At 49.4% G+C, this 69,738-nt stretch overlaps 5 protein-coding genes across 7 annotated transcripts; 3 read left to right on the plus strand and 2 right to left on the minus strand.

Annotated features, from left to right (window-relative positions):
• Positions 1-3,373: 3,373 nt before the first annotated feature.
• LOC136493347 (protein S-acyltransferase 21-like) lies at positions 3,374-9,872 on the plus strand. 2 transcript variants are annotated; one of them, XM_066489422.1, is made up of 10 exons: positions 3,374-3,785; positions 5,560-5,673; positions 5,755-5,857; positions 5,958-6,154; positions 6,677-6,745; positions 6,855-6,926; positions 7,060-7,188; positions 7,831-7,911; positions 8,019-8,210; positions 8,726-9,872. In XM_066489422.1, exons 1-10 carry the CDS (start codon positions 3,741-3,743, stop codon positions 9,530-9,532), a joined length of 1,809 nt encoding a protein of 602 aa, XP_066345519.1. In that variant the 5' UTR covers positions 3,374-3,740; the 3' UTR covers positions 9,533-9,872. The 2 variants fall into 2 exon arrangements, with proteins under 2 accessions (XP_066345519.1, XP_066345518.1); XM_066489421.1 differs by having other exon boundaries at positions 3,376-3,785; positions 5,949-6,154.
• Positions 9,873-14,064: 4,192 nt separating this feature from the next.
• Positions 14,065-15,035, plus strand: LOC136494390 (RING-H2 finger protein ATL8-like). Its single transcript, XM_066490559.1, has one exon. It carries the CDS (start codon positions 14,167-14,169, stop codon positions 14,740-14,742), a length of 576 nt encoding a protein of 191 aa, XP_066346656.1. The 5' UTR covers positions 14,065-14,166; the 3' UTR covers positions 14,743-15,035.
• A 3,548-nt stretch (positions 15,036-18,583) lies between these two features.
• On the minus strand, positions 18,584-20,715 carry LOC136494729 (probable L-type lectin-domain containing receptor kinase S.5). The gene has a single exon (XM_066490912.1). The coding sequence runs from the start codon at positions 20,675-20,677 to the stop codon at positions 18,590-18,592; it is 2,088 nt and encodes a 695-aa protein (XP_066347009.1). The 5' UTR covers positions 20,678-20,715; the 3' UTR covers positions 18,584-18,589.
• Positions 20,716-27,912: 7,197 nt separating this feature from the next.
• LOC136491154 (protein MULTIPLE CHLOROPLAST DIVISION SITE 1-like) lies at positions 27,913-30,943 on the plus strand. The gene is made up of 4 exons (XM_066487384.1): positions 27,913-28,392; positions 28,971-29,137; positions 29,542-29,929; positions 30,138-30,943. The coding sequence occupies exons 1-4, from the start codon at positions 28,171-28,173 to the stop codon at positions 30,321-30,323; spliced, it is 963 nt and encodes a 320-aa protein (XP_066343481.1). The 5' UTR covers positions 27,913-28,170; the 3' UTR covers positions 30,324-30,943.
• A 106-nt stretch (positions 30,944-31,049) lies between these two features.
• LOC136491153 (uncharacterized) lies at positions 31,050-34,502 on the minus strand. Of its 2 annotated transcripts, none has more exons than XM_066487383.1 (6): positions 33,802-34,502; positions 33,301-33,361; positions 33,020-33,155; positions 32,548-32,875; positions 32,168-32,296; positions 31,050-31,901 (listed from the first exon to the last, which is right to left on the minus strand). In XM_066487383.1, exons 1-6 carry the CDS (start codon positions 33,878-33,880, stop codon positions 31,366-31,368), a joined length of 1,269 nt encoding a protein of 422 aa, XP_066343480.1. In that variant the 5' UTR covers positions 33,881-34,502; the 3' UTR covers positions 31,050-31,365. The 2 variants fall into 2 exon arrangements, with proteins under 2 accessions (XP_066343480.1, XP_066343479.1); XM_066487382.1 differs by having other exon boundaries at positions 31,050-31,910; positions 33,802-34,499.
• Positions 34,503-69,738: the final 35,236 nt, after the last annotated feature.

Here is a 69,738-nt window from a genome sequence, read left to right on the forward strand (position 1 = left end):
TTGCAGGTAAAGGAGTAGTGGAATGTCACAAGAGGGCTATGCCAACCCCGTCATGAATGACGGACCCAGATTCCGCTCGATCACACCCGTTAGCGAACTCACTGAGCTAGTCTTCGAGCCCGAGCGTCGGGACAAGCGACGAAACTTAGCCCCTCCGGTTGTGAGGAACCGGATGGGGTAACGCACACAACTCACATCGACCCCCACGAAGGCCCAACAGGGCTCGGGGGCTCAAGACAAACGCTAAGGAAGCGACCTCGAACTCGCCAGATCCACGACTCCGACTCACCCAGTCCCACAGTGCGCACCGACGCCAGGATCCACGAGCACCGCCTCATCTGATCTTTAACTAACTAACTATGCTTCGACTATGTTCCAAAAATCCAGGGACCGCGACTCCGAACTCGTGTAACGGCTTCACTTCCGACTGCGCTCCAAAAATCCAGGGACCGCGACTCTAAACTCGCGTAACGGCTTCACTTCCGACTGCGCTCCAAAAATCCAGGGACCGCGACTCCGAACTCGCGTGAAAACTAACTAAACTAACTACCTCGGCCACCCAGGCTATGCTAAGGCCAGGATCCACGACTCCGACCCGCTCAGTCCCACGGCGTGCAACGACGCCAGGACCCACGGTCTTAGTCTCGTCCGACCCCTAAACTAACTATTTAGAAACCACGGCACGCACCGACACCGGGGTTTGTTCAAACTAACTCCCTCACCCGATCCCACGGCGCGCATCGACGCCAGGATCAGTGAACTCTCTCACGACTGAACTAACTCCCTCACTCGATCCCACGGCGTGCATCAACGCCAGGACCAGTGAGCTCTGTCTCGGCCGAAACTAACTGCCTCACCCGATCCCACGACGCGCATCGATGCTAGGATCAGTGAGCTCTCTCACGACTGAACTAACTCCCTCACTCGATCCCATGGCGCGCATCGACGCTAGGATCAGTGAGCCCTGTCTCGTCCAAAACTAACTGCCGCACCTGATCCCACGGCGCGCATCGACGCCAGGATCAGTGAGCTCTATCTCATCCGAAACTAACTACCTCGCCCGATCCCACGGCGCGCATCGACGCCAGGATCAGTGAGCTCTGTCTCGTTCGAAACTAACTGCCTCACCCAATCTCACGGCGCGCATCGACGCTAGGATCAGTGAGCTCTGTCTCGTCCAAAACCCTTGACTGACTCCCTCGCTCGATCCCACGGCATGCACCGACACCGGGATCCACAAGCTCCCTTTCACCCAATCTCTCAAAACAAACTAAAAAACCGCCTCGGCTGCACAACGACGTCTCGGGCGACAAAATTCCGTCTCAAACTAAAAACACGCACACACGCCCACCAGAACAACACCCCCAAATGGTTCTGCCCGAACCGCCCGGGGGCTCGGGGGCTACACCCGCGGGTGCGCTCGCGCGCACCCTTCGGCAAGACAAAAATCCCCCGAACAATTTGACCCGAATCGCCTGGGGGCTCGGGGGCTTCTGTCGAGTTCATAAAACCGGGGTCCCTCGGGGACCGGCTTCCACGCCAAGGCTCGGCCCAAGAGTCTAAATATAACAGGCCGAAAAGGACGGCCCAGTCGCCGACCGGAAGGTCTGGACCGAAAGGAGCGGCGCCCGCTCGTCGACCCCTTGGGCCCACCACTCCGATCGGAGCACTCACTTCGGCCTCCAGCCGCCTCCGGACGCCCTCTCTGATCGGAAAGCCTGGCCCAAAGCGCTACTTTCGACTCCAACCCTGCGTCCCTCCGACCAGGGCTCGTAGGAACCCTGCTCACCGCTCTTCTCCGTCCGGCGCACTCAGAGCCGACTGGAGCCATCCGACCGGGGACGCCCGCTCGGTAGGAACCAGAAGACGTACGGAGAAAGGCAAGGCAAGGCTCACAAGTCAAAACCACTGTACCAGGGACCATACCCTGCACGGAACAGTACTCTGCAGCCACCTGACACAAATAGTATTGTAGGCGCCGACATCTCCCTCTACAGTATTGTAGGGGCCGCTAAAACTCCCATACGGTAAGGCCCTCCACGTGTCTCTGGGCATCAATAGCGGTATGGGCGCTAGGATTTACCGTACCGAGTCAACATAACGAGACTCCTCACATGCCTCTAGGCATCAAACAATATTTGCAGGTACCGACGTCCACCATCCCTGAAAAAGGCAGCACGACCTCCCGTATGCATCTGACATTCTACAGTGACATCAACAGTGTTGTAGGCGTCTACCATTATCTGGTACCACCGGTGTGGGCAATAAGGCTCGGTAGGCGTGGACAATAAGGCTCGGTAGCATACACACCCTTTTCCTCTCACTTGTAAAGCCGTCCCCTTCATCTATAAAAGGGGTGCGCTTCCTCCAACAAAAGGAGACCGATTCCAGTAGGCCAGAGTTCCTTAGATCGATAGCTCACAACCACAGAACCACCAGGTTCGGACCTCAAGCACCCGCTTGAACACTTAGCTCATAGCAAAGTTCCTGTCACTCTCGGCCCTTCCGGTCGGAGCCAATCGGACCTCTTGTACACCCCATCTTTCTCCCTCTCGTTTGTAACCCCACTGCAAACTTCGAGCACCTGGGCTCAGGAATAAAGTCACCGACCGACCCCGACTGGACGTAGGACACGTTGCCCGAACCAGTATAAATCCTATGTCATTGAGTGCTAGGCCACCTCCGATCACAACGTACAGTAAAACCACAAATATTCACTAGTTGGTCACTTTTGGCATCGATACTTTATTTATTGAAGGTTAACTATGTTAACTAAGAAATAAACTACTGATTAAAAAGAATGGATAAAGACATACATGCTGCTATCTCAGACTGATGTGGGTCAAACCCAGTGTCTATCTAAGAACTAAATCTAAGAACTAAAACATCCAAAATTATAGAGACAAATTTTGAATCCTAAAACATTAAATTTTCTAGAATGAAGGAAATATATTACTTAAAAAAGGGTGCCAATGTGTCATTGGACTTATATTTCAGATAAGGAAAAAGTAAGATTCTTAGGGTACTCTCAACCATGAAACTAGATGATTTCTATATCATTAATTAGAGTGTCAACTAAACAAAAAGATAACGTGACACTCTACTTAAAGAAGAGAGATAAAAAAAGGATTTCTCAAATAAGAAACTATGACTATATGAGAATCAAGATATAAAGAGATACGATAGGTAGATACTGATGAGAGAATACGTATGATTGAATAAAAAATTATTCTATAAAAACTACGAGTACTATTAAAACATAATTTCTATAAATAACAGTAGCACTGAGACTGCCTTACCGTAAAACGAAGTAGTACATATTTTTCTTTAAAAAAACGGCTAAAAAAGGAAAACAAAATCGTTTGCATATTTGCAGTGCACACATCAACTGCAACTGCAAGTGGTCGATTCGGACGGCCCGATCCCGAGAGCAAGGAGCCCAAAGCCGTCGCCCATCGCCGCCCGCACGTCTTCAACTTTCTCCTCTCGACCCCTGCTCTCCTCCACTCCTCCCTCCAGTGTCCAGTCCTCGGCTCCGCCTGCCGTGCCGCCTGACACAGCCACGCGCTGCGGCGGCTGTACGGGCGCTCCACTTCGGCCGCTAGGGTTTTCCCTCCACTTCGGCCGCGGGCTCGGGATCTCGCGCCGCACCGCAATGCAGCTCACGCGCCGCTGATCCCGGGGCCGCCTCCATTCCGTTCCTCCTCCCGCCGCCGCCTCTGCTGCAGCGGGCAGCCTCCATGGCGCGGCGCCACGGGTGGCAGCTTCCCGCGCACACCCTGCAGGTTCGCCCGCGATTCTTCTTCTCCCGAACCATGAGTTCTCCTCCGCTCTGAATGTGCGAGTTGGGCGCGCAATGTGCTCGCTTCCGGATCCCGTCGCGCTATGCTCGGTTTTCCGCTGAAGTGGGGGAGGTTTTCCGGTCCGTGTTTCTGGGGCGATGTTCGAACGAATTCCTGGTGCCGTTTCTCTCTGACGTGCTTAGCGTTTGATGAGGAATGCCTGTGATCTGATGCGATGTGATGGGTTGCCCTTCTCTTTTCCCGATGCGTCTGCGCGGTTCTGTATACTCTGAAAAGCGCGCGAGAATTTTGTCACTTCCGTTATTTCTCTATTTTAACACGAAGTAGTAACACATGGATTTGGTTTTGTTGAGGTTTTATCCTAACGGCAGGTGTTTACCTGAATTTTATGCAGCGCTACATCCTGATCTCCTGCGGCATAGAACGTGTCTGGTTTTTATCTGGCATTTCGCTTTCTCCAATGAAAGTGTCACTTTTTGTTGGTATTCTCTTGGGCCGTTCTGCTCTTTCGCTGCCGCCCTATTCTTTTGTCTCCTTGCGCTTTCACCTTATTCCCTAATATGTGTACCTTCATTTTTGTAAGGTTTGATATAGTTAGGTTGTGTTAAACTGCATGTTGTATTCGATTCATCATGGACCCTATTTTTCGGGGTTGCTGTTAAAATGTGTTACTGTACTTTCCTTTGCGTGATGCCTTACAATGGATGCTTCCGTGTTCCTAAACAATAACTGATGCGTTCTGTTTGTTGTCATTCATCTGGATCTGACCCTGCCACTAGTATGTTCCTTAGGTTTATGCCACTGTCTCAGCCAATTAATAGTTGCCTGTGCTACAGCCAGATGTGCGAAACCAAATGTGCTGCACTGAATTAAAAATTTGTTAATGCATCGGTGAGTTTGAATGTCGTAGTGAGTTTGTCGTATTCTATTTTAGCGTCAATGCCCAGCTATTAGCTTTGGCAGCTCTGTGAAGCGTGTTGCTATAAAGCCTTTTTTCTGGATTCAATGAAGAATTGAATTGTAGTATCCTACTTCTGTTGATGCATTATCAGAGAACAATGGTGTCCTGGTGAGGTCAGAATTGTGGAGTAGTGACTAGTGACCAAGATTTTTAAAGCATGAACTACGAGTATAATATTAGTTTTCGCCTTAGGAAAAAATGTCGATTATGTGATACTATCAAGTAGGTATTTTCATTTTTTTGAATTTGAATTTTCCATGGACATTCAGTTAGCAGTGGCCTGGATCCATTCACAAGCCAATTCATCCTGCTTACTTTCATTTGCTCACCTTATTTGCCCCTCATCTATAAAGTCTTGATGCAAGTGCAAGCTTTGAGGGAAAGGCTACAAATTCTCAACTACTATGACTTTATGAGTGTCCTTTAGAAGAAGCATGAAAAGTCTAAGCTAATGAGTTTGTCTTATAAAAAAATATTTTCTCTTGGAAGTGAATATAAAATTTTAAGTCCACACTTGTAAATTTGACGGTATAATCAGTTGACATGCTTGTAAGCTCATCGTTTAGTAATATCTCTTAGGAGCTTCCCGTTTTAGATAGGGATTATTATGTACATTATGGGAGTCATGGCCTTCAGTTCTGCTGAACTTGTGGCCCTCTTACATTTCATTCGTGCTTCCTCTTAAAATTCTATCCTTGCAGTCAATGCATCCTTACCTATGCCCTATTGGTCCTTACCCCTTATCAGTGGAACAGTATGATTGCATGAATAACATTTATATATATATTTTTCCAGGTGGTGGCTATAACAGTGTACTTCTTGCTTTGTATAGCATTCTATGCTTTCTTCTCTCCATTTCTTGGGAAGGACTTGTATGAATATATCGCTGTGGTTATTTATAGTTTTCTGGTAAGATTCCACCCTACCATGCTTGGATTTAATACCTGAGTAAGTGATCACTGCTTTGATATTTGTTTTCTGTTTTGCCAGGCCTTATCCGTGCTGATTCTATATGTTAGATGTACTGCGATTGATCCCGCTGACCCTGGCATCCTGATTTCCATGGATGGCACACTATTTTATAAATCAGAAGGTATATCTTGCTCATTAACAATGCTTCTATAGTTCTATTTTGCACCCTATCACTTTATTTACTAGTACATCTTTTATCTTCTGGTTAAAAGCACCTGTAGACACTCAAGAAGAAGCTGGTAAGCCAGGATTGAGGAACGGTGACGGTGAGGATATCCAAAAGCATAAATCATGCTTTGGAAGGGTTTGCTTTTGTTGCGCTATTTGTACAACTGGGGACTGTCGCGAAGAGGATGAAGCTAACCATGAAGAAGATTATGGTGAAGAGGCACTCTTTTGCACCCTTTGCAATGCGGAGGTACTTTATGCTGAGCCCCAACCCTATTTGATGTGCATAGTGTGTTTCTGTTTGAGCCCAATTTCTCTTTATCTTACCAAGAGTATATTATTGGTTCTTTGCTTCTAGTTTACCAATTTATTAAGTACCCATGTACCTGAAAACCAAAACTGTTGCTTGCAGCATAACCGATGCTAAGAGTTGGTGCCTAAAAAAATATTAGCGGTCTTTTTGTATTCATGTAGTTCCAGGTACTCTCAATACGGCACTGTTTGGAATGTTATTACAATTTCAACCTAGATAGTTTTTTATGCAACAAAGTTTTTATTTAAGCATAAGAAAAATGACTCATTTATATATTTTCATGACTATTCGGTGCTTCTGTTTCATTTCGAAGGCAGCAGTTGGCATCTTCATTTGCCATGATGCTTGCTTATTTTTTTTCTTTGTATTAATCTTCAGTGCACTTTATGTTTGGACACATGGTATCAACACAAAGTTTTAGTTGACACTAAGTGCAGTTTCCTTTGTATTCTGATACAGGTGCGCACACATAGCAAGCACTGTCGAAGTTGCGACAAGTGTGTTGATGGGTTTGATCATCACTGCCGGGTATTATATCAAATCTTCTCTACCTAATTTGGCTTTCTTTGCTTTTTCTACTTGTTGATTTTTTTTCCTTTTGTGAGTACTCAAACCTGTGTTTTATCTTTTGATGCAGTGGCTGAACAATTGTGTTGGAAGAAAAAATTATATCACATTTTTATGCCTTATGGCTGTGAGTCTGGCTTGGGTATGTTAAAAATCATGGAATGCTAATATTTCTAACTGTGAACATTACATCCTTTTAAATACCAATAAGCTTGTATCTTGTGGATTAATCCAAAAGCATTTTTTGTGATTAGTTGCCATTATTGTAAATTCAGCTTGCTGTTGAGTGTGGAGTTGGTATTGCTGTTTTTGTTCGTTGCTTCACTGATAAGACGGCCATAGAAGATCAGATTGTGGAAAAGCTGGGCGATGGTCTTTCACGAGCACCCTTTGCAACCATTGTGGTAAGTATTAAGCTATTTTTTTTAAAAAAAAAAATATTAATCTAGTTTCCCTTTACAATGTGATTTTTTTCTGTTATATAGTTAATAGAATTTTTCATGTACATTTATTAATTTTGCAAGCTTTATCATCGCTATTTCGGGATCCTTGTGATAATGACAAACAAATTGGTAGGTCCTAACTTTAATTAGGCTGTTGAGGTAAGAGAAGATATGGAGTTCAATACAACTTAGTATGAAAAGGGGCCAATCTTATATAGAGGTGAAAGGAAGGAATTGATAACTTTTAGAAGCAGAAATTGCACAACCAATGCTGAGCGTATTGCACATTTGCTACAATCCACAGTAATAGTCTTTGTCCAAACAAGGCATTTTACTTAACCTTTAGTCCAATTGAGGTTTAGGTCTTAGCTGAAAATGCAAGGTCCATGCCGACTATGTACACATGCACTAAGAAGAGAGAACGATTATCATAGCTGAGGAAGATAATACTGGCAATACCTAAAACTGTCAAATTGAGTGGACATAGTTGTCCTGTAAACTATGATGAGTCTGAGATAGTCAATTGTCAATTGTTTATGAATTATGATATGGTATGGCTAGTAAGCTGTCACAATCTTGACAAAGAAACCTCTCTGACTCTAGGCCCTGGCTACAGCTCTTTCTATGCTTGCTTCAGTACCACTAGGAGAACTATTTTTCTTCCATATGATATTAATCCGGAAGGTTAGTCACTTTGTTGTCACTTGTCATTATTTGTCCCATTTTATTAGATCTGTGTCCAAGAATGCATCATGTGATGTGGTTACTCTTGTTGCACAATTTTTTTTCAGGGCATAACAACTTACGAATATGTTGTGGCCATGAGGGCTCAGAGTGAACCTCCTGGACCTTCTGTCAATGATGACCAACAAAGCTTGGCATCTTCTCCAATGAGTTCTACACCAACAGGTTTTAGTGGGAGCTCGTTTGCACGGCACTACAAAGGCGCATGGTGCACTCCCCCACGTATCTTCATTGACCAGGTACTAATTGTATCATGTAATACTTCTGGGCCATGTCAACTTTCCTTAGCACCATTGTCTTGTGTTTATGTTCTACTCCCTGCAGTCACGTTTTGGGTTGCCCTAAGTCAATCATTTTAAACTTTGTTTACAAATTACTCTTTATGTTTTGAGTTTAATGGCATGAGTAGATTTGTTTTGAAATATATTTTCATAAAAGAGTACTTTTGCTATGTTTCATAATATCTTGTAATAAAAAGTAGAGTCAAAGTTGCATTCTGAAGACCGTGTCGAGTCCAAGACGTCACTTATTTGTGACTGGAGTGAGTATAATTGAAGGCACCACAATTTGATGTGCAGTCTATTCTTTCAACTTCAACAAATCTTATCAGAAACTCACACTATCCTAGATAATAATCTATCAAAATTAGTGCTGTTCGGCCTGTCACAGTTGTCTGCAATTATAAGTTGCACCTATCTTTTCCTTCTGAGCGAGTCATCCTGCATATATTTGATCCTGTTGCATCACATTGCAGGACGAAATCATCCCACACCTGGAGCCTGGCCGAGTTCCTTCAACTGTTGATCCTGATACCACAGACCCAATGGAAAGAATGAAAACCCATCCTAAACGTCCAGTCCGCATCAGTGCATGGAAGCTTGCGAAGCTCGATTCAAATGAGGCCATGAAAGCAGCAGCAAAAGCCAGAGCCTCTTCGTCCGTGCTGAAACCGATCAATACCTGCAACCAGTATGAGGCAGACAGTGATAACCTCAGTACCAGAAGTAGTGCCATAAGTGCTGATACCGGACACCATAGGTACCCTCGGTCTTGCGGGAATTCACAGTACAAGCCCTCTTATCTACCCAGCAGAGCAAGTGCAGATGACATCGAGCTGTACCCCCAGACACCGAGCAGCTTCCAGAGCAACTCACGGACTCCAACTCCTCTAGCCGAGCACCATCCCTCCAAGCATTTCAACCCAATCTACCAGACATCAGCAAATAGGTCTCCATTCTCAGCAAAAGCAAGCGTCAGTGAAGCTCCTGTCTCTGAAATCACCAATGCAGGGAGGTCCTACCCCCCACCACGAGCTGACAGGTCCTCCCGGTCATCTGTTTACTGGGATCAGGAAGCTGGAAGGTTCGTGTCTGCTCAGGCAAACCAGGGATACACCGGGCAGTCTATATTCTTTGGTGGACCTCTGATCGCAGACCCTGCAGCAAGAAGCTTCAGAGATCCTGGTGGTTCGAGCCAAAGGTCTGCCGGGCCTCGGCCGCACCAGCTCCCGGTGTTCGATCCCAGTGACCCCCAGAAAGATCAGCTGTCCAGGTTACCGTGAAATACTACTATATCAATTTTTTTTTGGAGTAGTCTTCCGAAACACATGTTTCTCTGCTCTATTATTAATGTATAGTAGTTCTTAGCTCTTACATCTGACAGATTGGTTCATCATTTTTTTGTATCCGGTTCATGGAAATTAAGATCAATTTAGGCACTAGCAACCATAACACTGAAGTTATGCAAGTGATGATGAGTAGGATAACGAGGGTACCCCTATTGCCAGTTCTAGTAGTGAAGTGAAAGTGACAAGGATGTTCTGTCACCAAACCTAATTAGCTTCACCTGGCCACTCTCAAAACAAGGCGATAACTACAAACGTGCTCCCTATTAAAATAAAACTACAAATGTGCTAAATCTATTCGCTAATCTGGATCGATTTTCCCTATCTTCTCTCCTGGTGGAATGACCTATCGATGTTTGGATAATCTTGTACTATATGTCAACTGTCCAAGCTATCTCAAATCCGCATGAGGCATCGTGCACTCGCCGCTTGGATTGCCCATGGCCATCAGTTTATCTCGGTCTGAGTGGCTGCAATCATATTTTACTCCCGCTTTTTGCACAACTTGTGGCTGTTTAACTCGTGTAATCCGCGAGGAATAAGGCCTCGTTCGCTTCGCTGAAAAAACAAGCCGAAACACTGTTCCGGCTGATTTGTTGTGAGAGAAAAACACTGTTCCGGCTGAAAAAAAACAAGTTGAAAAAGACGGATTATAAGATAAGCGAATAAGGCTAAGTAATTGGGTGGTTATCTCAAAAAAAAAGTAAGTGGGTGGTTGTGACTCCGCGGAATTGGGCTCCTCTTCATGGTGAGCCATTCTTGGATAAAAAGTGACGGTACTTGTCATTTGTCAATTGTCATCGACTAATGCTATATAGTTTATTATTGCCCTGTACGTGATAAAGGTACACTGATCTCCGTGTTTATATGTTGAAAAAGTAGCGGATAAATACTATATAGTTTGTTATTGCTCCCTTGTAATGTGAAAGTGAAAAGTGGGTGTTTCTTTCCGTATTTTTATTGTTCTTCCCTCGCGGACAGAAGTGAAAGTGGGTGTAACTCTCCGACCGATTCATCCAGACTCCAGAGACAGGGAGAGCGTTGATGTTGATGATTCCTGACCACCATTTTCAGGTCTAGTATACCTCAGCGTCCAAACTGAGAATCATGGCCCATTGGCCAGTGTACAGGCATCGCTCAAAATGTGACTGGGATTATTCCTCGCCGTGTGCCTCGTGGCGATGGCGTTGGTGGTGCTCGGGACCATTTCCGCGAACGCGACGGCAACAGGCGTCGCCAGGAGGCATGCAACAATGATGTGTCAAGTGTCAACAAATATCGCCAGCTCTTTCTCAATCAATCAAAAAGAGAGAGAAAAAAAAGAACGAACAAACAAATATCGCCCGGCTGGTCCGCTGCTGCGGCAAACACGGCATCAATCAAGATGTAAAGCTGTTGTGCAAACCCACGCACTGAACCGTGCACCCTGAGTCACGTCTCATTTGTGCTGGTTTCCGGAGGCACCTGCGACTGCGAACTGAGTGAGCTCTTGGTGACGGGGCGGAGCCAGGAATTTATGGCTGGGCTGGGTATGCTACATGTATAAAATTTCAAAGCAGCCGTAGCAGGGAAAAGGGCAAGGGCCGCAGCCTGTAGGGGGTGACCGGTCGAGCCGGCAAGGGGGGAGTGCAGGGGGCGAGTCGGCCGGAGTGGGGGCGTGGCGAGGTGCTGCCCGGCGGTGCGTCGCCGAAGTAGGGGAGGTGCTGCGTGCTCAGGGCCGTCTCGAGAAATTTGAGGCTGGAGCGACGATAAATCGGGGACCTAAAGTTTATACAAGTTGTATGGCTAATAAAATTAAATCATAGCTTCAGTAAAATATATGACTTTAACATGTATTATACACATACTTTCACTTAAATTTATAACTTTAATATGTATTCTTTTGTACCATATGTAGAAATACAGTAAAAATATTACTAACCTCAAGAATCATATTTTCTATTTCTAGTAGACATGATGTGGATTGAATTAATTTAAATAAATTCATAGAGTGTATATATGTATTAAGTCAAGTCCCATGTCTAAATGCCTAATGTCTTCAGCCCTTCACTCTAATCAGAACAAAAGAAAACACAAACAAATCAAATCAGCCGACAACAACATTAGTAAATTATTAAATTAAGAATTTGTTAGCACGCCAGGACTCTATAGGTCTAATTAACTTACCTGTTCCAGCCAGTCCAGGCACATATTCAGAGTCACAAGCAGGGCAAGATCGGAAGGCACTAGGCAGGAAGAGGACACTCGGTAGACGGGGTCGACGCTCAGTTCTTGCGATATTGCGGCAGATGAATCATCGAGTGTAATGCTTCGGCTTGTGGGGCGCGGCGGCAGATGAACCAGTCAGGCACACGGCAGGCAGCAACGCACCGTGAAGCCGCACGTGAGCAGGGAAAGGGGCGCCGGGCAGGGGCGACCGAGCGACGGAGTCACGGAGATGTATTCCGGGGCTTCGTTCGTGGGCTGCCAGAAACTTTTGTTGTATTGGGCCTTCGAGTGACTCTTCCGAGATACGTATAAACCTATGTATTAGTGTATATTATACATATTATTTTTTTCTCCCAAATCATGGGTATGCAAGGCATACAGGGGCATACCCCTGCCGCCGCCCATACGGCCCAGCCCAGGTGCGGGTTCAAAAGCTGGAGATATTTTCATTTCAGGTGCGAAATGATCAGACGGGGAGATTATTTGCGTGTAAATACAATACCCCCCTCGATCGAGCAGGCTGTGTGTTTTTCTAGGATAAGGCTCCCGAGTTGGCGGTTCCCTGCACCAGCACCAGGACCATCCTCCTCTGCACCTGCACCGGCCATTCCATTCCACGCCAACGGCGTGAGCGCCACCTCCGGACGACACCTCCCGCGACCCGGCACGGGCACCGGCGCCGCCGCTAGCTAAAGACAGACCAGACGAGACCAGGACCACGCGTTTCCCCAACAAGAAACCTTGGGCGAGAGGGTAGCGGAAAGTGTCTCAGCAACGCCTCGCCTCGCCGCGACGGTTGGTCACTCAGCGAGAGGCGACGGCGATCGCTCCGGCCGAAACGGACGACGACGCGGACCGCGACCGGCCTCGCCGGGATTAGCGGGGTGCCCCCGGATGGAAGCGGAAAGCCTGCAACCGAAATCCGTGGCGTGACGTGCACCCTTCGGGGGCCTGCCGAGCCAGGAACAACCGGTTTGGGATCCGGGTGCACCGCGCGCACATGGCCCGCCCGGGCCCCGAAAAATCGAATGCTGCCGTGCGCCGGCCAGTGCCGCGCGCACATGACTCCTCGCTCCTCGGCTACTATTGCTGCTGCCGGAGTAGCCGCACACTGGTTCGTCCATCGCTAGACGTTACAAAAGGTAGTGGATGTGGGGAGGAGGTCATGGTGGTCCATTGCACGTGAAGCTCTTACGTGTGCTTTCATCGCCGATAGGATAGGCAAATGAACCGTCAGACATTGATTGCAAATGCATACATTTTGTTTTGGTACCGAAAGGAGAATGTACCGTATGGACTCGTCGGCTGCTAATGTACATGAAATTGCTATTACATTTCGTTTGTCCCCAAGAAGAGAACAGACCAGAGGACTTTTGTTAGCAATGGTACTGTACGTAGGTCTGTTTTGTCAAGCTATAGTTAGACAAATTATATTGGACTAGTCGATCTACACTATCCTTCGTGTGATAATACACGCTTAATATTCCCCGCAAAAAAAAAATGCACGCTGCTTAATATTTGCCAGGGAAATAAGCAAGAACAGAAAGTCATGGATGACGCCACCGTCTATCTATAACTACTAGTACTGAATCCTATTTTCGTTCATTTCTCTAAATAATATAAATATTATCGAGGTATCACTAGTTTATCCACAGGGCGGGACTTTTCAAACCCTAAGATTAGAAAGGACCCGAGCCACCTTTGATCTTTTGCACGCAATGATTCCAGAAGTTTCTAAATTTGAATGAATAGATCAAGTGTGTCCAAATAACGTGTTGTCTTTACGCCACGCTTGGCACCTTAATAAAGCCAGAAAAAAGCTGTTTTTTCTGTTCTGATTGGACATACATATACTCCACGCTACCTCAAATTAGTTTTTGCATCGAGCTTCGTCGTAGGCAACACAAAGCTCGAAGACGAAGAGTATAGACATATATATTCGGAGCATATTCCTCGTATATATGAACAGTTTTAAAGCGCAAAATCACCCAAGCCAGCATGGAAAGAGGTCCAAAACGTAGGAAAACCACGTCGGAGAAGACGCGATTTGTGTACTCCTACTCTACTTCACAGTTCACACACCTTAAACCCCGGAGACTGGCTGCTTTTATTTATCCGCTCCTCCGAAAGGCAGCAAACAGAGACAGTGGGCTTTGCTTCTACTGGGATCTGCTTCTGCTTCTATATAAGGCAGGGCCACCCCTCGCTCCCCTTCCCACGCACACACACACTGTCAGCTTCCTCCCCTGCTCTCTCTCTCTCTCTCTCTCTCTCTCTCTCTCTCTCTCTCTCTCTCCCCCCCCTGCGACTGCGACGATAAGCCCGTGCCCGTGAGCGAACAGTGCGAGCGATCCCTGGCGAGGATGCACGGCGCGGCGAGGAAGCTCATGTGGGGGACCAGCCAGGTGGGCGCGGCGGGGTCGGACAGGCCCGACGACCACGACGTCGTCATCGTGCTCGCCTCGCTGCTCTGCGCGCTCATCACCGTGCTCGGCATCGGCCTCGTGGCGCGGTGCGCGTGCGGGCGCGGCCGCGCGCAGGCGGCGGCGGCGGCGGCCAACAGGGGCGTCAAGAAGTCGGTGCTCCGCAAGATCCCCACGGTGCCGTACGTCGCGCCATCCGCCGCCAGAGGCGACGTGGAGTCAAGGGGGGAGCCGGCGGCGGAGTCAGGGGAGGCGACGGAGTGCGCCATCTGCCTGGCGGAGTTCGAGGAGGGCGAGTCCATGCGCGTGCTGCCCCAGTGTGGCCACGCCTTCCACGCCGCCTGCATCGACAAGTGGCTGCGGGGGCACTCGTCCTGCCCCTCCTGCCGCCGGATCCTGTCCCTCCAGCAGCTACCGCCCGGCGAGCGGTGCCGCCGCTGCGGCGCGCGGCCGCAGGACGGGGACTCTGGTTGGAAGCCCACCTACTACAGCGCCATGCCGCCGTTCCTGGCCTAGGCAGCAGAGGCCAGAGGGATTGTCCAATCCGAAAGCGAAGCAAACCTTTCGGTTAAATTCCATTCTCGCCTCTTCGGGTTTCGTTTACTGATCGCAGTAGATTTCAGTAGTGCCTGCCTGGCTGTGGTTGGTGGTGCGTAGCGTAGGCGTAGCAATCTGGGAATGAGGAAGTTGGGGGATCAATTCATGACTCTCATTTGGGTGATAAGAGTGTCTGTTGCAGCTGAAACACTGCACCATAGTAGTACCGGCTCTGTACAATTTGTAAATACTCAAGTAATTAATATGCATGCAATGAGCTTTGGTAATTCGATTTCACATGAAATCAGCTCCCCTGGAATGCGAAATGTATTTCGCATGGCCTAACTGCTCGGGAATGCATGATGCTTATCTTCTTGGTGTTGTGATTTGTGAACCAAGAATGGTAGCCTGTGTTCCTTCATCTTGATATTTAGCGAGTCGACATCATCGTTTTTTGATCCCCGAGGGAAAGGGGATATGTCATTGCCACCTTCGCTTAAAATCAATCGCCGTACAGCTGCTCTGCTCTGAGGTCACGTGAGAGTTTCGTTTTGTCACATGATGGGTGTCATTTTTTTTTATCTCACAAGTTCAGAATATACGGCCTTATATTAATAAACCCAAGCTCAGTTAAATCGCGAGCGACCATATCGTGTACAGAGACCGGGAGTGAGTCCGTCCATGCATATGATTGGCCCGGTACCTAGCTCCTACTAATCTTAGCAAGCTCGTGCGCAGACGAGTTACATACACGAGGTACATGTACAAGATGGAGACAAACAAAACGTTCATACAAGAGTTCCCGAATATCTCTAAACAAAATTCCACTTGGGGCCAAATTTCTTTTTATCGTACGGATTGCCTCATCCATCTGCCTTGCGTCTGTCTCCAGAATTATGCGCGAAATACCATGAAGATCAGCTGCCTCAAGGGCTTTCAAACATGCCACCGCTTCCGACATAAGTGCGTCCTGAACTGGACCTATGCATCCGGCTCCACCCAGGATCGGAGCCCCCCATGTAATCAATCCCTGATGATAAAGCCCCAGGAGCCGAACTTGGACTCCTTGCAGAAAGCACCATCGAAGTTGACCTTGAGCCAATCAGAAGGAGGTGGAGACCAGCATCTTCTTGTATCAATGCAGTTTCGATCTCTCTCCCCTTTCTCCTCTTTCTGTAAGTCACTGGTCTTTGCAGCAACTACTACATGAGCAACCTCATGGCAAGACTGCTGCATCTCCCCCGCATTCACTTTGTGTCGGACGTCCCACCATTTCCAGATTAATAGCACAACAGCTAAGCAAGTATTCGGCTGATGGGATGTCATTTGGATATACGTCCCTTGCTCAGAGCGAATGCAATTACTACATATATAGGCTCCGTTCGCTTCGGTGAAAAGTTATAGTTGAAAGTACCGTTCGCTGATTTGTTGTGAGAGAAAAACATCGTTCGTTCGCTGAAATAGTACGGCTCATAAGACAAGCGAACAGGGCCATAGTGTTAATTGTTAAATCAAAATATCTTCAGTTTGTTTAATTTTTTAATAAGAATACAAATATTTCTGTTATCAAATAATTATTATTAAACTTATTATGAGATATATTTTTATAAAATACTATTTAGACAAATTTGACTAAATCTAAAATTGCATTCTTTTGGGAGTAGACAGCACTGTACATTGGTGCCAACCCTTTTGAGCTTGGACTGACTACTTGTGCTAAACACTAGTTTGATGGGAGAAGTTGTACGGCTAAATTTACTATTTAAAAGGACTTATTACGAGCAGTCAAGGTTGCGCTGTGTCGATTTGAAGATTTCGACGCATTAGTCCTACTGCACAATGATGAGTTAGCACATGGCAGATTGGCAGTACGAACTGTGGAGTGATGAAAAATGCCACATGGACGGGGACTCCCTTGGCGGTTGGCGCCGTGGTTTCTCGTAGCGAAATCCACAACCGTCGGACCCGCGGGACCGCGGACGCGGCGGCGACGCTGGTTTTGGGAGGACTGAAGAAAAACCAGGAACGCGCCGGCGTGGACGTCAATCTGTGGTGATGATTCCCACCGGAGATCGGTGGTTCATCACCATTACATGACAAAACGTTCGCTGTCGCGTGGTAGAGTTTGGTACGGCGATCTCCTCGGCGCGCTGCCACGCTCCTCCTCCCCCGTCTGCCGCCGCCGCCGCCGCGGCGGAACCAAGCCTGATGATCATCCAGTGATCCTGGCTCTTGTGCTTGCATTGCACTGCATGGTTGTCCCTCTCGGCATATTCTGATCAGGCCACGTGGATGAAGCAAGCAGTGCAGCACCAGCACCCCGGGGTTCAACGCTGACGACAGTGGTTGGGCGGACGCGCATCACTTTAGCCCGGTCAATTGAAGGAGTTCAACGCCCAAGCACACAGCGCGCACTATCCGCCAGACCTAATAGCGCACATGCCACCTTGTTTAGGAGTTGGATTGAAAGCGCAAAGTGCAGCGTGCCAAGTCGTCACAAAGGGCAAAAAGAAACGCAAAAGAACTCTTGCAGGTTGCAGGAGGACTCACACTCTGACAACACTGGTGGATGTGGAGTTGTGGATCATATCTAAGTTGTACTCTAGGAAGAAAAAGTTTACCCACCTGGCACTGGCTCTTTGTGGATCAAGTCAAGCCTCAAGTATCATTGGATGGATGGTTAAAATAAGACGAACACGCTTGTTCAATGTTCATCGGTGGATGGATGTTAGGCTGGCAACTTTGTTTCAGTAACCCGCAGTGGCAATTGTCAATTGATCTGCAAACAGGTAGTAGTGCACGATCCCACGCTGACTTCGCATCCACGGGTCAATGGAACACGTTGTGGACGCCGGAAAGCCGGAAAGGAGGAATGGCATGGCAGTTTGCCACGCTGATTCGGGCACTGATAACTGTTGTGTTGCACTGGCGAGCGGTGACCACTGTCCCCTGACCACCGCAGTGGTCGAAAGTGGCGCCAAGGTTTACCCACAGCTGTCTCGTCTAGTTTACCTGACTACGACGCCTAAATGACCGCGATGTTGCTATTCACTCTATGCTTTAGTAATTATTAACAACAGGAATTTTACACGTTACCGCAAACTTGCTGAATTTGCGAATAATACAGCGAAGTGGCAACTTCTGCCTGTCTGCCATGCACGTCGTCATACCTACTTCTAGTTCTACCATGAGCATGATCGGACATTCAGACCCAACATCAGTGGCTGGCTGGCTGCAAGTCCAACGCCATCGAACCGGAAAATCCACTCGGGCAGAAGGTTACCTGGCCGTTAAAACTTGCTGGCTGGGACGCAAGTTGGTAGTGTGCAAGTGATCTAGGCAACCAATTCCAGTCGGCCGGGTGGCCTCGATCGCAACCAACGTTGAGTGGACAGGGTTGGTCCGGCGGGCGCTGGCGGCCTGAGAAAAGCGGCCGCGGCCGCGTGGGCCCGCGCTTCCCGTGTGAGAGCAGAGCTTGGTGCGCCGTCGGCCCGTCGCGTTGAGAGCAGAGCCCGTCGCCGCGGCCCACGGGAGACAACAGACAAGACAGCCGCGAGTCCTCCGGCCCCGGGCGGGCCATTCGCCCATTCCGTTTCATGGGTGACAGGCTGATAGCCATCCTCTGAGGGCTAGTGGGGGCGTGATTCTTCTTCTAATAAAGCTTTGTTGTTATGAAAAAAATAGAATGATTTTATCTGTTTACAAAACAAGAACATATTTTACTAGAAAAAATATAAACCATTCATGATCCATTTTGATAGACGAAACTAAATTTTGTGAACTCTGTATCATCTACTTAGATGTGCAAATAATCCTCGCTAATTCCTCACCTTCCCGTGAAGGAGGTGGAGGACAGGGAACAGAAACTGGAGTGCCCTCCGCCTCCGGTGAAGAGCACCCCGACATGCGCCAGCTCGATCTCCTGCTGCTCGCCGAAAGGCGGCCAAACGAACGCAGGCTTCAGGAGCGGGGGCTCCGGCGCCTCGGCACCACCGACCAGCACCTGCACCGACGTCCGCATGGACGGCCTCTCCCTCGGGTTCGGGTGGCAGCACGCCAGGGCCAGCCTCACCGCGCGGTCCACCTCCGCCGGGTCAAACTCGCCGCCCAGCGCCGCGTCGGCGGCGTCCTCCGCCCTCCCTTCGCCGTACAGGCGCCACGCCCAGTCCACGATGTGCATGGGCGGCTGCCGGCCTCGCCCAAAGCTCGCCTCGTCGTCGCCGTCGCGGTACGAGCGTGCCGCCACGGGGCTGGTCGGCCGCCTCCCGCTGACCACCTCCAGGACGAACACCCCGAACGCGAACACGTCCGTGTCGAGGCTGGCGCGGCCGGTGAAGAAGCTCTCGTACGCCATGTACCCGCGGGTGCCCGCCACCGCCTGTGTCGAGTGGTGCGTCGCGCCGTCGCGCTGGATGACGCGGGCCAGGCCGAAGTCGCCCAGCCGCGCCTCGTACTCGCCGTCCAGCATCACGTTGCTGGCCTTCACGTCACGGTGGAGGATCCGCTTGCTGCTCCCGTGGTGCAGGTACTCCAGCGCCGACGCCACGCCGCGGATGATCCTGTACCGCCGCTCCCACGTCAGCAGCTCGGGCGTCGCTGACGACGTCGTCTCCGACGGCGACGCCGACGCGTTATTTGCTCTGCTGGCATCGGCGGCGTACAGGTGCCTGTCCAGGCTGCCCATGGGGAAGTACTCGTAGACGAGCAGCAGCTCGCCTCTCTCGTGGCACCACCCCAAGAGCTTCACGAGGTTGCGCTGCGACAGCTTGCTGATCGAGTTCACCTCCGCCACGAACTCCTGCTCCCCGCGATTGGAGTTGCCGCTCGTCATCACCCGCTTCACGGCCACCTCCGCGCCCAACCTCTTCAGGTAGCCGAGGTACACGGTGCCGAAGCCGCCCCTGCCGAGCTTGCGGTCGGAGCTGAAGTTGGCCGTGGCATTCCTCAGCTCCCTGAACTTAAACCTGACCGGGCCTTGCGCGTCGATCATCTTCTCGAGGTTGCGGTAGGCTAGCCTTCTCGGCCGCGTCAGCCTTCTCCACGCGCAGAACGCCAGGAACGATCCGGCGATGGCGAACGGGATCAGGTAGGCGAGAAGCAATCTCATCTTCTTCCTATGTCGCCATCTGCCGTCTGCATCGTCGCCTAGCGTGGTGAAATTCCAAGACTTGATCTGATTCAGCTCAGTGAAGTCGCCGGTCGAAGCCGCGAAGCCGACGGTGATGTCGTCCGTCAGATACTGCGACAGGTCACCGGCCCAAGAATACATGAAGCTGTACGTCTGCACCGCGACTATGCTCAGCGCTGCGCCGTCGTACTCTATGGTGACCCATACATCAGCGCCGCTTGACAGCACGATGGAGAGGTTGCTGAGAGGATACGCGCTGGCAGACTCGACGCTGTTGACGTCGAGGCCGACGTGGTTGTCGTCGTGGTCGTGCTCGCCGCTCTTCCTCGTGTCGAACTCCACGGCCACGATCCGGTTCGCCGGCGACCCGTCCGTCTGGCTGTTCACTAGCCCCAGCCACTGGCCGCTGCTGTTGCGGGGCAGCTCCGGGTTGTTTGTGAGGATGAATGCCATACCTTCTCCGGTCCCGTTCCGCGGGAGGATGTTGAGCACGAACTCCGTCCTGAAGGACGTCAGCGCCGTCCGCTTGCGGTTCCACAGCTTGAGGGTTTCCCGCGCGTAGCAGACTCTCCCCGACCGGTGGCTCAGGTCTCCGGTGCTCGGCGTGATCTGCAGGGCTCCGTCTGCGATGCCAGCGCCGGCGCTGAAGCTGAAATCGGCCTCATTGGCGGTGCCGAAGGAGGGGTAGCTGAACTGCAAGCAGCTGCAGGTGCCGCAGAAGATCAGAGTTGCAGAAACGAGCAGAGCGAAGCGCCGCCTGATGCCAGTATGGAACGGGGACGCCATGGCTACTGTTTCCGGCAGTCTCTCTCTAACTCTTTTTTATTAACGAATCTCTCTCTCTCTCTCTCTCTCTCTCTCTCTCTCTCTAATTCTTTGGGCTATGCCTCGTGTAAGTACTTGATGATTTGGGGCCACAAAATCGCTGCGAACACGTAGAAGTCTTAGTTCCGTAGCCCATCGTCAGGAAACATGTGTGGATTGAACCGTGTAGCTTGGCATTGTGAAATGAAATGAGCAGGAATATTTAGACTTTTGCGTGGCAGAAACTTCACAGCGATGCAACCCAACGCCAGAACCCAGAAGCCCGGAAGAAACTTTGACTACGCAAACTTCTCCTGAACATTGACTATGCAAACGGCTTATATATGTTGTAAAACTGGGAGGTTGTTAGCATCTAGTAGTACAGTAAAGTCATCGCATAGACTATTATACATACAAAGTCATCGGAGCCGTACAGCGTGTTTGGTTTAATGGTTGGCTCCCTACGACATGGGTTGGTTCGACATCTGTTGACCCGGCGAATTTTCACGGAACTAAACAGTTTGTGCATCTTAGCCTGTAATTATTGCTATAGAGAATGAACAGATGACGAATGAGGTTATTCCATCCATGACTTAAATCAAACAGTTACATAGGTTCAGACATAGGTTTAGATCACTCAGAGACCGTTTGGTCCTGCAAACCAAAAGCGCCAATGGCTTTAGATTGGTCAAACGGCAAACTACTGAGCTGAGTTATCGTGAAAACACAGCCGAGGATAGGGACGATCAAAATCTTACTAGGTTACGTATCATCTTGCAGTTGCATGACTGCAGTCAATTGGTAACCGGCAGAAGCTGTCTTCTACTCTACAGTACTAGATAGATTTTTTTGAAACAGTATTGGGCAGGGCAAGCACCCAGACGTCTGGCCCTAGGCCTGCGTCCGGACGTAGCTCCGACGTCTGCAACCGCTTCGCATTGGACGCCCCCTCGCTCGCATCAGATCCTGCACCAGCGAATCACGTCTGGACGCCTGGGACCGATCCCGCGCCAATGACCGCGTCCTGACCATCCGTGACTCGATCCCCATCCCGATTGCGCCTGGTGTAACAGAACTGACCAATTATACGAAATTAAGTAAGAAAATCATCCGTCAAAGCAGACGATTTAACAAACTTAAGCCCGTATAACCCGGTAGTCCGTGAAATCCCGAAGGATTTCAAACCAACTCACATACCAGCTAAGATCGTAATAAGTTTAGCGGTCACCATCACATATTACATAAAAGTTTGCATCTCAGATACATCAGAGTTTAAACATAGTTATTACAAAACGAGTTCAAATAGAAGTAGCGGAAGCCAATTGTTCAAAACCACACACACTCACACAGAGTTCAAATACAGTGCCAGCTAATGATCATCTCCAACAAAAGCATCAGACGAGACGTAAGGAATGACCATGCCCATGGTCCTAAGCATCACCCATCGCAGGATAAAGGCAGTTGATACAGTAGCCGTAATACATCTGCCCATCTGCAACAAGTGGGAATAAAACCCTGAGTACGAGAAGGTACTCAGCTAGACTTACCCGACATAACCGAAAATAAGTGATACCAAGGATTATGAAGGGCTTTATAGTAGGGTAGCTGACTCATTTGCAAAAAGAAGCATTTTTAGCATTTCAAGAACCTTTCCAAAAGCATTATTGTCAAGTTAATTATTATTAACCTGTCGACTAGATTTGCACCTATACTAGAGCCAACATGTGATTAAGCCAATAATGATAACCAATGATCATTAACAACTTCCATATTGTCATATTCATTATAACTGTCCAAGTGTTCCATCAACATTACTACGATGAAGTCACTCAAGTCAAGTGCTCACTATTCAGGAGCGATGGCGATTCGAATCGATTCCTAACCAGTTGGTGATTTATTCCTTACACAAACCTCACTCACCCGCTAAAGTGAGGTATTGGTCACCGAGTCAACTATCCAGGTATCTTGAGTTTGCCAGGAACCACATGTACCTGGGGGCCGATCGACTGCACTTTGGTCTTATCATCTCGCCCCTGTGTCCTACCACACCTGCTCCGGCACAGTGCGTTGCGGGCAATCTACTTGGCCCGAATAATCTCCCAGCTTCACGGTCGGAAGGTACTTTATCCGACCAGCTAAATGTAAGTCATGCGTTCAACATGACTCGAGGCCCAACAATGATCGGTCCTTAATCGACACAGACGGAAAGCACTATAGTTCAAAACTCTGTAAGTCTCCGTCCGGTCTCAACTTCATTTAACACTTAGTTATACCATGACTACATAGTTATCCAAGCAGATCCAGGTAACCACCTATAGCTCGCAGGTGACAGAAAATCACCCGACTTCTACCGGTCTAAGCCAGCTAAGCATTGACTCAACTGCGGATACCAGGATAACAAGGATATAGTATAACAAAGGTAGATAAGGTATAATGCAACAACGGTTGCAAACAACTCCTGAACGTAATGCATCAATTAAAGTAAAGCATTTAATTAACAATTGCAAACCGGGGAGAAAATGCTCTGGGGCTTGCCTCTCTCGAAGGAGCTCGGGCGGTGATCGGGGCACTCCGGAAGTTCCTCAACATCCTCCTCCTCGGCTTCGGGCACTTCCTACGGCTGCACCTCGAGCTGCTCCTCGGGCTCCTCGGGTATGACGACTGGGTTCTCAGTTTGCGATCCTGTATGATGCATGTGCGTAAGTGCTTATGCAAAAAGTGCATCGGATGAAATGAATACAATGGATATGTTTGAATGCAAGGTAGTCAACATCATCCAAAAACATATACTACAAGCACATGTCATCTACTGCATTCTCTTGTACTACTAATATGCTAAGTCAACACATCTCATTAAATGCTTTAAAGATACACCAAAGCTTCACTAATTTCTTAATTACACATAAAGCAACACTTGATTAAACCCTAATTAATTATAGGTTTGAATAGCAACATCTATTTTTATTGCTTAGAAAAATCTTAGAAAATTACCATAGCACAGTACTACCCTAAGTAGTCTACCATCAGATTTTTATGGTATTTGAATGAGTGGATTAGCCTACACAAAAATAACAAGCTATGGCATGATTATGAACATGAAAATACTTTGTATTATGAAAAGTGTCAAACAATAGAGGAAATATTTTTCCTATGTTCTACACAATAATTAATCACTGTACAAAATTTATCACATGCATGTTTTATACAAATTTTGCTCTCTAGCAAAAATAACAGAAATCAGCCATTAAAGGTACTTGAACTACACCTCACAATTTTTCTACAGTACATGCATGACACATATTTTTCCTAGGAAGTACATTACACAATGGGAGTAACAAACTTGGAATCATATTTTTCTGATACATATAGGATTTACTATACATTTTACAAGATATCAGCAATATCAAGAATAAATTAAAGCTCTACAGAAAAGTATCTCAAAAATGACATGTAATATTTTTATCATGTAGATCTGGTGACAAGGAACCTATCAAAATTTATTTCAACAAATTTGGAGCCAAAATGAGTACACAGACATTTTCCAAAGCATTTAAGTAGAAATCTAAAAATCATTTTTGAAATCCTTTTAAACTTCAGCTGACGAAACTGTTGGGTGCACCCGGTGCTGTGCACCCGGAGGGGCTGTCAGGCGGGACCCAGCGAGTCAACCAGCCCCACTGGCCAGTCACCCGGGGCCTTCACCAGCCACTGCGACTGGGCCCTACGGGTCAGCGACCCGAGAGCAGGGGAGGGGCTCCGCCGGCCGGTGCTCACCGACGGCGAGCCCTTCTGGTGGCACGGGTGGTGCCAGCGTGCACGCCACACCGAGCCGCACCAGCTGAGATGGTGGAGGTGGCTCGGCAGCGTGACGAACCACATGGCCGCGGCAGCGCGCTCGCCGGAGAGGAAGGAGGCGCCAAGCTCGGCCCTTACCTCGACGACGGCGGCCGCAAGCGAGCGCAGGCGAGGCAGGGAGGCTAGGCGGAGCTTCTGGTGGCGGGAATCGAGGAATGGAGGCGTGGGAGGGGGTATGCCGTCGGCGAGGCAGCGGCGGCGTCGGTGGCGAGCTCGGGGCGCGCGCGGGAGCTACTGGCGCTGCGTCTGAGAGAGCGGGAGGAGGAATGAGGAGGAGGCAGCGTGGTCGGGCAGAAGAAGGCGCGCGCGTGGAGGGCGAGGCAGGCCGTGGCTGCCGCGCGACGGGCGTCGCCGGCGCACGGTCGCCACGCAGTGGTCGCGCTTTGGCGCGGTCGGGACGCGACGTGCGGGAACGGCGCGGCGCAGCGCAGCGCAGGCCAGACGTGGGTGCTGGGCTAGGCCGAACGCGGGGCGCGCGAGCGGCGGGCGCGGCGGCAGGCCGGGCCGGCTTCGGCCGTGGGCCGAGAAAGGAGGCGACGGCCCGTGAAAAGAGAAAAGCATTTTTCAATTTTCTATTTTCAAGGAAATTTCAAATAGCAGTTTTTAAATACCCTTTTGAGCAAGAAATTGACTTCTTTTGAAAATGGCCCAAAAATAAAAGTTGCTTAGAATTTAATCCTCTACAACTTTGCTTTTTATGACCAAAGTCCAATTCTTGCTAGATTTTGAATTATAAAATTAAAGTCAATTTTAACTCAAAACCCTAATTTTGGAGAATTATTTTTAAAGCAAAATTTGGCAATAATTTGAATACAAACTTTGCTCCAAAAATTATGCTAAATAATTCTAGATGATTTACAATCATAGCCAAACATGTTTTACTAACCTAGCAAGCATAATTTGGGCAAAGACAACTCTAAACAAGTGTATGCAACATTCATGTTTCACGAGCATGTTTCATATGTTTCAAAGCAGGGTTTCAGTTATTATTTACATGATTAGGCATGTATGATTAGGATGCTTGATGATGCATAATATGCATGATTTGTAGTGCCTAAATGCTGGCATAACACCGGGGTGTTACACCCGGCGTCAAGCCCGCCACGCTCCTTCCTCTGCCACGCCGCACTCCTCCCCCACTGCGGCGTCATCCCCGCCGCGCCCCCATCCTCCGCCACGCTCTGTCTCGGTCGCGCCCCTTCCCCTGTCCTAACGTCTCATCCGCTCTGCAACATCTATCCGACCGTTGCAACATATGCAGTATACTATTAAAACATACTTATATAGTCATTGCAACATCTAGATGAAACACATAAAATATACGTTTGAAACAACTGAAACATTTGGAACATACATTTGCAACATACGTCTAAAACAGATGAAACATACACTTGAAACATATGTGTATAACCATTGCAACATATGCAACATTGGATCCTTTTGCAACATCAAGATAAAAACACATGAAACATTTAGATGAAACACATTAAACATACAGATGAAACGCGTGAAACATACATATGAAACAACGAGAAACACTTAAAACATATACTTGCAATATACGTATATAACCATTGTAACATACGCAACATACAGATGAAACACTTGAAAACAACTTCTGAAACACACTGAAACAAAAACATGGCGTTGCCGGGCAGCTATGGCCTACTTGGTGGGGAACTGCGATAGCCAGCAAGCGACGCTCGGCTGCAGTGAAGAGGGAGGATGGCGGCAGGCAAGCGGCGGAGCGTGATGAAGAACGCCACGCCAGAGCAGTCGTTGTGGCCCACGCCGCGTCGGCTCGAAGAACTCAGGGGGCGAGTGGTGAGTGGCGATGGGAGACAGGAAAGCAGGCGGCGGTGCCGCTGCATTGCGGCAGTGGCGATGCGAGCGCGGCAGCGCGGTCGCAGTGGAGCAAGTCGCGACGATGCGGACACAGAGAATTGGTTCAAGAATGGATGGGAAAGATCGGTGAATCGAGAAGAAGATGAGTGTCGGTGCGAAATGTGGCTAACAAGTAAGGGGCCTGTTCGCTTGAACTTATCAGCTGGCTTATCAGCTAGAATCTACAGTATTTTTCTCTCACAACAAAACAGCTTCAACCGGCTTATCAGCCGGCTTTAATACCAGCCAAATATGCCCTAAATATTTGTAGTTTTGCCGTACACTATGATCAGATGTGGCCTAGCACGCGATGTATACTGGTTCAGGAAACATGCCCTACATCCAGTTTCAGTCGGTCGGTGACTTTTATTCCTGAGCTCAGGTGCTCGAAGTTTGCTGTGGGGTTACAAACAAATAAGGAATGATAAGGGGGGTGTTAGAGGACTGGTCGGACTCTGATCCGAGTGGAAGGGAGTGACGAATGCTCAAACATGCGCTAAGTATTAGAACGTATGCTCTGTGTGTCTAAGCTTATTCGCTATTGAGAGCGTGTAGACTTTGTCCTTTTAGGAAAGAGCGCATCCCATTTTATAGACAAAAGGGGATTGCCTTACAAGTCAAAGACGAAAAGGGAGATAGTGTGTACGGGTGCTACCTAGTCTTGTCGCCCACGCCGTCGGGTACGGCATGCCATCGCCTGCCATACTGTTTTACACTGCTATCGCCCACCTTACTGTTCATGACATGTTGTACTTGGCAGACTGCACAGTGTTCGCCTAGGACGGTAAACGACGGCGCCCACAATACTGTTTGTGCTCTGACGCGTCTGGCAGGCTGTTAGTGTCCGTCTGACATGGCCTGATGGCACCGTCCTGCAGGTACGCAGGGCATGGCAGGGTACAGTCCTCGGTATTGCGGTTGACTTGAGCGCCTTACCTTATCTCCTTCGTCTACTCCCCGAGCCCACATCGAGCAGGCGTCCTGGTCGATCGTTCCTAGTCGGCCCAGACCGTGTCGGTCGGGAAAGAGAGGCGAGCAAAGGTCCGGCATATCCTCGGTCGAAGGAACGGGGTCGAAGTCGGACTGCGGTCCCACCACAACCAGGCCTTCCGGTCGGGGCTCCGACCAAGTCTCCTGCCCAGAAGGTGTTGGTCGGGGACCGGATCGTGGTCTCGGCCTGTCATTGTGTATCTGGACCGGGCCAGACGCACGCTGTCGCTGCGCCGCCTCCTGGGCCAAGTATTGCAGGGAAGCGGGTCCATTGTGGACCCCGGGTTTATGAACCCGACAATGAGAGTCACAATTTTTTATTTTTTATTTCTGTGCTGATGGCAATATTTCCTGTTGGGCCGTTCGGACATCGAGACCCACCAACACACGTCCAGACAAAAAAGACACCCTACCCACAGCATTATCGAACAGTATTATATACAAATTGGCACAACTAGTGCCGGTTTGTCTAAGAAGCTAAGAAGTTGTAGCTGAAAACTTGATCTATATACAAAGGAGCTAATAAGGCATGGAGGCCCATGGGCTTTCTCGAGCTCGCTCGGCACTCTGGCCCGATATGTGACGTTCACTGGACAGGGCAGTGAAAGTGAACGCCTCCAATCTGTTGCCATGGCGGCCTCCGTCTCCCTCCATCCCTAACCTCGGGCCTTGAGCACACCGAGTCCCAGCCCCAAAGCCTCCTGACCTTGGTTAGCTTCTGCTTCTCCATCCATGCGAGGGCGACAATGGCGACCGCCTCCGTCGCCGCCTCCCTTCCCCTCCGTCTCCTCCTCCCTCCGCGGCTGTTCCGCGGGAGGAGGGCGGTGAGGTGGCCGCGGCCGATTAGGGCTTCGGCGTCGAGCAACGCCAGTGACGTCGCAGGCGGGGAGCGGAAGCTGGGGGCTCTGGAGAGCAGGGCGGGAGATCTGAGGGCGCTCATCGCCTCCGTGCCTCCTGCTGTTGCTTCGGTAATTACCTCTCCCTCTCTGGGTACTTCGTTTTTGAACATTTGGATTGCGGGATTGGTTAGTGTCAGCACGAGATGGCAATTGCTGTGGAGAGAAGGGATACAACATATTAGTAGATAAATTGCGACGAGTGCGGGGGAGGTTTTTGAACGAGAGCAAAAGCAAATCACAGTTGTGTTCCCTATGATCATACTCCTGAACAACCAAGTGGCAAATTGATATTAATTTGGACGGACAATCTTTTGAATTGATTAGTACACAGTGGTACGAAACTCTTGGCTGCATAGATTATAGATATTCTGAAGACATGGGGTGCAGAATACTATCATCTGTGGTTAGACACCCCTTATTTCTTTGTCTGTGATCTTCATCCACCAAACCTTTAAGGTCATCAACAATTTTCAGTACATCAGGGAACTGGTTTTAAACAATGAAGGCAATTTATTTCTTTTATTGCGTGCCTTCCTTTTCTTTTTTAGCATAAGAACAATTACCTTTTCTGCTTTAACATGTTCATCCTTGAGTTGTACCAGTGCTATGTTGTGTACTTCATATTCTTACTTTCTCTTTTCATGCAGATCCAGAAAAACATTGGCCCAAATTTTGTTGCTGGTTTCTGTGTTGGCATTGCACTTTTGGCTGCTGCTGCAAGACAGGTCATCATAAGAAGTCGAGAGCATGATAATAGAGGTTCTGTTGCTGATCTAGTAAGGCGTGGACAATTAAAATCAGGGCAACGAGGGACGTACGTCACTAATTCCTTCATTTCCTTGAAGTTGCATTTTGTATTCTCATTGATGTATTGCTGGGTTTATGGATGCTTGATTATCGTTTGGACTATAGCTTCTGTTTTAATGATCATGTTTTAACATAAGACTTGAAACTTGTCTACGTGACTTGGTCATGTCACATTTTATACTAATTAATTTTCTGTTAAGTGATCTTATCATTGTGCTTATGCTTGTGAGGAGTTACTGTCCCTAGTTACTTGTTCCATGCCATTGCAAAGCCTCGCCATAGACCCATAGTTTTCGCATGTTGTCTGTTTCCTGGTATGGGCACAGGAATTCAACTTTCAGAAACTAATTACAGGGTTCGTTTACCTTTGAATTGTGCAATAATCATGACTGAAGTAATTCCTTCCTGCAGTGCAAAGCTCCGCACATACGATGATCCTTTCAATAATCCATTAGTCAAGATTGATGAGGGTACATCTACTGCACAAATGTTTGGCAAGGAGTACCGTTTGGCTCCTGTTAGGCTTACGAAAGAGCAACAAGAAATGCATCAAAAGAGGAGATCACGTGCATATCAGTGGAAAAGGCCAACCGTGTTTCTCAGGGAAGGTGATTCCTTACCTCCAGATGTCGATCCAGATACAGTTAGATGGATTCCAGCAAACCATCCTTTTGCTGCTGCTTCAAGTGAAGTAGATGAGGAGACTGCCAAACAGAATGTCTATCAAAAGGATGGCGTCCCATCCCGTGTTAAGGCTGAGCATGAAGCTTTGCAGGCAAGGCTAGAGGCTTCAAATGATGTGAGTACTTTGCCGATGAACATGATCTTCTTGACATTTAAAATGACAACAATATATCTATTAGATCCTCCCTTCTGTCAAATCAAAATTGATTATATATTGATAAAGCTCCAAGCCTAGTCTGACAAAAGGACCAACCACATTGTGTACTTTTGTTAATCACCAGCCTTCCACAATATTGATTCTGAATCCCAACGATGCTTTGCAGGTTTCCAAACTCCCTTCGGATCCAAGGAGTATGCAGCGTAATGAGAGACCGACGAGATTATCAGGCAAGCCATCTGAAAATCTTCAGAGATCAGAGTTTGAGAACCAAGATAGACTACTGGCTATTGAGTCTGGTAAACATAGCTCTGATGGAGGTTTACAATCAAATGAGCCAGAAGGGCAATAAAATTTGTGTACTTCAGCTCTTTGATGATATTTGCTTGGTTGCGTAGTGTTATCAGCTTTTAGGCTGTGGCTGTAGATAGAGAAGTTTTGGAACAGTGGCCTTACCGGTTTACATAGTGAGCAGTTAATATGGAAGTCGCTTGACGTGTTGTGAATGGATATTTATTCTGACGAGTACTTTTTTTTTGAGGAAATTCTGACGAGTACATGGGTACTGGGTAGCTTCGCCAGGCCATAACCGACTCTTATGGACTAGGGTAGGCTGGGCCGATTGGCCGAGGATAAACACGACTGAAGTTTTAATCGGTGTGCTGCGTTGCACTGCCATTTGCACGGATTCCACTAAAGCAGGGGACAATTCCAGGTTCCAGCACAGGAATCACATTTATCTCAATAGTGAACCCATCAGTCGGATGTGATTGTAAATAGCTAAGCAACACTATCGTTGATTCTCAGGGGTTGCCTGTTTGTAACCATACCCGGAGCCTGAGACTCGAACTTGGGACAAAGACAAACACACATCTCATCCCCTGTACTTGACATCGAACGGAGCACTCGGTGCATAATAAGCAATACAAGTACTCCTTATTCACTGGATGTAGTGCACCCCGCCTGACGTGTTTCAGAGGTATTTAAGATGCAAACTATGCACGCTTTTTCATCCGCTGAAGTTATCTTTTTTGTTTGTGGTTCTACAATACCATCATTTTCCTATTGCACCATAAAATAGTCCAGAAAGTTTTCCCCTGGAGGATTCAAGGGAGTTAAAGTTCATAATAATACATCTTACAAGGCTAGAACACCCAACTGGCACAAAATTTTCACTAAAGAACAAGACATTCAGCACGTTCGGCTGGTATAGTCCGGGCTTGTTTCAGCTTATTCTCTCTCACAGAATACTATTCAATCATCCAAAACCAACCAAAATCTACTGTTCAATTTACCATCCGAACGCGCTGATTATCATGAGAAAGGCCCTAGGTGGCGAGAGGCTCATCGGCTTACAAAACCATCTTTCCATCATCTGCAGCCCTGTCTGGGAGTCAGCGGTAAGGTGGAACTACATGAATTGCCTTGATATCCTCAAATGCCTCTTCATCATCATCACCAAACATGGCTGCCATTTTCATGGCTAGCTTTGCAGCCATCTCCCTCCTTTGGAAGTCAGGCATGAGCCTTAGGTTGGATCGCATGTTACCAATCTCTGACATGATTTTCTCCAGGTCATCCAGACCATAATGCTCGTCCTCAAAAAGATGGTTAGCCTCTGGAAGATCACTTTGATCATCCTCAGTGCTATATGCTGTGGTCGTGTCCACATGATCGCTATTGTCGGTTTTGTTGCTCCAAGTTATAGTATTCTCTTCAGCAGTTTCTGTGGGCGTGTTACTCGGGAGAGGGTTGGATGCTGAAGAGTCAATACCAGCCTTCACCACTTGATGTGTGTGATCCTGCGTACCATCAACCTCATTTGATCTCTCAAAGCTTCTGGATGTACTTGTCTCGCCAACAAATTCCCACTGGTCATCAGATCCATGAGACAGGACCTCATACTCAAAATCATAGTTGGATTCATCATCTGTAGATTCTGTCAGAAAAATGAATAATCAAGGACATGTAATGCATTATTTTAAATTCAATAATTTAAAGTAGTTTACTGGTGCAAAGATTTCACAAGATATTTTATGTAAAAGAGGGACAGCAAATTCTAATAGCTGAAATTACTTAATAGAGAAACTTTCTAAGCATGCCATGCCGTCCCATAGTTTTTCAATAGTTCGGAATAAGCAAGGCACAGATCAACAATCATCAGTGCCAATTTACTCATTTATGGCATTTCACTACCTTCTTTTTCAACCAAGGATGGGGCAGTTATTCTGTTTCCAGATTTCAGAATCATTCCAGGCCACATATGTGCAGAAAGAGCTCCAAAGAGTCGCTCTAAGCCTTGGCTATCACCATCCACTGATAGACCTGTTAGTTTGAATAAACATCAATTAAGATAGAAACAACCACGGCTCCTATAGGATATAATCCTTCTTCTATTGGAGTCCATAAAAGATACAAGTTTTCATTGGGTATAAAATAATTAACTGATGCTCAATTTAGAGATCATGGTAATAGATTGCTTACTGGAAATAAGAAAAGCCTAATGGCAAAAAGTGTAGAAACTTGAGGAGAAAAAACTTAACAGTTACAGGTTTACAACCGAGGAGACAACTTACACTTATCAAAGTCAGCATTGGAAGCACAGGCCTCAATATATTCTATGTTCTGCTCAATGCACCACTGTGCAGTAGAGTTTCTGATCTCTATGCATGGCTCTTCCTCAGATAACAAGCTACAACCCTCACTTTCATTTATCCCAAAATCGAAATAATCAGGGTGTGGATCAGAACTTGACTCCCCAAGCTTTTGCATACGCCTCCTATATTCTATATGTGCGCTATGACCAGGTACAAGATCTGCTTTATTTCCAATGCATAACAAGACCTCAAACCTCTGGATATCAACATTGGCAGCCCAGCTTTGCAGAGTAAGCAAGGTGGATTCCTGCATAATTAGTTAAGGCTGTTACCCTACTGTAGCACTGAGGATAAAAAAATTGAACTCTGAAAATTATAAGGTTCAGAATCTTTAAACGCTAAGACAGAAAGCACAATAAAGGTTGAATGAGAACACAGGTTCAATACGGACATCATTCATATCAAAGACCATAACGAGAGCAGCCACCCGGTCTAGATGAGGGAGGGAACCAAGAGAAAATTCTTCACCAAGATTTGCTGTCCAGATGGAAAGATCAGCTGAATAATACTTTGTTTCAATTGTCCACCTGCATGGCAATCAGTACCAAAATAAATTATATCATGCATTAGAAGATTTAACTGAAAACAATGCTTTCTACTTCTATATATAAGTAGGAGTATTTGACATTTCTCACAGACAAAAAAGTAATTAGACAAGATGCTATTACATACCCCTGACACAGCACACCGGATGACAAGTCATGCACGTCAGGTATTTCCGCTGCAAGCAACCCTGAAGTTCATGGTGAAATGAAAATGGTCAGGAAATAATAAGCACAAGCACCAGTAAATAGCAAATTTTGCAATATCAGATAATTTCTTATTTTAGCAAAGCATGTAAACTTAAATATCTGCTCCACCGCCCAGCGAATTCATCAATTATCAAGGTAATGGTTGAAACTAGAAGCGTTAATTTATCAGCTAAAACCGTACAAGCTTGTCATCTTGTGTCTTCTCTTCTCTATCTACTCCATATCAATACCCTTTTTTACTTTGTCCATTCATCAAAAATCAAATCACAGATGGACCACGAGATCTTCTCCTCCTGCTCACGACGCGAACACGTCGGATTGAAATCCTAAATAGTTCAGCTACTCTATCCGCTCGATGTTTCGCATTCAAATCGGGAGAAGAAAACCCAAACATAAGGAAAGGAGGACAGCGAGATCTCACGGGAGAGGATGGTTCGCTTGCCGACGCCCGGGGCGCCGACGAGGAGGACACCGGGCCGCGCCTCCAGGGATCCCTCCATGGCCTCGCGCCAAACCACTGTACCCTAACACCGGATCAGAAGTTCCCCGGCTTTGGTTTGCTCGTCGCCGAATGGGAAGTTCGGAGACTCCACGCGCGAGTACGAGAGACAAGGAAGACAGTACGACACGTTAACATCAACTTTACGCTTTCATTTTGAGATGGCGTAATTTCGTTTTTCGCTAGTGCTCTCTCCAACCCGGCAACCCGCAACCAAACTTCATGGACCGAATTGGACGATGCGATTTTGCACTCAGCAGCGTACCGCAAGGCGGCAATCGTTTGAATGGTGGCGTCCCCATGGCCGCCACCGCCTCCTCCTCCTCCTCCGGCGGTTGCCTCCCCGGTCACGCAGGCGTTTGCCGACGCACTGCGTTCGTGCGGTGCGCTCACCGGCGCCCGCGCGCTGCACGGCCGCCTCGTCGCCGTGGGCCTCGCGTCCGCCGTCTTCCTACAGAACACACTCCTCCACGCCTACCTCTCCTGCGGAGCCCTCTCCGACGCCCGCCGCCTGCTTCTGACGGACGTCGCCCACCCCCAACGTCATCACCCACAACGTCATGCTGAATGGGTACGTCAAGCTCGGCCGACTGAGCGATGCCGTGGAGCTGTTCGGTAGAATGCCCGCGAGAGACGTGGCCTCGTGAAACACGCTCGTGTCCGGGTACTTTCAGAGCCGACAGTACTTGGCTTCTTTGGAAAGCTTTGTGTCCATGCACCGAAGTGGTGATTCGTCGCCAAATGCATTCACATTCGCATATGCCATGGAGTCTTGTGGTGCCCTTGGACAGCACAGTTTGGCGCTGCAGCTGCCTGGGATGGTTCAGAAGTTCGGTTCCCAGGTGTTAGATTCGGGGCCACCGACCATGGTTAAGGTTGGACGTCCTCGATCAGGACGTGGATAAAGACTTAATTGGTCATTGAGCCAAACTAATAGAATTAATCTAGCATTCTCCCCCTTATCTCATTTTATGAGTGCTTGTTTAGTTCTTAAAAAGTTTTTCAAAAAGTGCTACAGTAGCCATCACATCGAATCTTACGCTACGTGTATGGAGCATTAAATATAGACGAAAAAAACTAATTGCACAGTTTGGTTGGAAATTGCGAGACTAACGTTTTGAGCCTAATTACTCCATGATTGAACACTAATTCCAAATAAAAACGAAAGTGCTACAGTAGCCAGATTCCTAAATTTCGCGAACTAAACACAGCCTGACTTAAACTTAACTTACTTTATCTTGTTCTCATTCCATCACAGATCAGAGCATAAAGCGTGTCTCATCGTCATGGTCTGTTGCTATTAGATTAAACAGCTACAATGCACCTCTCTGTTTTGAAACAGATTCTCAACTAGGCCTTCATTGTCCAGGAATCATAGGCTTTTCCTTAAATCCATGCCGGCTAAGTGTTCTCTGAACACGTTAGGTGGTAAGCCTTTTATAAGCGGATCCACGGGTATTTTTTCTGTTCTTATATGCTCAAGACTAATTATATGATTCCGGACTTTGTCTTTCACAACATAATACTTTATGTCAATGTGTTTGGCAGCACCACTTGATTTATTGTTACGAGCATAACATACTGCTGGATTATTATCGCAGTATAACTTGAGTGGTTTATGTATGTCGTCTACCACTTTCAACCCGGGCATGAATTTCTTCAGCCAATTCACCTGACCTGTGGCCTCATAACATGCTACAAACTCGGCATACATTGTGGACGATGTAGTGACGGGTTGCTTTGAGCTTTTCCACGATATAGCTCCTCCTGCGAGAGTGAATATGTATCATGACGTGGACTTTCTGTCATCTCCCGCATAATCAAAATCTGTATACCCTTCTATATGCAGGGAATCAGATCTTCTGTACGTTAGCATGAGACCCTTCGTACTTTACAGGTAACGCAAAACTTTTTTTACAAATTTTCAATGTTTTATTCCTAGATTACTCTGATATCTGTCAAGTAACCCAGTAACAAATGATAAGGCAGGACGAGTACACACTTGAGCATACAATAAACTTACGACAGCTGAACTATATGAAACCGCTTTCATTTGATCGATCTCATATTGGTTTCTGAGACATTGAAATTCCCCATATCTATCGTCCTTGACAATGGGAGCAGGTGAAGACTTATAATTTTGCATTCTGTATTTCTTTATAACTTTTTTTAAGTATGGCTTTTGTGATAATCCTAAAACCCTCTTTTCTCTATATCGGTGAATCTCTATACATGTTCCACTAGCATACTTGTCGGTGTTTTGGACCGAGGGATCCTCAACCAACTAGTAAATTTGTACTGCGTGTTTCCGATCCTAGATGGTGATGCAAAGAGACACAAGGCTTATACTGGTTCAGGCAATCAGTGCCCTACATCCAGTCTAAGAGATCGATCTTGTATTCCTTGCACCGAAGTGCTTGTAGTAGGGGGTTACAAGCTGGGTGAGAGAGGGAGCTAGTCCCAAGTCTCGGCGTGGAGTGATACGGGCTACTTGAGACGTTGCTCTCAGACCGTGGGGGCGTATGTGTGTTACAGGGTATTGTTTTTTGTGTGTCCATGTGTCCCCCCCCCGAAATGGCCTAAGTCCTATCCTTTTATAGTTGAAGGGAGGACAAGGGTAGTTGTTGACACCGTTTTTTGCACGTGTCAAAATAATCGGAGTGGACTAATCGGCAGGGGGAAAGTTATTGAATACTTTGATAGCCGATGAAAGCCAGCTTGTAAAGATGGTTGCCGATGGCTGGTAATGGTCGATGGAAAGGTTGATTTGGACTCGGGCGTTGCCGATGAGGTTGGAGGTGTTATTGTCGATGCCGATGAAGGGAGGATTGAAGACTACTGCCGATGAAACGGGGAGTATGCCGATGAAGGAAGACTTGAAGACTACTGCCGATGAAATAGGGAGTATGCCGATGGGAAGAAGGACGGTGAGATTTCCATCGTAATTGAGGCGGACAGGGAAATAGATAGGAGTTGATTTCCTTTTCTATATTTGTTGGAGTATGATTCATGTAAGAGTCACGTGTTTCCTTAGATATGGGATTGGTGTCCTAGTTGTGTTTGGTTGTGTCTCTTTAGATCAGGGTATAAATATAGAGTAAGGGGCAATGTAATAGATATATGAATCAATATCAAAACCAATTTTTACTCCTATTTGCATCTACTTACTTTTCGGCGACTTCGTCAATTTGCATATTTTTCCTTTTTTTACGAGTTCTCATTGATTCGGCGAGATGCATCGTTTCAGTACGACCTTCGGCGATTCTCGAGTTCCGCGTGAGCACCTCTTGGCCGTGACTTCCGGGCGTATCGCTGTTGTCAGGACCAAAGTGTTCGTATCTTCATCCTTGTCGATTAGCAGGTCAAATCGACTGGCACGCTTTGGATATCGATTCGGGTATTAGCCCTTTGTGTTTGCAGATCCACTTTTTGCATCAACACATCTTTTGGCATGCTCGGTGGGACCAATCAATCAATATGTTCAATCCCGAGATCGATTCAGGGAACATTATCGCAGTATCAGAAGAAGATCTCAAGGAAGAACAGAGGCAGGCTATGGAAAAGGCTGTAGAAGAATACAAGCAGCTTTGTCTGAGATTGTTTAGCTTGAACAAGAGTGGACAAGTCATCCAGAAGCAAGATTTGCCGTTGCCTCGGCAGGTTACCTTTGACTCCAATCCTGGTAAACTTCAAGAGATGGTTAACTCTGTAGTAAATCATGCTTTGATCAATCACTCCAATGTGCTGTCCAATACTGTTCATAATGCTGTGGTTCGAACTCTCAAAGAAGGACAAGCGGCACCACATTACGTTGGGCCTGCCTATCATCAACCAGAGCCGGCATCTGTCAAAACTCCATCGGCTCCTTCGGCCGTTGTGGGTACGGAAGTTACTTCCCCTCCAGTATTGGCAGGTTCACCTAATATTCAATCTACACCGATACAATCAGATCAGGTACTACCAGGAGGGCGAGTTCAGCTTAATACAGATCTATCGGCATCGGCTATGTCAGGCCCTGTGTCCCAGAATAACCAGATTCCTACTAGTTGGTGGGGATATGGCATGCCTCCAGAGTCATCTGCTTTCAATCCTAGATTACCTCAAGTGTTTGATGCAGTAGGAAGAGCGCCTATACCATCGGCCGTTTCGCCGATGGCTCAAGTGCCTCAATATGCCGCAGCTACTTCTGTGCAACCAACTCCAGGAGGTTTCCATACGCCTATGGTTCAAACATTCAATTCAAGTCCATCGGCGAGCTTACTGCCGATGCAGCAGAAAGCCCCTGCTATGAGTCAAACTGGGGTTCAGTTCATACCTCAAACCGGTTATAATTATCCAACAATATCAGCAAATTATCAGCCATCGCAGGTTGCAGGGATTCAACAAGGTCATATGCAAGCTGGTTTCCAGAATCAAGCATCGGCAGCCCAGCCGATGAATCCTTTCCAACAGGCTAATGGACCACAAGTAACGGCAAATATGCCGATTGCTGGAGATCGTGGGCCACAAAGATATGTGGAGGGATGTCAGCAGGCACTTCCTGTAGAAATTCAACCAGTTCGTCAGCAGGAGGCTGATGCTTTTTGGGCCGATAAGATAGCAGAAATTATGAAGGATCAGTTTGGGATAAAGCCCAAGGTCAATACTTATTCTTATCGGACTCCATACCCTCCTACATACGATTTAATTCCTCTCCCAAATCGGTACAAGGTACCGGATTTCACTAAATTCTCTGGGCAAGATGATACATCAACAATGGAACATGTCAATCGCTTCATTATTCAATGTGGAGAGGCAGCTAACAGAGATGAATTAAGAGTTCGGTTATTTTCATCATCTTTGTCTGGATCAGCATTTACATGGTTCATTTCATTACCACCAAATTCTATTATTACTTGGGTTGATCTAGAAAAACAATTCCATAAGTATTTCTTTGCTGGAATCCATGAAAAGAAGCTTACCGATTTAGTAAAGTTGAGACAGCGTAATGATGAATCGGTAGAAAGCTTTGTACAAAGGCTACGAGATGTAAAAAATAAGTGCTACAGCCTGGTGCTGGATGATCGACAGCTTGCCGATCTGGCTTTCCAAGGGTTATTGCCACATCTTAAAGACAGATATGCTTCTCAGGAGTTTGAAAGCCTCAGTCATCTCGTGCAAAGGATCTCTGATCAAGATACTAGGGTTTTTGAACCTAAAAAGAATTGGAGTAAAAAGGTATCATTTGTTGAAGAAGTAGGAGATTCTGACTCTGATGAAGAACCAGTTATCGGCTTAGCTGAGTGGGTTAAGAATAAAAAGCCGATATTATGTCCCTTTGGTCAAAAAGAGCCAGAAAAGTTTACCTTTGATATCACCAAGGCCGATAAAATATTTGATCTTCTGCTTCAAGAGGGCCAAATTAAGCTATCACCTAATCATGTGATCCCATCGGCAGAAGAGTTGAAGAAGATCTTGTACTGCAAATGGCACAATGCAACTTCACACAGTACAAATGAGTGCAAGGTATTCAGGCAACAGTTACAATCGGCTATTGAATCTGGGAGAATTAAGTTTGGTACTTCCAAGGCCCAGAAGCCAATGAAAATTGATCAACACCCTTTTACAGCAAATATGTTGGATGCCAAAGGAAAGACCAAGGTATTGACGTCAGAGGCTGCTGAGAAAAACGCGTCAGTGGACCCCCAACATCGGATAACTACCGATGATGCAAAAAGTAAGGGTTTGCTAGGAGAAAACAGTAGTTCCAAAAAACCTCCTCGACCTGGCATTGTGATTACTCATCGAAGGCAGCAGGAGGGTTGGCGTCAACGTAATGACCGATATCGACAACAGCAAGAAGTGAGACGTCAGGAAGAATGGAATCGACATAAAGATCATTGGAGATGTCCGTTTTTCATCCATTGCTGGGAAGAAGGTATTAAATTGCCAACTGTTGAAAATTGCCCTGAGTGTAATGGTTATTACGGAGTCAATCGCTCAGAAAGGAGGTTTCAACTTAGTAATCAGGGTTTGTCTATCAATGAGCCGATCAGAGGCAGAGCATCAGTGCATGATCGGCTGGGGGGCAGACTTAGTGTACATGAGAGGCTTGGTAAATGCGCTGGATATTTTCCAAGAAATCAAGAGGATCTTGAGGAGATGGCAAACGCAAGAGTTCCCGATGAGGAAATATTCTACAGGGACCCTAATATACGTCGTGTAGAACCAACTAGGACTTGTTATCAGCCGGTTTGGAAAACCAAGTTTCCTCGATGGTGCCCAGAGGGTCTGACAAAGACGCAGAGAAGGAGGATGCAACGTGAGCGTCAGGAGGATTTATACCAAGAGGAAAATTCCTCCAATGAAAGGCCTGGTCATCAGCAGTGACAGGTAAAACACAAAAATAAGGGTCCATCGGCAGATGTTAATATGGTATTCATGTTGCCGATGGAGTTTTTGGCACTATCTGATAATGAGGAAGAAGTTGTTCTTTCTGATCAAGTAGCTCAGTTAACACTAGATCCAATGATGGCTGTTTTTGAGAAACCTACCGATGACGAGAGACAGCATCTTAAGGCTTTATTTGTGAAGGGCAGAGTTGATGGGCAGCCTGTGTCTAAGGTACTTATTGATGGAGGGGCTGCGATTAATATTATGCCTTACGTGATGTATCGGAAGCTTGGTAAGGGAGATCAAGACTTGACCAAAACCGATATGATGTTGAAAGATTTTGAAGGCAATGTGTCACCAGCTAAAGGGGCAGTGTGCGTTGAATTGACTATCGGCAGCAAAACCTTGCCAACGACGTTCTTTGTTATTAACGGCAAGGGTGCATATAATCTGCTTCTAGGGAGGGATTGGATTCATGCTAATTGTTGTGTTCCTTCTACAATGCATCAATGCCTCGTACAGTGGATTGGGGATAAGATTGAGGTCGTCCCTGGTGATTCTTCTTATATCATCGCATCGGCAGAATCAGATACTTATGAGCGAACTAAATGCATATCAGGAGAAGCTTGGGAAAAAGAGTTCCTTAGAGTTGCTGACTATGAAATTTCACCGATCCAAGCAGTCGGTTCTGAAGAGGAGTTTTAATGGATAGGTTTGCCGATGATGGAAAATTAGGTCAAGGGTTCACATCGGCAGATGATTTAGTAGAAGTAGATATTGGTGATGGTGATAGGTCAAGACCTGCTTTTATTAGTGCTAAGTTAGATTCCAAGTGTAAGCAGCAAATAACAGATTTGTTAAAAGAATATAAAGATTGTTTTGCTTGGGATTATACTGAGATGCCTGGATTAGACCGATCGATAGTTGAACATCAGTTACCTATCAAATCTGGATTTCGGCCACATCAGCAGCCAGCGCGCCGATGCAACCCTAATGTACTTCCTGACATTAAGGCCGAGATAACTAAATTAATTGAAGCAAAGTTTATTCGGCAATGTCGATACGCAGAGTGGATCTCTAATGTGGTTCCTGTTTATAAGAAAAATGGAAAACTTCGTGTCTGTATTGATTTTAGGAATCTCAACAAAGCCACACCGATGGATGGCTATCCAATGCCGATTGCTGATTTGTTGATTGATGCTGCGGCTGGACATCAAATTATCAGCTTCATGGATGGTAATGCAGGTTACAATCAAATATTCATGGCTGAGGAAGATATTCCCAAGACTGCTTTCAGATGTCCAGGTCATGTGGGGTTATTCGAGTGGATAGTCATGACGTTTGGTTTGAAAAATGCCGGTGCTACTTATCAAAGAGCTATGAACTTTATTTTTCATGAATACATCGGCACATTAGTGGAGATCTACATTGATGATGTAGTGATTAAGTCTGGAGATATCACAGCACATTTAGCCGATCTGTGAAAGATACTGGAGTGCACAAGGAAGCATGGATTGAAGATGAATCCTAATAAATGTGCATTTGGTGTATCGGCAGGACAATTCTTGGGTTTTATGGTACATCAGCGGGGCATTGAAATTAGTAGGAAATCTATTGATGCAATTAACAAGGTGATTGCTCCTGCCAATAAGACTGAATTGCAATCTTTGATCGGTAAGATTAATTTCATTAGAAGATTCATATCTAATCTGTCGGGTAAGATCAAGGCTTTCAGCCCACTACTTAAATTGAAAGCTGATCAGGAATTTGTATGGGGAGTTGAACAGCAATTAGCCCTTGATGAAATTAAGAAATATTTATCAAATCCTCCAGTGCTAGTTCCACCTCAACATGGGAAGCCTTTCAGGTTATATTTGTCAACTGATGATACAGTTATTGGTTCAGCTCTTATTCAAGAATTTGAAGGGAAAGAACGTGTTATTTATTATTTGAGCAGAAGATTAGTGGATGCTGAGACGAGGTACTCGGCCATTGAAAAATTGTGTCTGTGTTTATACTTTTCTTGTGTCAAATTAAGGCATTATTTGTTATCTGCCGAATGTACGGTCATATGCAAAGACGATGTGGTCAAGTATATGCTGTCGATGCCGATATTAAGTGGTAGAATCGGCAAGTGGATTTTAGCATTATCAGAATTTGAACTACGTTACAAATCAACTAAGGCAGTTAAAGGGCAAGTGATGGCTGATTTTGTCACTCAGCATTGTAATACAGTGGACTCTCTGGAGATTGCTCCCTGGACACTTTTCTTCGATGGGTCCACATGTGGTGAAGGAGCAGGTATCGGCATTGTGTTAATTTCACCTCAAGGAAGGAAATATGAGTTTTCATTGCCGATTGTTGCTACAGCGACAAACAATCAAGCTGAATACCAAGCCTTGATAAAAGGGTTAGAATTGTTGAAGGAGATACGTGCCGATGTTGTTGAAATCTTTGGTGATTCTATGCTAGTTATAAATCAATTGGCTGGAACTTATGAATGCCGAAGTGAAGCTTTGATTTCGTATTATGAAAGATGTTTGCAATTGTTGAAAGGATTTAGAGATTTTCGTCTTGAACATATCTCTCGATTGCATAATAAGGAAGCTAATCGACTAGCTCAGCATGCTTCCGGGTATCAGCCTATTCAGGAAGTGCTAACATCGGCAGTTGATACCGATGACTGGAGGAAAGAGATTGTCGATTATTTAAAGGATCCATATAGAAAGGTTGAGAGACGTATAAGGTTCCAAGCTACAAAATATGTGCTCCTCGATGATGAATTATATTATCGAACTATAGATGGAGTTTTACTTAGATGTGTTAGCAATGATGAATCGAAAAGCTTGATGGGTGAAATTCATGAAGGAGTATGTGGGGCACATCAATCGGCTTTCAAGATGAAATGGATGATCAGAAGGAATGGGTACTATTGGCCGACTATTCTTGAAGATTGTTTTAAATATTTTAAAGGATGCCAGGGGTGTCAAAAGTTTGGTAATATTCAAAGAGCGCCTGCATCGGCTATGAATCCTATAATCAAACCGTGGCCGTTCCGGGGATGGGCTATTGATCTCATTGGTCAGATTTATCCGCCATCGAGTAAAGGACATAAATTTATTCTGGTTGCTACCGATTATTTCACAAAGTGGATTGAGGCAATTCCTTTAAAAAAGGTGACATCGGTCAATATGATTGATTTTGTGAAAGAGCATATTGTTTACCGATTTGGTATTCCTCAGACTATCACTACCGATCAGGGCACTATGTTTATATCAGGAGAATTTGATGAGTTTGCTGTAGGTATGGGAATTAAAATTTTAAATTCTTCTCCATATTATGCTCAAGCTAATGGTCAAGCTGAGGCTTCTAACAAAGGGATTATCAAACTCATTAAGTGCAAAATTGAAGAAAATCCTAGGAGGTGGCATACAGTATTAAATGAAGCCTTGTGGTCATATCGGATGTCATGTCATGGTGCAACCAAAGTAATGCCTTATCAGTTAGTATATGGGCACGATGCAGTATTGCCTTGGGAAATTAAGGTTGGCTCTAGACGAATACGTTCTCAAAATCAGCTGACAGCCGATGATTATAATACTCTTATGAAAGATGAGTTGGAAGATGTGGCGGGTCATCGGTTAAGGGCTTTAGTTAGTATCGAAGAAAATAAGAAAAGAGTAGCTAGATGGTATGACAAGAAGGTGAAAGTAAAAGAGTTTGCCGATGGAGATCTGGTCTGGAAATTGATTTTACCGATTGGGACTAAAAGTTCAAAGTTTGGAAAGTGGTCTCCTAATTGGGAAGGTCCATATCGGATAAATCAGTCTGTTCCTGGTAATGCATATATTTTAGAAACTCTCGAAGGGGTTGTGTTTCCCAGAGCATTAAATGGAAAATATTTAAAGAAATATTACCCTAGTATCTGGATAGATGCATAAAAGTATAAGTGCCGATAACAGTACTATCAGCTAGAATTATGCAAGGATGTCAATGTCTCATAAAGTGCCGATACAATAAATAAGATTACACGTTCAACAAGGATTGGATAGCTAATATCGCACGCAGGCGAATCTGGTCGGCTTCCTCCATTTCTTTGATATCGTCATCGGCAGCACCTTCCACAGGCTTGAGTTTTTTCTTCATGGCTAAAGCTTTGCGAGCTTGGATATCTCTTTCTTGCTGAAGGGCTTTGACGGCATCGGGTAGCTGGCTTTCTTCTTGTTGAGCATGAGTTAAGGCTGCATCAACTTCTTTCAATTCAGCCAATAGAGCTATCTTCCTTGCTGATAAATCCAAGATTTTCTGCTTAAGTGCAGCACCCGAAGTCTGCAAGTTAACGATGCCCTTGTGCTTCTCATCGGCAATTTGTTTCAGTTGTAGCATCTCTTCTTTGAGTTGAGCTTGAGCTGCTCTATCGGCAATACGCTGAGCAGCCCGTTGATATTGCAGTTGGTGGCTTTCTAAATGAGCTGCTGGGAAGAGTACTTCTTCAACATCGGCAGGGACCTGGCCACGAATTGTTTTGAAAATTGCCTTTGCAGGGTCCGAGTCATCTACCAGTTGGGCGGTACCTTGCTGTAGCAAGTTCAGGAGGGTTTCCAACTTGGATTTAGTCTCTGCCGATATTGTTCCCAGTGCAAGGGAAGAACTTGTCTCCTCTCCATCGTCGTCAGAAATGTCAATGGCAAAGGAAAATAGGCTGTTCGAGGAATCTTGTTCCTGAGAGAGAGAAAAGGAGATCAGTTAGGGGTAAGTACGAGTATTGTAAATCAGCTAGGTTGATCGGTTTACCTGTTTCAAGGCAATTTCCTGTGCTTGACTGGAGGAAGCAACCTGGAGTATGTCGTGTGGGGGATCGGCTGAGCTTGCCGATGGGATATCCTCTGTGACTTCATTGGTGGTGGGCTCTTGAGGTATGATGACCGATGACATTGGGGTAGATGTAGGGATCGGCATGGACCTTTGTCGTTTTGGCTGTGCTTCAGTATCTGTTGAAGCTTTGCGCTTTGCTTGGGCATCGGCAACGATTGGCTGGGGGGCATTGACACTTGTTGGTCGTGAAGCTTGGACATCTGGTACGTTTGCCGATGTACCCAATTGTTGCTGTAAAACAAGTGTAAGATATGATATTTAACAGATAAAATGTAAAGTCAAGAAGCTACCTCTGAAGGTTCATCGAAAGAAGTGGTGCTTGATATCGGCGGAATTGCCGATGACGATCCAGTAGCAGCTCTTACCCCCTGATGATTAAGGTTAATACAGTTTGTGATCGGCATAAGTAAAAATAAACGAGGTTGTTACCTTGAATGCTTTGACCAAGGTTGTAGCAGCGGCCGATGGAGTAGTCCTGGATGTAGCCAATTTGGACTTGGAAGTGATGGTCTTGGTACGAATCTTCTGGTGGGTCAAAGCGGCTAAGGTGGGAGCGTTGTAGCCGATCGGCGATGTTGGGGAAACAGGCCGGATATTGAAGGGTTTCCCACTTTTGCTCACCGATGGTGCTGGGTTGTTAACCTGTTACAAGAGAATCAGTTACTGATATATGAAGGGAAAAGCAGAAGGGAGTTAAAGGAAATTTACCGCGTCGTCAGGGATGGCATATTCAGGGTCGATCATGTGCCGATATGTGTGAGCAGAAGTTGCGAACAGTTGTTCTTTCCACTCTCGCCACCATTGCTTATATGACTCGGTGATGAAAGATATTGGTGTCCAGGTGAATATATCAACATCTGTAGTATCGGCATCGGGGGAGAGTTGTACTACCATGTTCCAATCTGTTCCGCAGGTGATTGTTTCCCTGGGTTTGATCACATCGGCAAAGCAGAGTTTGATTGGCAGTTGCCCAAAAGCCAATTGGCGGGATACTGCCGATGGGTTGTAAAATTCATATGTAATGTTGGTATTTTTCCCGCTGCCGAATGTGTTTACTGGAATTGCCCTGGGAGTGATGATAGCCATCATGAGCTCATTATCTTGATTCAGAGTGTCATCGGCAAAGTTGAAAAGAAGGGGGAATCTGTTTTCTTCGTCAATATAAGGCACCCAGGCCCTATGATCACGAGAAAGACCATTGTAGAAGCTTTGAAAGAATCTGCCGATTTGGTCTTCGTTGGCTTCTGTTCCAGGAAGGACAATTATGGCTTCACCAAAATTGAGGGGTGAGCGTGTTGCTGATTCATCATCCCCAAGCACATAGTCTTCAGCAATTTCTCGTGGGAATTGTTGAGCAAAAAAGTCCCATTGCAAACGTTTGTGCATATGGGCATTCAGCCACATGTTGATAAACCACCACGGGCCTCCCAGGTTGCCGATGGGTTCGCCAAGCAAAAGTTTTTGACACTTGATGAAGAAGACGATAAGTAGAGCTCAGAAGGTATCGGCCGAGAGGAAACCTTACGCCATGAGCCAAAAGTTCAGCTGCAGGGAGGAAGGCGTTGGTTGGTCCTACTGATCGACCACAGAAGATAAATTTTTCTAACCACATATTCAGGAATGTGGCATGTTCCCTCTGGCTAAGTGTCCCAGTTTTCTGGTATTCTTGAATATATCCTGTCCAACCGCCGATGTTGCGGGTATTCACCCTATATTCAGACTTTCTACCATAGATGGAGCCTTCATCGGCAGTTGAGATGTCCAAGCCAGTAAGCATGTGGATATCGGCAAGGGTAGGAGTAGCTGGGCCATGTCCAAACATGAAAGCGTTGGTCGTGTCTGACCAGAAATAAGCAGCTGCAATTATCATTGATTTATTTTTCTGCATATCGGCAATAGAGAGCCTAATGCATTGGTCTAACCTTCGTTCTGCCCAGTATACTTGCATCGATCTATTAACCCTCAAGTACCAATCTTTCCACCCTTTGGTGGTTTTGGGCCAAGATCGGAATGTGTCTTTCCACAAATTCAGAGAGAAATTTTGGGCTCTAAAGGGGATTCTGTTAACCTCTGCATTGATCAGATCGGTTGGATCTGGGTTGCCCATTGGTCCAAGGCATTGGACGTGCGGCTGATCGGTTGGGATAACTAATTTGTTGCGCAGTTCCTAAGGTTACAGAATCCAGAGAACAGAAGAAAGGAAAAATCACCAACTGAATGAATTTGCAAAAAGATCAAAGTAAAAGGTAATGGAAGTGGAGCGAACCGCGGGGACGTCGAAGTTGATGGCCATTGTCTTGAGGAAGGTGGAGGTACGAGCCGGAAACTTGAAGTTAGCGCCGGAGAAGGGTTCTTGTTGGTTGAGGTCGCGCGGTTGTTCGTCGGAGTCGCCGCCGGAGAGAGAGAATGCCAAGGATTGGAGGCTGAAGATAGAAAATGAGGGTTCCGGGGAAATCTATTTATAAGCCGCCCGGAATAAGGGTATTTTGGACTTATCTCTATGTCGCGCGCATATAGGTCATGGCGGTTCAGAGGGATATGATAACTGTTCGCGCGATAATCAGGGGATTGTGCAGATGAGTTGATGACAAGTAATCATGACTTGGAAGGGATATCGATACAGGATATTTTAATTCTAAAAATGGCAGCATTATCATGTTAAGATCTTGCCGATGGGTTATTGTTTCGGTATCTTAACCATAATCAAGGCAAGAGTGGTTGGCGATTGTGCGATATTTACTGAAGTGCGTGAATCAAGATTAGATTTGATTGGATTTGGTAACAAATCAAGTTTTGGCTTGGGGAATGAGTTACGGTAATCGGGCAAAGGCAAGTGTTATCTGGAGTAAATTTCAGAGTATTAATGGTTTTATACTCCGAAATTGGGGGGCATGTGTTGACACCGTTTTTTGCACGTGTCAAAATAATCGGAGTGGACTAATCGGCAGGGGGAAAGTTATTGAATACTTTGATAGCCGATGAAAGCCAGCTTGTAAAGATGGTTGCCGATGGCTGGTAATGGTCGATGGAAAGGTTGATTTGGACTCGGGCGTTGCCGATGAGGTTGGAGGTGTTATTGTCGATGCCGATGAAGGGAGGATTGAAGACTACTGCCGATGAAACGGGGAGTATGCCGATGAAGGAAGACTTGAAGACTACTGCCGATGAAATAGGGAGTATGCCGATGGGAAGGAGGACGGTGAGATTTCCATCGTAATTGAGGCGGACAGGGAAATAGATAGGAGTTGATTTCCTTTTCTATATTTGTTGGAGTATGATTCATGTAAGAGTCACGTGTTTCCTTAGATATGGGATTGGTGTCCTAGTTGTGTTTGGTTGTGTCTCTTTAGATCAGGGTATAAATATAGAGTAAGGGGCAATGTAATAGATATATGAATCAATATCAAAACCAATTTTTACTCCTATTTGCATCTACTTACTTTTCGGCGACTTCGTCAATTTGCATATTTTTCCTTTTTTTACGAGTTCTCATTGATTCGGCGAGCTGCATCATTTCAGTACGACCTTCGGCCATTCTCGAGTTCCGCGTGAGCACCTCTTGGCCGTGACTTCCAGGCGTATCGCTGTTGTCAGGACCAAAGTGTTCGTATCTTCATCCTTGTCGATTAGCAGGTCAAATCGACTGGCACGCTTTGGATATCGATTCGGGTATTAGCCCTTTGTGTTTGCAGATCCACTTTTTGCATCAACAGTAGTACGTGTGCTAACTATATGGCGTCGTGCGAACGGAGGTGGCGTGTCCGAGCCCTATAGCCTGTTCCTGTGGCGGTGTGGTCGTCGAAGTGGTCCATCCTTGAAGTGCTGGGGCGACGTGCTGGTCACATCCGACCCTATGCATCATGGGAGCTCCAGGGCTACCTCGAAGCGGGCGTGGCGGTCAGCGTGCGGGTCACTGTGGGTTGACTGTGCGCGAGGCCAAGGCTCGGTTGGTGCCATGGCTGAACCATGGTGGGGGTCTCGGCAGATGTGAATCTCGAGATGGCCGAGGCCCTGACGTAGAGTGTCGAGGCTCAGAGGGAGCGGTCGATCTGGTACGCTGGTGCTGAGGCGTCGACGACCCGGACGAGACTTCCCATGCCACGTTGTCTTCGGGGCAGGGATTGCGGGGCACAGTGTAGTGCAGGCGCTGATCGTGGGCATAGCGCCAGAACACAGTGGGCGGTAATCCGTTGCCGCGCCTTGTCTTAGCCAGTATGGTGTTGATGCGACTCCTTGTCTCGTCGGCCACTCCGTGGTGTCGAGTCGTCGTCCGGCTGAGATTGCGGGAGTGGTTGACGCATTAATAGGACGTGACATGCTGTCGGGAAGACTGGTTGAGGCGGGAGCGACGGGTTATTGACAAGCCAGCCTTGAGCGATACGGAGAATAGCTGTCTCATTCGAGGCTGTACGCACGGGGCCTCGGGCGAGACGGAGATTGGGCTCCTTGCCGAGGCCTCCTGCGAGAGGCCTCGCGCGAGGCAGAGATTTCGTCAGGGTGTCGAGACCTCCTGTGCGAGGCCTTAGGCGAGGCGGAGAGCCGGTGGGCTTGGACGGGGCTGGTGGTGAACCCATGGCTTACCTTTTGGCTTTGTTGTTGATGGGATTTAAGTGACTCTTTTGGTGTACGCTCGGGGTACCCCATTTTATGGTACCCGACAGTAGCCCCCGAGCCTTAGGGGGAGTGCGTGCACTCTCCCTGAGGGTTTGTCAAGACTTGGCTTGCAGCCGCTCCTGTAGGGATTGTGTTTCGCTTCTTGAGGTTTCGGTGGGTGCGCGTGAGCGCACCCGCCGGGTGTAGCCCCCGAGGCCCTGGATGAGTGGATTTTACTCCGCCAGGGGCTTTTTCGTGTTTGAGTGAGGAGTTTTTATCGTATTTGCCAAGCCCACAAGTGCGAGTTCGGGTCGTGGGGTTTCGGCAAGGTCACAGGGAGAGCCCCCGAGCCTCTGCATGAAGCAAGAGGGCGGTCAGGGGTACCCCTAACTTTTTGTGCGACCCTCATGCTTTCTTTTCGCTCAGAAGGAGGGGTGGAATGTGCCAGGCTACCCTCGGTGGGCACGAGCGATGACACTTCCGGTGAGTTGTTATCGGGTAAGTCCGAGTGGAGGCCCATGCCCCGTTCGCTAGGGGATGGCTAGCGGTCCAGAGACGCACTCCAAGGGTACCGGAGGGTTTCTCTAGTGGGTGCCGAGGCCGTTCGCTGGGCACCGGTGGCTCAGCGCCTCCCTACGATGGGATCCCATTCGAAGACCTCCCTACCGGTCTCGGACATGACTTAGGACGCCTCGAGTGATCGTTTGCTCGGGCCTTGGCCATACGTGGGCTCGCCCATAGTTGTCCCTGACTCTGTTGCCCCGGGGCGGCTGTCGAAACCCTAGGGGGCCTAGCCTTCGAACCCCTGGACCATAACGGGCTCGATACCCTTTATCGTGTTTGTAACAAGACTTCTAGCACGGGCTTAGGTCGTTTGTCTTTGTCTTGGGTACAGGAGGAGCCCCCGAGCCTCCGCTCGGAGCGAGAGGGCGGTCAGGGGTCCCCCTGGCTTTTTTGTTCGGCCCTCACATATCCTTTTCGTTCGGACAGAGGGGTTGTTTGCCGAGCCCATTCGGGTACGAGCCTGGGCCGCTGGGTCTCAGCAAGGTTGTAGGAAGAGCCCCCTAGCCTCTGCACAGAGCGAGAGGGTGTCGGGAGTTCCCCTGGCTTTTTGTACGCCCCTCGCGCGGGAGGGTTTGTTTGCCGAGGCCCCCTTGGGTGCGAGCCTAGGTCGCGGGGTCTCAGCATATCTACAGGAAGGGCTCCCTAGCCTCCGCATAGAGCGAGAGGGCCGTCAGGAGCTCCCCTGGCTTTTTGTACGACCCTCGCGCTTCCTTTTCGCTCGGAAGGAGAGGTTCTTTTGCCGAGCCCCCTTGAGTGCGAGCTAGGGTCGCTAGGTCTCGGCAAGATTGCAGGAAGAGCCCCTTAGCCTCTGCACGGAGCAAGAGGTCCGTCGGGGGTTCCCCTGGCTTTTTGTACGACCCTCACGCTTCCTTTTCGCTCGGAAGGAGGGGTGGAATGTGCCAGGCTACCCTTGGTGGGCACGAGCGATGGCACTTCCGGTGAGCTGTTATCGGGTAAGTCCGAGTGGAGGCCCGTGCCCCGTTCGCTAGGGGATGGCTAGCGGTCCAGAGATGCACTCCAAGTGTACCGGAGGGTTTCTCTAGTGGGTGCCGAGGCCGTTCGCTGAGCCCCGGTGGCTAGGCGCCTCCCTACGATGGGATCCCATTCGGAGACCTCCCTGCCGGTCTCGGACACGACTTAGGGCATCCCAAGCATTTCGCTTGCTTGGGCCTCAGCCCCGCGTGGGCTCGCCCACAGTCGTCCCTGACTCTGTTGCCCTAGGGCGGTTGTCGAGACCCCCTAGGGGCCCAGCCTTCGAACCCCTAGACCGTAATAGGCTCAGCGCCCGGTTCATTCATCTGAAAGGAATAGGGTGGGGGGAATATCTTCCCCATCGGCTCGACAACGGCTGGCGCGTCTTTTGAGGCGGTTTTCTGGAGAGACAGAACAACACATGCTGCCGCAGCGGTCGGGCGTGACATGGTGTCAGCGGATGGGACATAACTATTCCCACAATTAATGAGGAAAAGGTGATCACGTGGGCGGTAAAATCAGATCGGGGTTAATCGCGCCGGATCCGGGGGAAACTTCCCCGATTTCATCGCCCGTCTGTTTCGCCTTTGCCCTGCATAAATACGCAACGAGCCTCTCCCCTTCCCACCTTACCTTGCCTGCGTTAGCTCTGCCCCCATCGAGCCATCGCTAGAGCAGCGGGCACCGGGAAGAAGAAGGGAGAAGGGCGAGCCAGGGAGAGAGAGAGAGAGAGAGAAACTCACCACCGCATTCAAACCCTCCACCGCACTCATGGCCGGCGACATCGTTGTCATCGAGGTGGACCCTTGGGATCCATCTGACGTCACCGTGGAGATGCTTCAGTCGCTCATCGACGGTGGACTCCTTTGTCCGGTGACAGACCCCAGCAGGCCGGAGTGGATCGCTCCGTCGGGCGAGCCGAAGCCGAGACCTCGCGACGGTTATGTCATGAGCTTCGTCTCCTTTCATGAGCGTGGCCTTGGCGTTCTGGTGGACCGATTCATGCGGGCGCTCCTGCACTATTATGGCGTGGAGCTCCACAACTTCAACCCCAACTCCATCGCGCAGGCGGCCATCTTCATCGCTGTCTGCGAGGGGTACTTGGGGATTGCTCCCCATTGGGAGTTGTGGTTCCATCTCTTCCGAGCGGGGCATACCACTAAGCCGACGGGCACGTCGGGCACGAGGAAGGCGGTGAGGGCTGGTGGCTGCACTCTCCAAGTGCGTCAGGACCGCCAGCACCTCTACATCCTGGCCCAGCTCACGTCATCCAATCGTCGATGGTACACGAGCTGGTTCTATCTCCGCAATGACGACGGCAGACTTCCCCCCTACACTGGGTGGATTGTGGGGAGCTGCCCGGAGAAGTGGAAGTATGGTGTCCTAAGGGAGGATCAGCCCAAGCTGCAGCCGCTTCTAGAGGGGCTAGAGAGGCTACAGGGCCATGGCCTTACTGCGGCCGTGGTCGTGGCTGCCTTCCACCACCGGAGGGTGCTGCCACTGATGGCTCGGCGGTGGAGCCTGTTCGAGATGAGGCCGGGTGAGCCAAACGAGGGCATCCAGATGTCCTCCTCCGCCCTTTTCGACAAGGAAATTCTTCGCCGGGTGGGGGAGATGGTGGAGGCGAAGCTGAGGGGCGGCAACCTGACCCCCATCACGATGCGCCCGTCGCGGGGGTTCCTCTCGCTGGTAAGTCACGCGCCGCTGTAGCCCCCAAGCCTTCTCCGTTTCTCCTTACTTCTCGTTCCCTTATGCGTGTTCGCTGTTCCTACAGGGGATGAGGGACGTGCGCGCCTCTCCGCCGCCTGTTCCCGAGGACGCGAGGCGGCGGGCGATCAACTGGCGCACGCTGTGGTGCAGAAAAAGCAGAAGGACGCCAAGGCGGCGAAGCGCACGAAGAAGATCCTCGCGAGCGAGGAAATAGATATGCGCCGCTGCCAGCAAAGGAAGTATGGCCTCCCGTTGGAGGAGTCCCCATCGACGGATGCCTCGGACGGGGATGACGAGGGTGAGATGGGGCGGGGTCCCCTAGACCATCTCCCTAACGTAGGGGAGACGGTGCTCGAGGCGTCGGCCAGTAGCCCGGTGCTCCCAGGAGGAGGAGGAGGAGGAGCCGCCCTGGGGTCTGCGGTTGCTCACCTAGGGGCCGAGGCCGACACGCCCGAGGAGCGAGCGTTGGGCAAGCATGCCGTCAGCCCGGTGGGCTCGGCGGCAGCGGTGGAGCAGGTGGCGGCGGGGGCGACGCAACTGCCCTCGCCGAGGACCGAGGGGGCGTCGGGGTCCGTCGAGGACCAACCGGCGCCGATGAACACGGAGGCTGTGCCTCTGCCGCCGCCACTGCCTGCACAGACAAGGGTCGCTGTGCCGAAGCGGTTGCAGCCTCGCTCGAGGTAGGTGTGTTTTTGGTGGAGCCACAGTGCTTTTCGTTCGTTCTTTTGTCTTGCGCTGACCTTGTAAACATTTTGTCCTTAGCCGAAAGCGGCCTGCGGAGGTGCCTACCTTGGCGCCCCTAAAAGCGCTCAAGGTTAACCCCAGCTCCTCCGCCCACTGGGTGGCGGAGGCGCAAGCTGCCCTGCAACGTGGCGCGGCATCGGTGAGGGCCGACCCGAAGGAGCCGGCCACCCAAGGAGGGGCTACTGAGGTGGTCCTAACATAGGCGGGGGAGGGAGCGCCTCCGCCCCGCAATGGCGAGGCCCGTGGATCGGATGTGGCCGAGGTTCCCTTGGCCGCCGAGACCGCCGGGATCGAGGTCCCCAGGGTTTCACAGGCCGGGATGATGGAGGCCGCGGCGCCCAGGAACATCAAGGCTGCTACGGCAGGCACCGGAGCCCTCGCGACCACCGAGGCCATGATGGCGGGGGCCGGAGCCCCTGGGGCCACTAAGGCCACGATGGCGAAGGCCGGAGCCCCTGGGACCACCGAGGTCGCGATGGCGGAGGCCGAAGCCCCCGGGACCACCGAGGCTGTCGTGATCACGGTGAGGCTGTCGGCCCAGGAAGTGGAGATGAAGGCGGCGGAGGCCTCGGTGGCGCCCTTGGTTCAAGGCCCGCCGTTGTTGCGAGAAAGTGCCCGGGAGGTGGAGGTCCTTACGATCTCCTCTGACGATACTTCTCGGGTGCAGGAGATGGCCGGCACCGAGGTGGTCGGTGTCATGGAATAGCCGGTTCCAACCCCGGGCGAGGGAAGCTCGGCCCTCGCGCGAGTACGACCGAGCCCTACGAGTAGGATCACTCGCGTGTCCTATGGCAGAGCCGGGACAACCCTGAGGCGGAGCCTCTATTTGCTCTCGAGGACGCGGCTGAGGGCGGTCGCTGGGACACATTCGAGCAGTACCGCCAGCTGGCAGAGCGATCACTACGGACGGCGCTGTCCGTGCTGGCCAATGATCTACCCGGAGTCGCCTAGGTTCGTGCTTTCTTTTCACATGCGGTGGTCTTTTTCCGAGTTTTCTTTGTAGGGATTGACCCCTATTTTGTTTCTCCAAGGAGCTCGAGACCTAGTCCCTTGGGAAGTCGGTCTTTCTTCGGCGGGAGAGGGACGTCTAGGACCAGCTTCAGCGGTAGAAGGGCCTTTTTGCAGGCGCCAATGAGCTCCTATCGGCGCGGAGTGTAGAGGTGGAGGACCTTCGCCTTCGTTGTGCTGACACGAAGGTTGAGGCGGCCATGGCTTAGGAGCAGCTCGCACCTCTGGCGGCGCGGGTCAAGGAGTTGGAGGAGGAGCTCACCCGTGTGGCCAGTGATCGGGATGCCTTCAGGTCTTGAGCCGAAGAAGCCACAGCCTCGGGCAAGGCTCTTGCTGGGCAGCTAGGAGCGGAACAGAGTGCACACCAGCTGACAAAAGGCGCTTTGGATGAGGCCCTTGCAGCGGCTGAGGCCTTGTGAACCGAGGCTATGGTTTGGAGGGGAAAGGCCGAGGGTGAGTCCTAGTCCCCTAGTTTTATTCGCTTTTCCTTATGTTCGCTCCCTAACTTCCTGGTGTGACGTAGAGCTAGGGAGTGAAGCTTCCAGGGTGGCCGAGGCTTCTCGAGTCGAGGCTCAGCGCCTGAAGGAGAAAACCGAGGCCTTTTGGGTTGAGGCCCGACACTGGGAGCTGAAGGCCAAGGGTGAGTTCCATAGGCTTCTGTTCCTATTTAGCTTGTTTTCCTTTACGCTCAACCCTGTTTCATTTCCTGTGGCATAGAGTCGGAGGCAGAGGTTACCCAGGCAGCCGAGGCTTCCGTCGCAGTGCAGGCGGTGCTCGAGACTAAGATCGGGGAGCACGAGGCACTGAAGAGTGCCGCCCGCACCGCCTACAAGGCCTTGGAGGTCGAGGGGGTTCAATCAGGCAGCTCCCTTGGGAGCCATCTAATTGCATAGAGCGGTCAAGTGCGCGAGCGGGTCCGAGGAGCGCTGCATACGAGCGTCAAGCGCGCGCTGGCTGTTATCGCCTCACACTATATAGGCATTGACCTCCAAGCCATCAGCGATGGCTACGTCCTGCCCGACGATGACGAGGAGGCTGACGAGGCAGTTGCGAAGCTGATGGAGGCGGCAGAGGGCCCTGGTACGGTGTTGGCCAAGCTGTTCGAAGAGGAGGTGGTCGCTCCTCCACCGTCTGTCGATGTTGGAGGCCCTGAGCCGTGACCTGGGCCTAAGAGGCCATGTAAATAGGATAGGAATTAACTATGTATCGTAACGTTTGTGGCCGTGGAGGCCTTTCTTTTGAAGTACTCGTGTTTCTTTAATCGTTTGTTTTGTATTTCCGAGCCTCTTCCCTCTTGTTGTCTCTAATCTGATTTCTTTGCAAAAAACCTCCTTGGAGCCTAAGCCGTCCCCTGGGCAAAAGGTGGTGAGGGAGTGCCATAGCCCGGAGGCTTAGGCCGTCTCGCGACTCTACCGGCCTTCTGGCCCTGAGACGGGTGTTTGGTCCTTGGGTTTTCCGCAACCGATTCGTCAGAGCGTGCTAGAGGGTTTGGCGTAGGATTTTTTTTCAAAAAACGACTAAAAATGGTGCGTGGGACTTAGGGGGAATCCCCCATCTAGCCCCCGAGGGAGATTCGGTTCTGCGGAGGCAGAGCCGAGTCTCCCTTACAGTGTCATCATATTGCCGAGACCAACGATAGGCTCAGGGGGGTTTCTAAAAAAATTAGAACAACTAAAGAACGCTTTTCAATTGTATTCCGAGAAACAATATATACAATGCTTGGAATTTTAAGGGTAAAAGCGACGTAGCTGTTCTATATTCCAAGCGTTGGTAAAGATTTCGCTCTTCTTGTTGGCTAGCTTGTAGGTTCCGGGCTTCAGCACTTGGGCGATGATGTATGGTCCTTCCCATGGCAGGGTCAGCTTGTGGCGACCCTTGTTGCTCTGTGCCAGCCTCAACACCAGGTCGCCTACCTTCAAGTCTCGGCTTCAGATGCGTCAGGCCTGATAGCGCCATAGGGTTTGCTGGTATTTAGCCGAGTGTAGCAGCGCGACGTCTCGGGCTTCCTCCAGTTGGTCGAGGGCGTCCTCTCGGGTGGTGCGGTTGCTTTGTTCGTTATAGGCCTATAGCCTTGGGGAACCATATTCCAAGGCGTGAACCCTGTGGCTCGGCTTGGAGTGTTCCTCAGGCTCCAGATGACCGATGGGAGTTCGGCGAGCCATTTCTTGCCAAACTTCTTCAACCGGTTGTAAATTCTTAGCTTGAGGCCTTGTAGAATCATGCCATTGGCATGTTCTACTTGGTCGTTGGTCCTTAGGTGTCCTACGGCCAACCAGGCCACATGGATGTGGTGGTCGTCGCAGAACGTCAAGATTTTTTTGCTGATGAACTATGTCCCATTGTCGGTGATGATGGTGTTAGGGACCCCGAACCTGTGGATAATGTCAGTGAAGAACAACATTGCTTGCTCAGATTTGATTCGATTGATCGGATGAGCCTCGATCCATTTAGAGAACTTATCGATTGCTACCAGTAGATGGGTGTAGCCCCCGGGGGCCTTTTGCAGAGGCCCGACCATGTCGAGCCCCCACACGGCGAACGGCCATGTAATGGGGATGGTTTGGAGGGCCAGGGCCGGGAGGTGCGTCTGCTGAGCATAGTACTAGCATCCTTCGCAGGAGCATACTAGCTTGGTGGCGTCGGCAACCGCCGTTGACCAGTAGAACCCTTGGCGGAAAGCGTTTCCAACGAGCGTCCGAGGCGCCGCATGGTGCCCGCAGGCCCCTACGTGCAAGTCCCAAAGCAGGGCTTGGCCTGCCTCGGTGGTGATGCATCGTTGGAGGACACCAGAGGGACTTCGCCTATACAATTCGCCATTGCAGAGGACGTAAGTCTTGGCTCGCCGCGCAAGCCGTTGGGCTTCGGTCCTGTCACTAGGAAGCTCTCCCCGAGCGAGCCAATCATGGAACGAGATTCGCCAGTCCGCGTCCTGGTCGACCTGGGGAGGCTCGGTGTTGACTTCCATGACCTTGGGCTTGGTCGAGAGAGTCTCAGCAGCAGAGGGGGCGTCGAGCCCCATGGTGGTTTCAGTCAGTGGGCCCTCTTCCGCTGCTGAGGCGTAGTCGATGGAAGGCTTGTGGAGGTCTCTGGCAAAGACGTTCGGGGGGGATCGGAGCCCGTGCCGAGGCCATCTTTGCCAGTTCGTCTGTGGCCTCGTTGTATTTTCCACGTGATGTGGTTGAGCTCAAGACCGTCGAACTTGTCTTCTAGGCGGCGTACCAGCTTGCAGTACGCCTCCATTTTGGGGTCGAGGCAGTTTGACTCCTTCATGACTTGATCGACGACGAGCTGCGAGTCACCCCGGATGTCGAGACGCCATACTCCAAGTTCAATGGCGATCTGCAGGCCATTGATGAGGGCCTCATATTCAGCTGCGTTGTTGGAGGCAGCAAAATGGAGTCGAACCATGTAGCGCATGTGTACTCCGAGGGGCGAGATGAAGAGCAGACCCGTGCCTGCCCCGGTCTTTGCCAGAGACCCGTCGAAGTACATGGTCCAGCATTCTGTCTAGACTTGAGTAGGTGGCAATTGGGTGTCGGTCCACTCAGCCACAAAATCGCCCAAGACCTGAGACTTTATTGCTTTCTGAGGCGCAAAGGTCAGGGCTTCCCCTATGAGTTCGATGGCCCACTTGGCTGTCCTACCCGAAGCCTCTCGATTATGGATTATCTCTCCCAGGGGAAAGGATGACACCACGGTTACTGGGTGAGACTCGAAGTAGTGATGCAGCTTGCGCTGAGCCAAGACTACGGCGTAAATCAACTTCTGGATGTGGGGGTATCGTGTTTTGGCCTTGGAGAGTACTTCGTTGATGAAGTAGACAGGTCGTTGGATGGGTAGAGCATGCCCCTCTTCCTACCTCTCTACTACTACGGCAGCACTAGCCACTTGGGTCGTTGCGGCAATGTAGAGTAAGAGGGCCTCGTCTCTGGCCGGCGGTACCAGGATGAGAGGATTGGTGAGCAGTGCTTTGAGCTTGGCGAGGGCTTCTTTGGCCTTGGGGGTCCAGAAAAAGCGTTCGGATTTTCTCAAGAGGCGATACAGAGGCAAGCCTTTTTCGCCGAGGCGCGAGATGAAGCGGCTCAGGGCCGCAAGGCATCCCATGACCCTCTGCACTCCCTTGAGGTCTCTGATTGGTTACATGCTGGTTACGGCCAAGACCTTCTCCGGGTTGGCTTCGATGCCGCGTTCCGAGACTATGAATCCCAAGAGCATGCCTCGGGGGACCCCGAACACACACTTCTCGGGATTGAGCTTGATGCCCTTCTCTCTAAGGCATTTGAAGGCTATCTTCAAGTCGTTGATGAGATCCTCAGCCTTTCTAGACTTGACCACGATGTGATCCACATAGGCCTCGACGGTTCGCCCAATGTGGTCACCAAAGACCTGGGTCATGCACCGCTGGTACGTGGCCCCTACGTTTCTAAGGCCGAAAGGCATAGTCACATAGCAGTACATGCCGAATGGGGTGATGAAAGAAGTCGCAAGCTGGTCGGACTCTTTCATCTTAATTTGATGGTAACCAGAATACGCATCAAGGAAAGATAGGGTCTCGCACCCCGCAGTGGAGTCAACGATCTAATCGATTCGAGGTAATGGGAAGGGGACTTTTGGACAAGCTTTATTCAAACCGGTGTAGTCTACACACATCCTCCATTTCCCATTTTTCTTCTTAACTAACACAGGGTTAGCCAACCACTCTGGGTGGGACACTTCCTTGATGAACCCAGCCGCCAAGAGTTTCTGCACCTCCTCACCGATGGCTCTACGCTTTTCTTCGTCAAATCGGCGTAGGCGTTGCTTCACCGGTCTAGAGCCGGCCCGGATGTCCAAGGCGTGCTCGGCGACCTCCCTCGGTATGCCCGGCATGTCCGAGGGACTCCATGCAAAAATGTCGGCATTTGCACGGAGGAAGTCGATGAGCACGGTCTCCTATTTGATGTCGAGGGTGGCGCAGATCCTCAGCGCCCGGTCGTCGGGGCAGGTGGGGTTGACCGGGACAAGCTTGATGGCCTCTGCGGGCTCGAACGCCCCTACATGACGCTTGGAGTCAGGCATCTCGCCACCGAGTTGGTCAAGGTTTGCGATGAGGGTCTCGGCCTCCGCGAGAGCCTCGGTGTACTCGATGCACTTGACGTCGCAGTCGTATGCATGTTCATACGTGGACTCAATTGTGATGACACCGTTGGGACCCGACATCTTGAGCTTGAGGTAGGTGTAGTTGGGGACTGCCATGAACTTGGCGTAGCACGGCCGCCCCACGATGGCATGGTAGGTTCCCCTGAACCTGACCACCTTGAAGGTGAGGACCTCCTTGCGGTAGTTGGAGGGGTGCCAAAGCAAACGGGAAGGTCAATGCGCCTGAGGGGTCGTGTGCGTTTCCCTGGCACGATGCCATGGAAAGGCACGGCGTCGCCTCGGAGCCTCGACCGGTCGATCTCCAAGAGCTCTAGGGTGCTAGCATAGAGGATGTTGAGGCCGCTGCCTCCGTCCAGCAACACCTTAGTGAGCCGGGTGTTGCCCACAATCGGGTCGACGACGAGCGGGTACTGCCCGGGATTCGGGACATGGTTGGGGTGGTCATCTCGATCAAAGGTGATCGCCTCCTGAGACCAGTCGAGGTACCGAGGAGTGGCCACCTTGACCGAGAAGACCTCTCGGTGTTCCCTCTTTCGCTGCCACGCCGTAAGGCATGCCGAGGGTCCGCCAAAGATCATGAAGGCATTGTGCACCTTGGGGAACCCGTCGTCCTTGTCATCGTCCCGGTCGCCGGCGCCTTTCTGCTTGGCGTCATCGTCGGGGAGTCCGAGCCTGGCGTAGTAACGCCGCAGCATGGAGCAATCCTTGAGGGCATGCTTTACCGGGCCCTGGTGGTAAGGGTGGGGTTTCTTAAGCATGTCGTCGAAGGGCCTAGGGCCCCTAGGGCCTTGGGGATTCTTGCGTTCTACGGCCGCAACCAGACCAGCCTTGAGGACGGCCTACTTCCCCTGGCGACCCTTTTTCTTTCTTTTGGGGAGGTGGGGAACCGAGGCCTCGGGGGCCTCATCCCTCCGCTTCCCCTTGGCATCGCTCTCGGGGAAGATGGCCCCTACAGCTTCTTCACCTGAGGCGAAGTTGGTGGCGATGTCGAGGAGCGCGGAAGCCGAGCGCGGCACGTTCCAGCCTAACTCTCGGACCAAGTCTCGGCAGGTGGTGCCGGAGAGAAAAGCCTGGACGATCTCTGAGTCACCGACGCTGGGCAACTCGGTGCACTATTTAGAGAAGCGCCGGATGAAGTCTCAGAGAGACTCGTCTGGTTTCTGGCGATAGCTCTTAAGGTCCCATGAGTTTCCAGGGCGCACGTATGTGCCCTGGAAATTCCCGACGAAGATCCTAACCAAGTCGCGCCAGTCGTGGATCTGAGAGGGAGGAAGGTGCTCGAGCCAGGCTCGCGCCGAGTCTAACAAGAGTAAGGGGAGGTTGCGAATGATGAGCAGGTCATCATCCGCGCCACCTAGCTGACAAGCCAGACGATAATCGACAAGCCAGAGTTTGGGATTGGTCTCGCCGCTATACTTCGTGAGGTTGGCTGATTGCCGAAACCGGGCTGGGAAATGTGCAGTGTGGATGGCTCTGCTGAAGACCCGAGGACTAGGCGGTTCAGGAGAAGGACTATGGTCCTCCTCACTGTCATAATGGCCACCCCGGTGTGGATGGTAGCTCTGGGCGGGCCCCTCGTTATCGTGGCGTCGTCGCCTGCTGACCACCTCATGGTCTACCTACACCTCGCGTTGGTTGCCAAGGCGGTCGAGCCGCAAGGGGACCCCATGGGCTATTGGCGCCTGAGCAGGCTCGGGACGAACTGAGGCCTCCTTATCCTGCCGATGCGGTGCCGAGGGAAGGTCCGAGGCAGCTTCGCGCCGCCGGGAGGCGGAACTCTTGGCCGGCTGCATCGCGACGGTCTCGAGGAGATCCCAGAGCTCACCGCGAACCCATCGCCCTTCCATGGTAGAGGGCTCGGGCATCGCGCGAACTAGCATCGCTGCAGCCGCGACATTCTGGCTAGCGCGATTGAATATTGGGGGACGATCGTCCCCTTCGTCGTCGTTGATGCGGTGGTGCACGTCGCGGGCCCGCCACCGGGCCCCTCCGCTGTCATCACGGCCCTGCTACTCCTGCTTGAGAGTGTTTTAGAGCTGTTGCAGAAGGAGTCGATCTTGCTCGACCTTGGCCTAAAGTTCATGGAGCTGCTCCAGGTCCGGGCGCCGAAATTGTCCGAGGGCAAGGTTCTCGTTCCGTGATGCCGGTGGGACAGTGTGTGAGGGCGTGGCATCGCCCATTCCCTGATGAAGCGGGGTACGGTTGCCCACCCCCTCGTCCTCATCGCCCGTGCTTGGCATCCCAAGTCCGACGTGGAAGCACTCACGAGAGGGATCGTGAGCGCCTTCATCGTCAGAATCAGAGTAGCCAAAGCAATAGTCACTCGCGGCCAAGAAGCAGCGCATGGTTTCACGGTCGCGGAGGTCAGAGAAATCCGCTCTAGCCCATGCTTCGTCTTCCTCCGAGGAGTCGACGTGGGTGTGAGTCGACGTGGTAGTGTCGAAGTTGAGAGCGAAGTGTTGGTGGTGTCCTAAGGGCTCCGCGTGAATGGAAGCGTAGGCATAAGCATAGGAGGCGGTGGCATTTCTCAACCCGAAGGGGTATGGGGAGGGTGCTGTCGCTGGGCTTTGCTCCGCCGGAGTTGGCTCCTCAGGGAGTGGTGGAGCGGAGCTTGATGTCGGGGCGTCGTCGGGCGCCACCGGTGTTTTTCCCTTGTCCAGGCTCAGGCTAGACAGGTCCCCAACCAGGGACCTTGCGCCAACAGCTGGTCGTAGGATACCGGTGGAGAGCGACGAGTCGCCCTGGGTTCACGTAGCATCGGGGTGATCCTGCTCGCATCGTGCCTGGCGAGCACGGCAAGAGTGGCCGCCCGGGCGCCGCCTGCGCCAGGGCTACCGGTGCGTGACGTCGTCATCGGCAGGCGGGGCTCGGGGTGTGAGGAGTACCATGTCGTACTCGTGCCCTAGAGACATGAACTCTAGGCTTCCAAACCAGACCACTGTGCCGAGACGCAGTGGTCGTACGGGGTCTGCCATCCGGAACTTGTTGGGGTGACAAAACTGACACGTAGACGCCCCTACCTGGCGCGCCAACTGTCGGTGTTTTGGACCGGGGGATCCTCAACCAACTAGTAAATTTATACTGCGTGTTCCCCATCCCGGATGGTGATGCAAGGAGACACAAGGCTTATACTAGTTTAGGCAATCGGTGCCCTACATCCAGTCTGAGAGATCGATCTTGTATTCCTTGCACTGAAGTGCTTGTAGTAGGGGGTTACAAGCTGGGTGAGAGAGGGAGCTAGTCCCAAGTCTCGGCATGGAGTGATACGGGCTGCTTGAGACGTTGCTCTCAGGCCGCGGGGGCGTATGTGTGTTATAGGGTGTTGTTTTTTGTGTGTCCGTGTGTTCCCCCCCAGAAATGGCCCAAGTCCTTTCCTTTTATAGTTGAAGGGAGGACAAGGGTAGTACGTGTGCTAACTATACGGCGTCGTGCGAACGGAGGCGGCGTGTCCGAGCCCTATAGCCTGTTCCTGTGGCGGCGTGGTCATCGGAGTGGTCCATCCTTGAAGCGCTGGGGCAACATGCTGGTCACATCCGACCCTGTGCGTCATGGGAGCTCCAGGGCTACCTCGAAGCGGGCGCGGCGGTCAGCGTGCGGGTCGCTGTGGGTTGACTGCGCGTGAGGCCAAGGCTTGGTTGGTGCCGAGGCCGAACCATGGTGGGGGTCTCGGTAGACATGAATCTCGAGATGGCCGAGGCCCTGACGTAGAGTGCCGAGGCTCGGAGGGAGCGGTCGATCTGGTACGCTGGTGCTGAGGCATCGACGACCTGGACGAGACTTCCCATGCCGCGTTGTCTTCGGGGTGGGGATTACAGGGCACAGTATAGTGCAGGCGCTGATCGTGGGCATAGCGCCAGAACACAGTGGGCGGTAATCCGCTACCGTGCCTTGTCTTAGCCGGTATGGTGTTGATGCGACTCCATGTCCCGTCGGCCACTCCGTGGTGTCGAGTCGTCGTCCGGCTGAGATTGCGGGAGTGGTTGACGCATTAATAGGACGTGACATGCTATCGGGAAGACTGGTCGAGGCGGGAGCGATGGGTTATTGATAAGCCAGCCTCGAGCGATACAGAGAATAGCTGTCTCATTCGAGGCTGTACGCACGGGGCCTCGGGCGAGACGGAGATTGGGCTCCTTGCCGAGGCCTCCCGCGAGAGGCCTCGCGCGAGGCGGAGATTTCGTCAGGGTGTCGAGACCTCCCGTGCAAGGCCTTAGGCGAGGCGGAGAGCCGGTGGGCTCGGACGGGGCTGGTGGTGAACCCATGGCTTACCTTCTGGCTTTGTTGTTGATGGGATTTAAGTGACTCTTTTGGTGTACGCTCGGGGTACCCCATTTTATGGTACCTGACAATACTATTCCGACAGAATATAGTGGGTTCTTTAATGCGAACAAACAACCTTGAAGCTAAATCCACAGTTCCACATCTCACAAAACATGTCGATAAGGGTAGCTGCTACATCACTATCATCCTGGTGTTAGATTGATCCCAACAGTTTGGCCCAATGGCCAATTGAGCCTTGATCCGTGTCGTGATCGGGGGCGCCCAACCCTAACTACGGTTGGTGGGCCCCCATCGCTGGCAGCGCCCCGATATAGACCGGTTAGGGTTTGGGATGTAGGTGGGGTGTCTGGCGGCTCAGGTGAACCTCATGCCTTGTGCCCCGGCCTCCACCTCCCTTTTTATTCTTGTTGCATAAAGAATATGAAATTTTTGTTGCATAAAGAATATGAAATTTGGAAGCTGCATGTTGTAGTTCACAACAAAAATTTCATATTCTTTGGGCAAGGAAGCAAAAACCAAATGAATAAGGAACTCATCCTTAAGCCCCAAATCCATTGGCTTCAGCTTCGAAGCCGTGTTGCTCATCTTCAGTATGTGCCCTCTGATACCGCCACCAGTGTATTTTTCATTGAACAATTTCTTGATCAAAGTACTGGCATAAGCCTTTGAAGAGCCAATAAACTGACTCTCCACTTTCTTAAAATACTCTGTGGTGGTATCACAATCTGGGATAGACCCTCTGATCGCATCTGAAATAGTGGACTTAGCCACCATCAAGCACTTACGGTTTGAAATGTCTTATTTCTTGTGTTTGAGCTCATATTTCATCCGCAATTCTACATGATCTCGATGTCGAGCAGTGAAATCAGCATCAGACTCATTTTCTTCCCTCACCGGGTCCACTCGCTCAGTACGACACGAGAAGGTAAGCGCTAGGTCATTTTCAGACAGCACAAGTGTTAGTTCATACGTCTCTCGCCATACCCTATGTTGGGGGAGCCCATACGGAGTATGGGCCAACTCCCCCTCGAAGAGGCCTGATGAAGGAATAATGGCGGAGGTTGTCCCTAAAACGGCGGAGGCTCTTTCCAAAACGGCGGAGGCTCTCCCCAAGATGGCGGAGGCTAGCACAAGGATAATGGCGGAGGTTCTCCCCAAGACGGCAGAGGCTCTCCCCAAGATGGCAGAGGCCTAGTACAAAGATGACAGAGGAGTTTCTACCTAGGACAGCGGAGGCCTAGCGTAGTGATCATGGCGAAGGTGTTCCCTAAGGCGGTGGAGGCCCATCAAGGAACGATCAAGTCAGCAAGGCATACGTGAGGACAGTTGATGGGCCTCCAATGGGCGTCGGCTTAGGCCCAAGGTGAAGACATTGCGAGATGGTATGACGAGGACACCCCTGAGGTTAGACACTAGGGCTGGAATATTCCTAGAATGTACCGTAGCAGTTGAGGGGCACTGTTGTAAACTCTGCAAAGTGGTAGTTGAGCCCTATAAATAGGGAACACTTGTAGCCATACATGGTGGCTGGGGAATGAATGAATGAAACCCTAGTTCTTGTGAGTCTGTATTTGATCCTCATTCTCTCTTTCAGGCAGTGCCTCTGCCGAAGCTAGAGTCCGGAGCCTCAGCCAAAGTCGAAGGCCTCCGCCCCTTTCTTACTCCCACTTTGCCAAAGCCTACTGAATCCCTCGTTTAGCGACCTTCTACCCAGAGCCTCTGACGGATGATCTTGCTCGATAGGAGTGCGCCGCGTGTAGGGATCTCCGCCCATCTTAGGCAGAGGCCAGCCTCCACCCATCTTAGGTGGAGACCCCAACCTAAGACGAAGGCCTCCGCCCACTTCTCACTCTTGTTAAAAACCGATGTTTCAACAGTGGCGCCCACCGTGCTCGGCACGAAATATTTCGAGAGTTACGAGTTGGAACCATTGAAAACTTTTCTCTGAGTTGAGAGTTGGAACTTTGCTCGGTCGCCAACTTAAAAAATCTCCGAAAGACCTCCGGATGTCGAGCCTTCGCACCAAGCCTTTGGCCTCCATCTGATAGCCTTCGATAGTCTCGTGGTGTACAGCCCTCGCACAAAGGCTTCCGCCTACTTCAGTTCAGATAAGTCACGAATACATACCCCGATCTGGCCGTCCAAGTAATTATTGTTTCGCAGTTACTCTGCACACAGCTACTCTGCTTACAGTCATGTTGCACCTAGATGCATTAAAATATGCAATGATTCACTAACCTTTGTCTATGATAGCAAAGCAGCAGAATTATTGTAGGCAAGCTTCCTAGGAAAAGCTCCAACAAGCAACGTCCAAAGCTCAAGTATTGCTCTGGCGTCAGCTCCGGAGCTACAGTAACCGTCAGGTGCACAAGTCTTTTGGTTGAGCAAATGCAGGGCCTCCGACCTCCGACGTTGAACACACAGGCCAGCAAGCAGCGAAGGCTAAGACGCACGACCTGCACTCCCTGCAAGCAAGCCATGGAAGAACGCCTTCGACTCGTCGCGTCTAGAGCTCCAGCGATGGTCAGCCGAAGGCCCAATGCGCAGAGCTCCGCCGGCCTCATACACGTGAAGGCCGCACTACATAAAAGCGCAGGCTGCCAGCGACCGCAACGACCAGGCACAAGTGTGAAAGTCCACTCGAAACGAAGGAAAAAGCCTCCGCCCATGAAGCCACTCTGCACCTGGACCACCCAGGCTGCGGAGGCCTACACAACAACAAAAAAGGAAGGCCCAAGATAAGTAATCCATATAGCATCATGTTATTTTTTTAGAAAAGCTTTTATCTGCTCAGATTCAAAAAACCATTTAGCTTCATTTCTTTTGTGTGGCATGTTAATTAGTTGAGAAAGCTAAAGCCACTAAGTTTGACTCACATAATTCTACAAGTTAAATAATTTCACACTTGAGCTTAGAACCTCCGCTGAGAGCACCTCTTTACACACTGCATGCTAACCAAGAAGACCATGTAGTTTCTTGTACATAATGTGTGCAGGTCATAAATTAATCCTGGAAAAGGCACTATCATATCTTTAGTTTCTCACATCTGCCGAAGGCTAGAGCTTCGGACTTGGATATTTGGATTCAATTTGGGTTTTTGGATTTCTGAACCTTGGGCAGCAGTGAAATGTCTATCTTCGCAAGCAAAGCTATGCAGCTAACTTATTCTCCTACTTCTCCCTCCGGTGTTTTGCCCAGGCGAAGGCTATAACCACGTGTTATTAACAAACGCACTAAGAAGCCCAGGTAACAAAGCTTTCTGTAGCTCTTACAACGGAAGTACATATATACAACTATAATCCAGCATGCATGCAAATTTAAATTAAATGATCATTCCATTTTTTTTATATTTGTTATAACCTCGTGGCGAAGGCCACAGAGTTTTTCAAATGCTCCACCTTCGTCCAAAGTGAATATTTCGTCTATTTATAAGCTAACCTCCGACCATGGTTTAGGTTGCTTGACCTTTTGCAGTTTTCAATTCTTGATCTACCACACCAAAGGTATCAAACTAGCATAAGAGAATGCTTTTCACCAGCTTATAATGCATAACAAATTTCGCCCTTGCGATTTATTGTAACATGTTCTTGATCTAACCTTGCCTCTCAAGGCAAAAACCTTCGCGTACAACTTGTCACCGATGTGACTAAGAAAGTTGTCATGGCCTTCGCCACATCAAAAGCATGGACCTGACCCGGCTATACACGCTTGGCCCTGATCTGGCTAAACTTAAAACAATTTTCAACTTTTGTCGAATCTCCTTCTCACTAACATGCAGGGCACCGGCATTGTAAGTATCTCTTACAGTCCCAAGCTAACACCCTTAGAATATATTTTCATTCCTTATATGCGTGTTTTCACCTCCTTAAGCCAAATCAATCAGTACTCTACATCAGGCAATGGTTCTCATTAAGTGATCAGCCTTCGTCTCATATCTGTCTAACAACTCTTTGAATCAGTCAGTCAGTGGTTCTCATGGAATTTTCAACACTTATCAGATAACTCAGTGATCCTCTATCAGTCAGTGAATATTCATCTATAAATGGCCTTCTCCAGTAAGTGGTATTCGACGGCCAACAACCTCCACCGATTATTGGTCTTCATTATATGTCAGTGCACCTTATAATTGGTTCTCCACAGCCTTCGACACTTATTGGCCTTCACCAGTCAATAACCTTCGTTAGCCTTTGGCCTTCGTCAGTTTGAGCCTTCGTCAGTCATGGTCTTCGTTCATCAATCAGTGGACTTCATCTATTATTGGTTTTAAGCCGCCTACATCAATCATAGGCCTTCGACAGTGAGCAAACTTTATCAGTCAGTGCCCTTCGTCAGTTAGTTGGTTTCCATCAGCATTACACCTTCGGCAATGACTAAACCTTTGAGCCCTCTAACGCTAACACTTTTCCTCATTTTTGCAGGTGGCGTTGTTCAATCTCTTCCTTAAAGTATTTATAATATATTAATATGCATCAACCCAATGTTATTTTGTCTAACCTTCGTAGGCAACTGATTAATTATATATTCAATACTAGTTATATCCATACTCGTGTAGGTCCTCAAATGGTAGCCTTCGCAAGCTATCTGAACTATAACCCTCTCATATAATGCAGAGCTTATCTTTTATTTAAACTTTACCATCATTTTTGCAGGATGCATAATAACTTTACACCTTTTAAAGATTTTTGCGCAAATGCGTTCATTCTCATCATCGCAGATATGTACATTGCATAAGTACATTGTACTACATGGCCCAGGCCACCCGGAAGAAGTCCCAAAAATACACGGGCGCCATGGCTCTATGCATCAAAATCCTGGAAGAAGTCCTGAACCAACACAGGCACCAGGTCACGAAGCTAAGGCTTTCGTGTTGCATTCACATATCATATAAATGATTAACCATCTTTTGCAGCGAGTGAGAAAGCCAGTGTCTTTCCGGGAGTCGAAAGACTTGCAAAGCAAGTCGATATTCAACAAAGCTATAACACCCAACCTAAGTCCCTAAAAAATGCAGGAGATCAACTCTGTTGCATTTTTACGCGACTTCTCCGGCCTTCGGCACGCGACGTCGGCGTCTCAATCGGCATCGCCTTCGCCAATCCCTTCAGAATGAGGGGCTCCGCCACCATCTTTGGTGACTTCACCAACATCGCCTCCGCCAAAACACCTTTTTCTTGGGAGGGCCTTCGCCAAGCAGCTTTGCAGGAGGACCTTCGGCAAAACCATGATAGCTTGCCTCCGCCAATGCGACGGCATGAGGGGCTTCATCGACACCTTCATCGTGTACAACAACATCGCCTCTGTCAAACAACTTTTGCAATATGGCCCAAGAACCTCCGTCGACACCTTCGACACCAAGTTCTACAACACCTTCATTGACGTCTACATCGGCAAACTTGGTTCTGAACACCTACTCCCACTACTACAACTGTGTCACCTACACCAAGCATCACTAAGGACCTGGTCACGAGCACTAGCCAAGAGGGGCTAGGGAAGCATGCGGAGGACCAGCTTCTCCGGGGCATCAAGTCTTTTTGCCTGGTGCTCGTGAGCAACGGTTTGAATGCCTCACAACAACCTTCTACCTCGACTACTACGACTACG

The sequence above is a fragment of the Miscanthus floridulus genome, chromosome 11, assembly GCF_019320115.1.
Source record: "Miscanthus floridulus cultivar M001 chromosome 11, ASM1932011v1, whole genome shotgun sequence".
In the NCBI taxonomy this organism is placed as follows: domain Eukaryota; kingdom Viridiplantae; phylum Streptophyta; class Magnoliopsida; order Poales; family Poaceae; genus Miscanthus; species Miscanthus floridulus.

Excerpts from the sequence above, each read along its gene's own strand:
- LOC136493347 (XM_066489421.1), top strand. The coding sequence starts at position 3,741 with ATGGCGCGGCGCCACGGGTGGCAGCTTCCCGCGCACACCCTGCAG. Across the intron at positions 5,858-5,948 it reads ACTATTTTATAAATCAGAAG|CACCTGTAGACACTCAAGAA; the intron begins GTATATCTTGCT and ends TCTGGTTAAAAG. Across the intron at positions 8,211-8,725 it reads CACGTATCTTCATTGACCAG|GACGAAATCATCCCACACCT; the intron begins GTACTAATTGTA and ends ATCACATTGCAG.
- LOC136494390 (XM_066490559.1), top strand. The coding sequence starts at position 14,167 with ATGCACGGCGCGGCGAGGAAGCTCATGTGGGGGACCAGCCAGGTGGGC.
- LOC136494729 (XM_066490912.1), bottom strand. The coding sequence starts at position 20,677 with ATGGCGTCCCCGTTCCATACTGGCATCAGGCGGCGCTTCGCTCTGCTC.
- LOC136491154 (XM_066487384.1), top strand. The coding sequence starts at position 28,171 with ATGGCGACCGCCTCCGTCGCCGCCTCCCTTCCCCTCCGTCTCCTCCTC. Across the intron at positions 28,393-28,970 it reads TGCCTCCTGCTGTTGCTTCG|ATCCAGAAAAACATTGGCCC; the intron begins GTAATTACCTCT and ends CTTTTCATGCAG. Across the intron at positions 29,930-30,137 it reads GGCTAGAGGCTTCAAATGAT|GTTTCCAAACTCCCTTCGGA; the intron begins GTGAGTACTTTG and ends GATGCTTTGCAG.
- LOC136491153 (XM_066487382.1), bottom strand. The coding sequence starts at position 33,880 with ATGGAGGGATCCCTGGAGGCGCGGCCCGGTGTCCTCCTCGTCGGCGCC. Across the intron at positions 33,362-33,801 it reads CAAGCGAACCATCCTCTCCC|GGTTGCTTGCAGCGGAAATA; the intron begins GTGAGATCTCGC and ends CATGAACTTCAG. Across the intron at positions 33,156-33,300 it reads TCCGGTGTGCTGTGTCAGGG|GTGGACAATTGAAACAAAGT; the intron begins GTATGTAATAGC and ends ATTGCCATGCAG.